The 72089-nt window shown below is 36.8% G+C and overlaps 5 protein-coding genes and 1 pseudogene across 5 annotated transcripts in view; all 6 read right to left on the bottom strand.

The window, feature by feature from the left end:
• The window catches only part of LOC116599903 (olfactory receptor 4P4-like), a 930-nt gene extending 242 nt beyond the window's left edge, over positions 1-688 (bottom strand). Inside the window, exon 1 of the mRNA XM_032359843.1 lies at positions 1-688. This exon is cut by the window's left edge and continues 242 nt beyond it. Within this exon, the coding sequence (XP_032215734.1) occupies positions 1-688 (688 nt within the window).
• Positions 689-9828: 9140 nt separating this feature from the next.
• Positions 9829-13403, bottom strand: LOC116599168 (olfactory receptor 4P4-like). Its single transcript, XM_032358886.1, has 3 exons — positions 13355-13403; positions 11133-11218; positions 9829-10788 (listed from the first exon to the last, which is right to left on the bottom strand). Exon 3 carries the CDS (start codon positions 10762-10764, stop codon positions 9829-9831), a length of 936 nt encoding a protein of 311 aa, XP_032214777.1. The 5' UTR covers positions 10765-10788; positions 11133-11218; positions 13355-13403.
• Positions 13394-36413, bottom strand: LOC116599169 (olfactory receptor 4P4-like). The gene is made up of 2 exons (XM_032358887.1): positions 35518-36413; positions 13394-13468 (listed from the first exon to the last, which is right to left on the bottom strand). Exons 1-2 carry the CDS (start codon positions 36411-36413, stop codon positions 13453-13455), a joined length of 912 nt encoding a protein of 303 aa, XP_032214778.1. The 3' UTR covers positions 13394-13452.
• An 11610-nt stretch (positions 36414-48023) lies between these two features.
• On the bottom strand, positions 48024-48959 carry LOC116600297 (olfactory receptor 4P4-like). The gene has a single exon (XM_032360459.1). The coding sequence runs from the start codon at positions 48957-48959 to the stop codon at positions 48024-48026; it is 936 nt and encodes a 311-aa protein (XP_032216350.1).
• A 7069-nt stretch (positions 48960-56028) lies between these two features.
• On the bottom strand, positions 56029-56964 carry LOC116599592 (olfactory receptor 4P4-like). The gene has a single exon (XM_032359498.1). The coding sequence runs from the start codon at positions 56962-56964 to the stop codon at positions 56029-56031; it is 936 nt and encodes a 311-aa protein (XP_032215389.1).
• Positions 56965-68884: 11920 nt separating this feature from the next.
• On the bottom strand, positions 68885-70056 carry LOC116598226 (annotated as a pseudogene).
• Positions 70057-72089: the final 2033 nt, after the last annotated feature.

Genomic DNA, 72089 nt, shown 5'->3' on the forward strand with positions numbered 1-72089 from the left:
TCTCTGCAGGGTAAGCCCTAAGGGTGTATAATATCAGAAAATAGGACACCATCAAAATCACAAAAGTCACCAGAGCAATCAGTCCTGAATTAACAACGACCAAGAGACCAATTCTGTCTGTGTCCGTGCAGGCCAGCTTCAGTAAAGGATACACGTCGCAGAAGTAGTGATCTATCTCATTGGGGCCACAGAAGGGTAGGAAGATGGTGAGGAGGAACTGACTGGCAGAGTGGATTAAGGCCCCAGTACAGCAGGCTGTGATGATTGCGTGACACCTCTCTCTGCTCATGATGACGGTGTAGTGCAGGGGCTTACAGATGGCCACGTAGCGGTCATAGGCCATCCCTGTGAGGATGAAGACCTCCACGCCTCCAAATAAATGTGTGGTAAAAAGCTGTGTCATGCAGTTACTGTAGGAAATGGTCTTCCTTTCTGCCAGTAAATTAGCCATTAGTTTAGGTGTCACTGTGGAGGTGTAGCAAAGGTCGGAGAGTGAGAGGCAATTAAGGAAGAAATACATGGGTTGGTTCATTAGTGGACTACACATGACAGAAATTATTATGAGCAGGTTTCCCACCCAAATAGCAACGTAGCAAAATAAAAACAATACAAAGCAGAGGATTTCAATGTTCTTGTTTTGAGACAGTCCCAAGAGAATAAACACAGTGACGTTATTCTTAGTTTCCATGATCCAGTGCTCTAAAAATTCTTAACGGTTTCCTGAAAAGACATATTGCACAAGTCAGTGTTGGACATGTGCATGGAGAATATAGATGATGACACTGACATCATGAAATTCTATTTAATGGATATGATATGATATATATATATTTTTTTTTCTGGTTAGTCTCATGAAGATTTCCATAAGTCAATTTTTCAGGACATTATGTTCAATCCTGACATTATGTTTTATAAATCAATTCAATCAGTAAATTTAAAAAAAAATGTTTAAAAATTTTTATTAGTTGCCAAATGTTTTTTCAATCCTAAAGGAATATACAACAAAGTCCTCCTAAAGGACATTTTTCTGGGTCCTTCAAAACACACATTTGTTAAAGAGGCAAGTATAAATCATTAAAGTTGCTGTTAAATGATATAGAAGCAAATGTTAAGCTTGACAGTGGTCACTGGCAGACTATGTACAAACAAAATAGTTTCAGGAGGAGGTAGAAAATGAAACTAAACATTTATACAATACAAACATATTTACAAAGTGGAAGATAAAAAGCCTCTGTAGGAGGCCTCTGAGTTTCAATAATTTTTTGATGGCTTGTTCATCTTTACTTACTGATTTAGGACAGTAAGATGCTGATCTTTTGTATGAAATGTTTATTTTTATATAGGATATCAATACAAATCCTATACTTAAATGAACCACAGAATAAAGAGAGAGTTAAAACTAAAATGATGAGGCACCTGGGTGGCTCAGTGGGTTAAAGCCTCTGCCTTCAGCTCAGGTCATGGTCTCAGGGTCCTGGGATCTAATTCCCTGTTGGGCTCTCTGCTCAGTGGGGAGCCTGCTTCTCTCTCCACCGCTGCCTTTCTCTCGGCATACTTGTGCTCTCTCTCTGTCAGATCAAATCTTCACAAAAAAATAAAACTAAAAGGAAGAACTCAAGGCAGTTTACCTTTGTGGTTTTTCTCTGACTCAATGTAGCATAATTCACAAGTCAATTTCTTCCCATTGGTATGAATTATAGTATAAATTTCTATTCGATATTCATCCAAAGCATGTCTTTTGCCAAACCCTTAAAGAATATTGGCACTTCATAATTCAAAGAAAAAATGTATAGGAAAATGTTTATATGAAGACAAACATTTGGGACTAAGCCTCCACTACTAATTATACCAATGTGTGACTTTGGATACCAATTTTTTTTTTTTATTTAAATCATCTTCTTTGTAAAATAAAAAAATCTGACTGAACATTGACACAAAATGGTTGAGAAACTGTAAAAAATTAAGAAATGACTCTTGCTTTATTGACCATAAGAGTATAAGTGCTAGAATTACCAAATCAGTGAGGCTATCAATAATGAAGTCTAGTAAATATGACTCCTTGTAGAAAATAAAATTTTAATGCCATAAATTTTTTTTTTTTTTTTTTGGCCATAAAATTATTTTGAGCAGGAAGGTAACTTTGAGATCGGCACTAACCTAATCTCCTAGTTCCAAATAGAAGGGATTCTAATTGAAGGTGTGTAGAAAATACAGGGACACCTGGCCGGCTTAGTGGAGGGAGAAACTCTTAATCATGATATTGTAAGTTTGAGCCCCATTTAGGGTATAGAGATTACTTAAAGAGAATCAATTAAAAAAAAAAAAGGAAAGAAAATATTGAAAATTTCCTGATAAAGTATACATAGATCACCTAACTAGTATTTAGCAAAACAGAATTTGAATCAGAGTTTCCTGAATCTAGAGCCTGAATCCATACCTGGAACAGAAGAAATTTAATGTTGAAGTCCCCTTTCCTCCAATTACTTAATTATTTCATGCAAAACCAGATAACCTCCAAAATCATGATCCTTAAAGTATTTCAGCCATTCTAATCTTGATATGCAGATGACAAAATGAGATAATAAGTTATGACAAACTATCTTAGTCTAAAAAATGCAGAAAATATTCAAACAAAACTGCAATCTCGATCTGTTCCTCTCTCCTGCATATGTAGCCCAATTACAAAGAGTAAGAATAGAGAATAAAAATCTCTGTTATTTTAGAGAATGCAATTTATTCTTAGAGAATACAATGCACTGAATGTTGTCATGTCCTTGGATATGCTTCTCCAGCCACAAATAGTCCCTCTGTAAGAGCAGTGGTTAGAAGAAAGAGGTCATCATTTACTCCCTGCTGTAGTTCTCCCCTCACTGTAGGAACTTGTGTTCACTTGTTCTAGAGGCCCCTTCTTAAAGAGGATAAATCTAGCTTTGAAAATTTATATGTTTCAGTTAAGATTTTGCTTAAACTTTGGGCTTTCTGCTATTGCCAAAATTTTGAAAAACCTTGATCATAATGTACATAATAAATTTTGGGTTTCCTATGAATCATCATATGGCCTCATTTCATTACTTTACTACACTATCAGTAGGTTTAATAATTTGTATTTAAGCTTGCAATTTGAGCATCCCACATGCATAACATAAACATTTTAAATTCTCCCAATAATTCTGAGAAGTATTTCTAATAAGCTCACTTAAAAAAAGTAACCTACTCATAGAGAAAATAATTATCCCAAACCCAGAGACATAATTAATAGAGTCTGGCAATCTGAAACAACAAATCTCATTTAGTAATATACTTAGCAAAAAGTTATGTGCTTACCATACTTACTGATACTAAGTGTATACTCAATAGGTATTGTATACTCTAATGACTTAAAAGAGTACCTCACTGACCCAATATTTCCATATTTAACTTATGTCAAACTAAACCCAATATAGTCTTAAGTTTTGTTTTCCTAAATTCCCAAAGGACAGAAAGAAAGTCTTATATTCTGTCTTCAAATACTGAGTGTTTGCACAAATTTCTTTTTAATTTCTTTTCAGCGTAACAATATTCATTGTATTTGCACCACACCCAGTGCTCCATGCAATCAGTGCCCCCCTTAATACCACAACCTGGTTCCCCCAAACTACCACCCCCTGCCCCTTCAAAACCCTCAGATTGTTTTTCGAAGTCCATAGTCCCCCAACTCCCTTCTCCTCTCTAACTCCCCTTGTCCTCCATGCCATTTGTTATGCTCCACAAATAAGTGAAACCATATGATAATTGACTCTCTCTGCTTGACTTATTTCACTCAGCATAATATCTTCCAGCCCGTCCATGTTGCTACACAAATTTAGCTTTCAGTTCTCGCCAGGTATCCGTGATCTGTACAATCTTTGGCATGTACTGTTTTTTTTCTCAGATCATCACATTGGCAATGGATAAATACATCAATGGTGGGTACATCTATCTCCTGAGACTGTTGTGAGATAAAATGTGGAAGTCACCCAGTATATTGTAGGGCCTTCATAAATATTTCTAATTATTTTACCTTTGATCTATATCTTGTCAAATACAGGTTACCAATTATTTAACCAATAGTCAGCAAATGTTTGTAAATAATTAAAAGAAATAGCTTCAAAGATTTTAAATGATCTGTAAATAAAATATTCCATACTTGAAATTATTGTCCTAAGGCATCTTCCCAGAAACAAGGGCAGGCAACAAAATTAACAGAGATGAGATAAATAGAGACAAGTTTTGAGTTATTTTCAACTGATTTTTTTGGTGAGCTGTATAGGGTCTTAGGTTAACTTAATTCTTGAATTCTTGGAGCTTCTTTGTTTGTTTGTTTGTTTATTTGTTTTGAGGAAGGAGTTATCAATAATCATGAGAGGGTTAGTGCAGGGAGTATATTTGTCCTTTCAATTTGGGCTTTATCACTTTCCTAGCAACCTGTGAATCACTTTTTCTTAATCAATGCTTTTTCAGCTTCCCCACTCCCCCACAAGTTCTAAAAATGTTTTGGGTTTCTTTTTAATTTGAAATTTCTTATCTAAGTATCACTTATCTAAGCATCTTATCTAAGCAAATTTCTTATCTAAGCATTTCTTATCTAAGCATCATTCCCCATTGTTGTCTGCCTGTATCTTAGAATGTTGTATGGCACTTTCAATGGGCAGCACTTTGAATTTATCATCGCCTCAACCTCAAAACAAGCGAGTCTATAAAATTCAGAGAAGATGCCTGTATTCAACTTTAACTGAAAGTCAGTCAGCTAGCTGTACAATGGAGGCAAAATATACTTAGCGGATCTCACACAGTCAGGCAGGATAATGGGAAGGGAAGAGAAATAATTCACCTCATGTTCTTTCACTTTTTGTGGATCCATTCCTACTTCTTCCTTCTGGTGTCCCCCCTTTCTTCACTGAAATTCTGTGAAGCAGGCTCACTGAAAGCAGGCTCCCCACTGACCAGGGCTTGATTCTGTCCAGAGCATTTCATGTCAGCTTCTTGAATTCACATGTCACTCAGTGCAACTCATCAGCCATTCACAGAAAGAAAGCTGCTATTATTTTAGAGACAACTGACATCACTCAACCAACATTCCCACAATGAGTCATATATTCAGAGCAACAGTTGGAAGTCAAATGAAATAATTTTATATCCAAAGGAATCAAATCACGATCTATATTTTCATCATTAAAATTATCCCTAGAGATGCCCAAGCCCACATGATTAATTAATACTTTATAGAGAGTGCATTATAAATTACATTTCTCTTATCCTAGAGCACTATTCTTTCCAAGAAGTTTGGGTTTACCTTCCCCAATAGAAGTTCACCAGGTTGATTTCCTTTAGATCTAAGTTGACAAAGTGCAGCTAGGATCGAATCCGGATTATAAAGTGTGCAAACCACAATGAATATTGCATGCCATTCAGGAATTTGTCATTAGAAATTCCTCCAGGGCGCCAGGGACCGTATTCTCCTGCACTTAAGGAATTCTGTGATGAAAACAAACTTGAGGTCCTAATCCTTTCTCTGATCTCCATAAACTGACAGAAGTTTAGACATCCTTGGCCCTCATGGTAACTAATGGTCTTCATCTCTGCTCAAAAACTGTCTTTAAGAGAATGACAATGAGTTATAGAGTACTTCCAAATATATAGGAAAATTATAAACTAATAGAGCTTAGTATTATTTTTGGTTTAGAGAAAAATAAAGATTTATTTTTAGAGAAATACTGAAAAAGAGCAGGAGCAGGGATAGGGGCAGAGGGAGAGGGAGAGAAACCTCAAGCAGGCTCCCCACTGACCAGGGCTTGATCCCAGGACCGTGAGATCAGGAGCTGAGTAGAAATCAAGAGTTGGACACTTAAGGGACTAAATCACTGAAGTGCCGCTGATTTAGAACATTTTTTAAAAGTTATTTGAAAAAGAAAATTTGCATTTGACAAAATTTGCATTTGAAAATCTTTAAATGAGGGTTTGCTGGGTGTCATACACTAAGTACTCCTGTTTAATCTTCACAAAGACTCACTTTGTTCTTATTTGAGCCACAACAAAACTCTGTAACAGCTAAGATAAATACTTGACTAAGGTGACTAGGCACAGAGGAGATTGCAGATCAATATCAAGAGAATAGTTAGTCCTTAGGAAGTTGAGCAGTGAGGACAGGATGGTTGACTCTGGAGATGATGGTAGTGTTCTAATTTTTTATTCATATGGAGATTACAGGGGTTTTTCCTGCCCAGTTCTCTACCCCAACCCCAGCGCTCTTCTCTCTCTCTCTATGTGTCTCTGTGTATTCTATTTCATAAGTTAAATATGAGAAAATACATAGCGAAACAACCCTAAAACCATATTCAAGGCAATAGCAACCCAGGGTAGAGTGTGAAGTTGGATTTGCCTTCAGAGAATTAACTTGAAATCAAGTCTAGGTGTTTCATTTTGGTCCAGTCTATTCCCACTCTCCTAAGGAGATCTGGTTTTTTGTTTGTTTGTTTTGTTTTGTTTAACCTTATCGAGGAATCATTGACAAATATATTGTATATATTCGAGGTAAACAGTATGATGATTTTATATGCATATACATTGTGGAATAATTACAAATACATTATTACCATCACTTTATATAGTTCACTACTATTTGTGTGTGTGGCTAGAAAGCTTAAAATGATCCACTCTCATCAGCTTTGAAGTAGACAAAACTGTATTATAAACTGTTATCACCATATTGTGGTTACGTCCTCAGAACTGACTCTGCTCCTAACTCAAAGTTTCTACCGTTTGACCTAGATCGCCACACTGAAACGTGATTTAACACATTCACATTCTAACACTTTATTCAAAGAAAACTTCCCCAGTCTAGGTCATGTTTTCACCATTATTCTTATTCTCAGCCCAGAACTTCTGTGGGATGCCCAATGAGCTCCCAGTCCTCTCCAAACCACGCCATCATCTCCAGGCTCTGCTCTGCAGCCCCTACCCCTGAATCTTTCTAGCTTTACTTCCTCACCAAGGAAGAGCATTTGCTCCCATCAACTCACCGTCCTCCAATGTGGAGGTGTCATTACAAAAGTCTTACAAAAGTCTTAACAGTTATGGTAGCACTTAAGAAGTCAATGTACCATAATGGGCTATGACTTAGAAATGATGAATGAGTTAATATTCCCTCATAAGGCACAGCAGGAAGAAAGTTGTTGAAAAAAGACTATGCTCTTGATAAAGGCTGCTGTGATGTATTGTAAAAAGTCTAGCTGGGTTTATTCACGCAATATGTTTTCGATACATTAAGTTTGGATAGAATCTGGGAGACTCCAAAGGTAATTAAATCTGCATTTGCTAACTGCCTATCTTGTATAGTTAATCCTAGATTTTAGCAGTCTGGGAGAATTTATTATAAATTATGTTTTTCTAAATAAAATAGTATCTTTTCTGTGGGTTCCTTTCTTCTAGAAGATGGGTGAGAAGAGAACATCGTGAAGACAGCACCGTTGAGAAAAGAATATGGAGATAGTCATAGGACTTCTGTTGTAGATGGTTAATGTCTTAGTAATAGGTCATGATCTCAGGGTCCTGGGATCGAGTCCCACGTCGGGCTCTCTGCTCGGCGGGGAGCCTGCTTCCTCCTCTCTCTCTGCCTGCCTCTCTGCCTACTTGTGATCTCTCTCTGTCAAATAAATAAATAAAATCTTTAAAAAAAAAAAAAAAAAAAGTAATAGCTATCCCATGTGTCCCAGCCACTAATCAATTTCTCAAATGCCATTTCAATTTATCATTTCATATTTAAGTGACACTAATAACTTTACTTATCAGTTATATTTTATAAATGAAGAATACAAGATGCTAGTTGTTTGCTGATTTGACCAAGAGTCAGGCCATTAAAAAATGGTAGACTGCCATGCAAATCAAAGTGTAGGACTCCTGGTTTGATGATCATTCTTCTCCCTAAGTGCTATTAAGGTAGCTCTTCAGGATGAAGACAAAATATACCAATTATTTATATTCTGACTTTCCTTTAAGTTTTTATACAGATTAATCACTTATGATGTTATGAAATTCTTTAATAAAGTAAAACATTTGCTCAAATAGAACTTGTGGGTAGTAAATATTAGGCTGATATGAAAGCATCTTTTTATTTTTTGCATTAATGAAAAACAATAGGACTAAGAGTAAGACTTATCATTCACATTCTTTTTCTCTCAAAGCCTGTAGATATTCCTACACTGTCTTTTACTCTGAGGTACAAGTGATGTAGTTGAAGCCACCACAATATTCATTTTTTTTCTTAATAATTTGTCTACATTTTATTTTATATGATTCTTTTTGCACATAAGTGTGCTATAATTTGCATTTCTTATCATTTTCTCTCCATTTCCTGCCTCTTCATTTTTTAAAAAGATTTATTGATTTATTGTAGAGAGAAAGAAAGCACAAGTGGAAGGGACCGAGGGAAGGGAGAGAGTTTCAAGCACACTCCAAGCTGAGTGTGGAGCCTGAAAGCAGGGTTGATTCCATGCCCCTGAGATGACAACCTGAGCCAAAATCAAGAGTTGGATGCTTAAGCCACTCTGCCACCCAAGTGCCCCCACTTTCCCCTTTATGTTGCTGTTGAAATTATTTTTTTTAATCTGATTGCATTTCATTGTCAAATATTCTTCATGTATTAGAAATACTCCCCCTTGATAGTGTTACACTATTACCAATCTTCTTATGAATGTCAAACCTTTTTCATAAAGATCTTAATTATCTGCATTCTACTGATGATAAAAAATATTTTCATACATTGTTTTCTGGTTTTCCTGGGAAATTTTTCTCCAAAATACCTATAGACAATATGTTCTATTCATGGATGATGGTAGTATATATTTTAATGTCAAAAAAACCTGTGTTTTATTACTTCCGTTCTCACTTTAGGATGAAATATATATATATATATATATATATATATATATATGAATAATGCTGAAGGAAAATTTATCTCTTGAAAAAGTTTAGTTGACCCTATTCCTTGTCCATCAGGATGAAATTGGAATGCATTTCTCAGGTCTACATGTCAAGTCAAGCTGACGTGCAGTTTCTCCCAAATGCACCATTCTGAGGTCATTCAACAAATCCTACTCTACTGGAAGGGATATGGTCTACTACTTTTCTCATCTTGTCTTTCCACATTGTGAGTATCTGTGATGTAATAACCATGACAACAGAAATGAAAATTCCCCCCTGTCCCTTTGTCCCTATCTATGACACGTTAAGGCGGGTGGGAGGGGGTGTGGCAGCTCCCACAGGGCAAGTATGAGCGCCTCTTTTACTTTGCTTTTTCTTTGGTTTAGAATCAAGTTATCTGCATGGATTTTTTCATCACACAATTTATTTCAGATAAGATTTAGATGAATTTCCTACAGAAAATAAAGCTCAATAACAAAAAAAATTTTCTTAATTTCTGAAAACCACTTTTATCTCCATCTCTACAGAATGCCAAAATGTTGTCAAATCTTCATGTATAAATTTCATATTCAAATAAATATTAAAGTTCACAAGCAGCCTCAAAGCTTCAGAAATGCTTACTGTATGTGACATAGCCACCATCATTCCTTTAGCCCAGAATATTTTTAATATACTTGTGTTCCTACCCAATCCCAGTTTCATTAGTAAAATTGTGACCTTACTGATAATTCCGCAGCTTATCATCTCTGACATTCATTAAGTGAATGTCATTGGTTTCATTGTCATTAAGTGAATTCATTGGTTTCAATGATCTGAATGATCAGAGCTCTCTGATTTCAAGTTCATTTTTGCTCCTGCATGAAGATTTCAGCATTTATTGAGTAGGACAAGTCAATTATGTTTTTCTTCTGAAAATATCCTTTGACACCAAACCCTTCTCATGGCTTTTTTCATCTCTGTATTTCTCAAGGTGTAGATTAGGGGATTGAACATAGGCGCAATGATGGTGTAAAATAGAGCAAATATTTTGTCCTCAGGGAAACTGGTAGGAGGTCGAAGGTAGACAAAGATTAAAGGTCCAAAACATAGGATCACCACAGTGATATGAGACCCACAGGTAGAGAGAGCTTTGCGTCTTCCCTCAGCTGAGCGATTTCCTAAACTGACTAATATAACAACATAAGACCCAAACAAGAGAACAAAGGTTACTAAAGTGACCATTCCTGAATTGGCAACCACAAGGACCCCAGTGATGTAGGTATCAGTGCAGGCAACTTTCAGCAGAGGGAAGATATCACAAAAGTAGTGATCGATTTCATTAGGACCACAAAAGGGCAATTGGATTGCCATCAATAATTGAGGAAAAGAATGGAGAGCCCCGCCAGCCCACGCAGCCAAGACTAGGAGATGGCACCTTGTCCTGTTCATGATAAGCAGGTAGTGGAGAGGTTTGCAGATGGCAGCGTAGCGATCAAAGGCCATGATGGTAAGGATGAGAATTTCAATCATTCCCAGGAAGTGCAAGGCAAAGACCTGTAACATGCAGTTATCATAAGAGATGGTTTTTCTAGCCAGTAGCAGGTCACCAATCAGTTTGGGTGTCACACAGGAGGTGTAGCAAATGTCCATTAAGGCTAAGTGGCTGAGGAAATAGTACATCGGTTGGTAAAAAAGGTCACTACATCGAACAGAGACAAGAATTAGGAGATTTCCCAGCAAGATGGAAACATAACAAAATAAGAAGAAAGCAAAGCAAAATTTTTGTATGTTCTGGTTATAGGAAAGTCCCAAAAGGATGAATTCTGAGATGTTTCTCTGACTTTCCATAAATTGTGTATTATGCACAAATAACTATCTGAAAAAGAAAAAAAAATTGGATGAAAACATTGACAATGTAAACACAATCATATAAGATCTGTTAACAAAATATAAACCTAATTCAACAAATCACAATAGCTAATTTATAAACCAATATTATTACATGTTTTCCCTTTAGGAATCAAAACTGATTTTGCAATGATTTTTTAAAATTTTTTCAAACATTCTCTCATTTTGAAATACTAAAAATACTTTTGATTTAATTTTGAAAATGTAATGATTTAAAAATTACTATTTTCTAACATGAAATTGTGCCACTGTTAGTTATAACCTTTAGATAGTAGAGGCATTAATTTAATGCAGGAAATTTATTTTACTTATCATTTTCCATTGTGTTCTTTATTCACAGCAGGCTTTTGTTCTAGGTAATGTTCCTTTTCCCCACATGATATGGAACTTCCTCCTAAATGGGTTAGAGACAGAGGAGCAAGGATAGTGCATTGCATTTAAAAAAAGAGACACAAAAACACATCTGCTTAAATTGTGAGTTGGGTGATTAGGATTGCAAACAATATTATTTGAACTATAAGGGTGGGTGTGGGGTGTATATAATAGCTTGAGCTTGAGAAATCTATCTTGCTAGCTATTGTTATAAGGCAAAAATACTTGAAATCCAACAAAAAGTTGATTTCTTTTGTCAGTGAAATGTTGAAAAATAATTTCAAAAATATGTATATTTCTAACTTTTTAGTGTAAAAGAATGTTTGAAGGTAAACTCCATAACCATTAAATTTCATAATGTAAATAAAGAAAGAAAAGGACACTAATGGAAATTGAAGACATTCTAGTCTCCTTTTTTTTTTTTTTTAAGATTTTATTTATTTATTAGACAGAGACACAGTGAGAGGGAACACAAGTAGGGAGGGGGAGACGTAGAAGTAGACTTTTTGCCAAACAGGGAGCCTGATGTGGGGCTCCATCCCAGGACCCTGGCATCATGAAGTGAGTCAAAGTCAGGTGCTTCACGACTGAGCCACCTAGGAGCCCCACTAATCTCCCTTTTTAACATGAAAGCATCAAGTTCTATCCTTAAAATTGTATACAAGTTATAGTTCTCCCATAATTTAATGTTTTTTTTATATCTTCATGTATATTGTTACCATTACAGTTGCAAACAATAACTAATTTATGAATCTATAATATTGCATTCATTTAGATAATTAAGCATAAAAACTGAAACAGATAAATTTGAAAATACTTATCAAATAGTAAGTCTAATTACGAGAATGATTTAAATACTAAAATACTCATCTACTACCACCATATTCTTTTCAGTGTAGAAGAACAGATTAAGAGAATCTAAATGACTATCCCATATTAAAGAGCCAATAAACTGAAATATTTATAAAGTATATGTCCTAATTCTTATTCTTTCAGTGTAGCTTCCCCCAGGAAAGGGGCATGCATCAGAGAAGATAGCAGTGGACGAATTACCATAATTTTCATCTCTTGAGAGATGACAGACTCCAAGATCACTATAAAATTTAAGCAGGGGAAATACATGACATTTTTTTTTAATCTTCAAAACATTAAACATAAAAATGAAGAACATCATTTGTAACATCACTAAAGCAATGCAGACCGAATTAGAAATGATGGGGAAGAAAAAGTAAGGTAGAGGACAGACCACTTTTATTCAAGCTTCCTTTATACTACTGAGGAGGGAGCAGAAGGCTGGCTGAGGACAAAGCAAAAGGCTGACACCTGGCCATCTCCCCCTCACTCCCACTCCTGGGTCACCAATGTGGCATTCTTTAAGTCCCAACTATGTTAATGATAATGGCTTGCTAAAAGGGAAAGACCTTTGTTGCTGGCAAGACCTCAGGTATCAGGTACCTTGTGGATCCTCTTTAGCATATGAAAGTTTTATTGAAAACTCCCTTTCCCTTACCTTCCCCCAACCCTATGGTACATAACCTGCCATCCCTCACAACTCAGGGCAGCATCTCTTCCTGTCCGTGGGTCCTATCCCTGTGGCCAAAAGAGGAGGCTTTAACCCATTGAGCCACCCAGGAGCCCCTGAACACTTAATTTTAAGAAAATGGTCTTTTTCCATGCTACCAAAATTAAATTAAAAAGCCAGTCTGTAATTTTGTAGTCTGCCTAACAGTCCTGTACTCTCCTTATGAGTTACCACCGGCTTTGTAAAACCGCATTCTCCTATACTTTAACCCGGGTAAGTATATACTAAATACATATATTTCTATTGATGTACTCAACATGTGCCTTACTACAAACTTACTTTACCTGATTCAGGTGAATCTAAAAAAATTGAAGAGATGCTAATTTCAGGGATGGGATTTTCTTCAAAGATTGGAAGCTGGAAAGTCACTGGCAGTCTAAAGATTTCACTATGTTCACATGTATTTTTCAAAAACACAAATTCTGTTTGTAATATACAATAAAGACTAAATATTGCTTTTTCTTACTCTTGTTTAAATCTGAATACACCACACCAGAAAGTATCATGCTTAAGATAACAGAATAAGTGTCAAATAGATCTAGTGAGCCTAAAATAGGAGGTTATAAGTGTGATTACCTGAGCATCAGTTGTGCATGGTCTTCAGGTTTTCAGTTAGTCAAGAGAATGTCTTGGTCACACATATGCCCCCTTTAGTTACATAGTTTGTTAGCCCTTCACTGGCATTTACATCTGAAAATGTGAGAATACAAAGCACTGATTCAAACAAATCTCAGTAAATTCTCTAAAAATATCTATTATTATCACTTTCCTTGAATTTGCAGGAAGGAAGTTCCTATCCTTTTGCAAAGTGGGTGAAAATATAAATATCACTGCAAACTATCCTGATTCACAGAGAAATATGTGTCCACTTCACAGGAAAGTGATCTAAGATTTTAAATGCAGATATAATTCCCTGACCCCCGTTCATACTTAGAAGTAAACAAGAGCATTTTGGATTGTCTGCTAGGGCATCCTACATATCTTTGCCCTAGAAGTCAGGTCTTTCAGGTTTATGCCTGCAAGCCATTTGCTCTCCAAGGACCAATACAAACTGAGAAGAGATCATAAGAACTTTTTTATTTTGAAATTTACAGACATTGTGTTCCCAGGAGTAGTTCTTAAAAGATCCTCAGTAAAGAACACTGTCCAAGTTTATATTCCCTAGCCTCCTGGGAATTTTCAGGCTTTCAATTTATTTCCATTGTTACATTAGCCAAGCTCTGGGCACTGTGTCTCTAGAGGTCACTATTGTTATACAGATCCAGAGTAGTTAAAGAACTTCTGCCTGTTTGGGCTAATTTCTTCCTCTGAAAAGCCAGAGGGAAAAATTGGTAACACTATGAGAGCATTGGTTTGTTTTAGAGAAATCTCTATTTCTACAGTGGAGAAGGTAAAAGAAAATCAGAGAGATAATGTCCAGAGTCCCAACAAGAGTCATTAACAAAAAAAAAAAAAAAAAAACATGAGATTAATCACAGTGAACAAGTCAATGACTTGTCATACCACTTTTCTCCTGGACCAGCACCCACACCCAATAGTAATTAACTTTCACTGCTGCAATGGAGGGTTGGATTGTTAAGAAGAAGGGAAAAATAAATAAATAAAAAATAAAAAATAGATTAAAAATTAAAATAAATCCTCACTCTTATTTGTAGGTTGGAAAAGCACTCATAGGATTTGTTGAAAAATATTGGAGAGGATAACCAACCAAATAGGTACAGCTCTTATTCTCATTACTACCAGGCACTTTCCTTTGTGTGGTTGCAGTGCTGCAAGGTACACAGACTCAGAATCATGTGCACTGAAATTCAGGTGGCCTCCCTTCTTGGAAGCAGCCATGCTCACCACTATATGACCCACGCAGGTGGCCTCCTTTCTTGAACAGAAAATCCACGTATGTGTGTACTCATATGACTTCAGATAATCAGTGTTTTATGGCATCCCATCTAGAACAACTCACATAGTAAACTAATCATAATATTTATAAGCATTTTTAAATTCTTATATGTTAATCACTGTATTAAGCATTTCAAATACATTATCTGATTTAATTATTAAAAAATTTTCATGGTACTTATTGCCCTTATTCCTCAAATGGGGGAAAAAAGGAATCTTCTAGAGATTAAATAGCTTGCTCAAGATAACAGAGCTGGTTTCCAAAATAATAACAATATATCTGGTCTTCATAACTTTTGTTGCACTAAAAGGTATGGCAACATTACATAAATGTTGGGAAGAGAGAAATGGAAGGATATTATTGTAATGCTATTATACTATACATAAAGTGGTATCATGAGAATGCTCAATTGATTCAAGGGAAGAGAAGCAAAAAAAAAGAACAAATAGAATTAATAGAAATTTATTACAAGATGATAGACTTACACTCCAACTTATCAATAATCACATTATATGGGAATAGTCTAAGCAGTAAAGTTAAAAGGCCTCATAGGATATACAAACAAAACAAAGCAAAACAAAAACAAACAAAAAAGCCACGCAACCTAACTATACTCTGGAAACAGAAAATTATGTATTTTACATAGGAAGATACAAATAATAGATTAGAGGTAAAAGGACGGAAAAGATAAATAATGCTAATGCCAATGAAAGAGGGAAAGGCTTTTCAATTATCAGAGAAAATTTAAGAGCAAAAAATATTATGAAAGATAAAAAAAATTCATGTCATATGATAAAGGGGCCAACTAATCAAGGAGACATAACTACCTAAATATTTATGACCCTAGTAACAGGGCTATCCGTTCATAAAACAGCAACTTACAGAATCTTTAGGAAAAATAGACAAATTCACAATATGGTTGAATATTTCAGAACACATCTATTAATAATTAATGGAACAAGTACACAGAAAATCAGCAAAGATATTAGTAGACTTGAGCAAAACCATCAACTAACTGGCTTGACTTGATTGTCTCTATGAAATACTTCATCTAACTCTAGCAGAATACATATTCTTGTCAAGTTAGCTAAAAGCTTTGACTAGGATACATCATTATTCTGGTCCATCAAGTAAGTCTCAGTAATAAAAGGACTCTAGCCCTTCTTAGTATTTTCTCTGACCACAGTGGAATCAAATGAAAAATATTAAAAAGAAATCTAGAAAATATCTGGAAATTATATAAGGCACTTACTTCTAAGTCACCTCCTGGATCAAGAAGAAATCAAAAGGGAAATTAGAAAGTAGCTTTATATGAATGAAATTGAAAATAAAATATATCAGAGTTTGGAGTCCTGGTAATACGGAACTTGGAGGGAAATTTATTGCATTAAACATCTAGACTGGAGGGGCATCTGGGTGGCTCAGTTGGTTAAGCAGCTGCGGCTCAGGTCATGATCCCAGCGTCCTGGGATCGAGTCCCACATCGGGCTCCTTGCCCCGCAGGGAGCCTGCCTCTCCCTCTGACTCTGCCTGCCACTCTGCCTGTGCGCTCTCTCTCTCTCTCTCTCTCTCTGACAAATAAATAAAATCTTTAAAAAAAAATCTAGACTGGAAAAGAATAAAGGGTTCAGATTAATGTCCTCAGCCTCCAGGTTTAAATTAGAAAAAGAAGAGCAAATTAAGCCACGTGAAAAGAAGGGAATAATGAAGATCAAAGTAAAAATCCATGAAAAACAAAAGGGAAAAACAATAAGGAAAATTGAAAGCAAAAAAATCTGTTTGAGAAATTCCATAATGTTGATAAACCTCTGTCCAGAGTGACGGAGAGCAAAGGGAAGAAGACACAAATTACCAATATCAAGAATGAGAGAAGTGACATCACTACAAATTTTGCAAATACTGAAAGATTAATCAGAGAACAATATAAGCAATTTTATGTCTAAAAATTCAACAATTTAAGGATGCCTGGATGGCTCAGTCACCTAAGCATCTGCCTATGGCTCAGGTAATGATCCCGGAGTCCTAGGATCAAGCCCCGCATCAGGCTTCTTGCTCAGCAGAGAGTCTGCTTCTTTCTCTCCCTCTGCCTGCACTCTGCCTTCTTGTGATCTCTCTCTCTCTGTCAAATAAATAAATGAAATCTTTAAAAACATAAAAATTAAAATAAAAATTCAACATCTTAGATGAAAATCTTTAAGATGGGCCAAAGATTGAAAAGACATTTCCCCATAAGACACTGCACTCTTTTCACCATGTCAAGTAAGTGCATGAGAATCTGCTCAATATCACTAGCTATTTGTGAAATGCAAATTAAAACTGCAATGAAAAGCCAGTTCACACCTTGTAAGATGGCTAAAAATAAGAAAATTCGTATAGGAAGAGTGGAAGAGAAGTGGGAACACTCATAACCTTCCTCTGGGGATATAGCTTTGAAAAGACAGTTTGGTGGTTTCTTCACATGTGAAACATACAGCTGCATATGATCAACCATTCCACACCTTAGGATTTACCTGACAGAAGTGAAGCATACAGTTCACACAGAAACTTGTGCATAAATGTCTGCAAGCAGGTTTGTTTGGAGTAGCCCAAACTGGGAATGAGCCAAATTCCAAAGAGCAGAACTGTGGAATTTGCAGGGTAGAATCCATGCAGCAATGAACATGGAATGCACATCTGATGTGTGTAACGATATGGATTAATCTCCAAATAAACATAAGGAAAGAAGCTAGTGAACATAGATTATATACTGCATGATAAATTTATTTAAAAATCTAGAGAACACAAACTAATCTATAAAGACCCAAAGCAAATCACCAGGTATCAGGGAAAACTTTTCAGAGGGCTGGATACTCTCCCAGTCTTGATTATGGTGATGGAGTCAGAGGTTTATACTTATGTCCCAACTTGATCAGATTGTACATTTTAAATATGTGCAGTGTATTGTAGAGCATTTATACTTCAATGAGAGTTTTAGAAGTAACCTAGGACTGAAGAAGAATACCCAAAGAATAAACTTGGAAGAGGGGTACCCTCCCCAAAGTTGGGATTGGAAGAGTAGAGGTTGAAGCCGTGGCCAAAACAGTCAGTCACCCAGCAAGTGGGAAGTGCTTTGGGAAGGCAAGAGCACAAACTGTTGTTTTTCTGATCATTTTCTTCCAACCACAACCCATGATGTTGTGGACAGGATCTTTCTTTTGTTTTTCTAGGCTTTATCTCACATGTTAGATAAGATGGCCTAATTTAATGTAATTTTAGGCTTACAAATACGCCTACTACTTCTCTAATTCTCCGTTCTGCCTGGCATCTTTCTTCCTTCTCAGACTCCCTCCCTTTTTAATGAAAACATTCTGCATAACTTCTTTTACTGAGCATAGCTTTGTAGTCAGATCTTGGTTATTTTTCATTGTTGTTCCATTGTACTGAAACATCCTCATTTTACTCTTCTTGAAAAATTTAGAAGTCAAGGATAACATTTTCCTTTTAGTGCTTTCATGAAGCAATTCCATTTTCTTCTGTTTTCTACTCATATTATGATTGAAATATTGACTGGACATAGTGTTTTCTATGATTCTTGTTAAGAGCAAATCTTTTTGTGGGTGCCTGGATGGCTCAGTTGGTTCAACATCTTCCTTTAGCTCAGGTTCTTGGTCCCAGGGTCCTGGGATCAAGCCCTGCATCAGGCTCTCCCTGCTCAGCGGATAACCTGCCTCTCCTCTATCTTTCTCTGCTACCACTCATGCTATCTCTCACTCTCTTTCTCTCAAATAAATGAATAAAATCTTTAAAAAGAGACAAATATATTTCTTTCCTGCAATTTTGTAAAGATTATTTTCATCAGTTTTCAGAAATTCCCAATTGTTATCTTTCAATTTTTTTTTTTTTTTCCTGTTACCCAAATCCTGGAATCCGATAGACACAGGCTGTTTTCTCTTACTTCATTCATAATGTATCTACTTTTTTCTATCATTTCTTCTTTTGAATTCAGTGTTCTGGTAAACTGTTAATATCAAGATTCCATCCACCCTATTTTTCTTAAAATATAGCCACTCCTTTTTATCCATCAAAGTTCTAATTAGAATATCCTATATTTGTTTCTTATTTTGTCTTTTAACACCTTGGACAACTTTCAGATTCCTGTTCCAATATCCTGCTTTTATTTGTTTATTTTTTTTAATATTGTATGTATTTATTTGAGAAACAGATATAGGGAGAGAAAGCACAATCAGGGGATGGGGGCTAAGAGGGAGAAGTAGGCTCCCCACTAAGCTGGGAGACTGATGCAGGGCTCCATCCCAGGACCTGAGATCATGACCTGAGCTGAAGGTAAATGCTTAACCATCTTAGCAAACCAGGCACCCCTACAGCATACTTTTAAAATTATTTTTTACTTTTTATAATAAATATACTCATATTCTGTCTGTGTCAGAACAACACTCAAAGTTGCCATTGTATGACATATTCTGCAATAACTGTTTTCAATATAACTTCCTCTTTGTAATTTTTGCTGTGTTATCATATGCTTTGCACAGAAATAAAATATTTTCTCCCTCATTCTACATGGTCTACTCAAGTCTCTTTATTCTGATTACAGAAGAGATAGAAACTCTAGGAAGATCTTATTTCCTATACTGTGTACTTCTGCACATGTGTGTGGATGTGTGGCAATCCAGTGTTCTATGTACAGCATTCCTTCACCTAAAACCACTGCCCTTATTTGAAGCCTACCAAAATGTATTTTCTTTTTCTTCTTCTTAGGAGCTAAATAAAGAATTTTATTTGTTTTGCTTATTAGGACAAACAACTTCATATAGTGCAGTGAATATCCTATGTATTAAAATTTCCCAATTGTGATCACCAAAGTGTTCATCTTGCTAACATAACCTAATGCCCTGTTCTGGGAAGTTTTTCTGAGCTGCGCTGTAGGGACTATCTTCTTTTGTTGTTGTTGTTGTTGTTGTTGTTTTTAAATATATAACTTTTTAACCTATTTACCATCACAGTGAGATGTCTAATGCATTAAATTCCATAATAACTTTTTAAACTGACCTTTTTGATACATATACTGGTGTTTTTTTTTTGCTTTTCTATTTTTTTAATTTTTTTTAAATTTTATTTTATTTCAGGTTAGTTTATTCTTTTTTTTTTAAATATTCATATAGAGATAAGCTTCAAGGTAGTCCCCTTTCCCCAATCAATGCTACCCCTATAGGTAAACCAGTTTTTAATCCCCCTTTATCTTAGGAAACTTGAGTCCTTTAACAAAGATATCAAGATACATGCAGGAAGAATCAAAATAACCTTCCTCGCCAACACTGAGAATTTATAACCACTCTCCCATCTTGTTCTTCTGCCAGTGATTCTGTGCATTTGTTTTTGTCCTGGTAGTATGTAAATCTTATACCTGTGGTTCTTTTTGACAAGGTTCTTTTTTGTTGTTGTTGTTGTTTTGTTTTAATTAATTTATTCATTTTTTTCCTCTTGTCATCTACTTTTGTTGGTCTTTTTGTTTGTCTGCTTTTCTTTGTGTACTTCATAACTTCATAAATCTTACCTTGGGGCCCATTTGCACTGGGCCTTCTCTCTCTCTCTCTCTTTTTTTTTTTTTTCCTTATCTTTATTTCTTTTTTTTTTTTCCTGTCTCTCTCTCATTTTTTTTTCTTTTTTCTTTCTTTTGGGTGGGGACTCTTGATTTCTCAGAACCAATCCAGTGTCCACCTTGCCTGCACCATGGTCCATACATTCAGCTACACATCTGTTCAGCCATCTCTCACCAAAATGACAAAGAGGAGGAATGCCCAACACAAGAAAAATTCAGAGACTGGGCCTTCTGCATCAGAGCTATTGGATATAAATGTAGACAGTATGTTGGAAAAAGAATTCAGGCTAACAATTATCCAGGAAATAGCTAGGCGGGAGAAAGCCATGGATGACAAAATGGAATTGATTAGGGCAGAAGTGAAAGCCACCAGGGATGATATTCACAATGTTCTCAGTGAGTTCCAATCTAACCTAAATTTTCTAAAAGCTAAGGTAACTGAGGCAGAAGATAGAATCAGTGATCTGGATGACAAACAGACAGAAAAGAGGACCAGGAGGAAACCTGGAATAAACAGCTTAGAAGCCATGAAAACAGAACTAGGGGAAAAAATGAGTCCATGAAATGTTCCAACGTCAGAATTCTTGGAATCCCTGAGGGGGAGGAGAAAGAAAGAAGACTAGAAGATATAGTTGAACAAATTCTCTATAAAAACTTTCCCAATCTTGAGAATGCAACCAGCGTTTATGTCCTAGAGGCAGAAAGTTCTGCCCCCAAGTTCATAGAATGTAGAAAGAGCTCAAGACATCTGATAGTGAAAATGAGGGATCATAATTGTAGACAGGAGCTCTTGAAAGCAGCTAGGGCAAATAAATCCCTTACATACAGAGGAAAGCCCATTAGAATATCATCAGACCTACCCACAGAAACCTGGCAAGCAAGAAAGGGCTTGCAAGATGTATTCAGGGCACTAAATGAGAAGAACATGCAGCCAAGAATAATTTATCCAGCAAGAATGACATTCAAAATGGATGGAGAGATAAAGAACTTCCAAGACCAACAAGGTTTAAAAGAGTATGCGACCACGAAGCCGACTCTGTAAGAAATATTAAGGGGGGTTTTATTAAAAGAGGAAAAATCCTAAGAATATCATTGAACAGAAATATATGAAGACAATCTATAGAAACAAAGACTTCACAGGTAACACAATGTCATTAAAAATGTATCTCTCAATAATCACTCTCAACGTGAATGACCTAAACATGCCCATAAAACGACAAAGGGTTGTATATTGAATAAAACAATGGGACTCATCCATATCTTGTCTACAAGAGACCCATTTCAAACCTAAAGATACACCCAGACTGAAAGTAAAGGGATGGAGAAGAATCTTTCATGCCAATGAACCTCAAAAGAAGGCTGGGGTAATGATTCTCATATGAGATAAGTTAGATTTTAAACCTAAGACTGTAGTCAGAGCTGGGGTGCCTGGGTGACTCAGTGGGTTAAAGCCTCTGTCTTTAGCTCAGGTCATGATCCCACGGTCCTAGGATCGAGCCCCGCATCAGGCGCTCCGCTCAGCGGGGAGCTTGCTTCTCCCTCTCTCTCTGCCTGACTCTCTGCCTACTTGTGACCTCTGTCTATCAAATAAATAACAAATAAAATCTTTAAAAAAAAAAGACTATAGTCAGAGATATAGAAGGACACTACATCATTCTTAAAGGGACTATCCACCAAGAAGAGCTAACAATTGTAAATATTTATGACCCCAATATGGGAGCAGCCAATTACATAAGAAAACTGTTAATCAAGATAAAGATTCATATGGATATGAATGCATTAATAGTAGGAGATCTTAACACACCACTCTCAGTAATAGAAAGATCATCCAAGCAGACAATCAATAAAGAAATAAAAGCATTGAATGACACATTGGACCAGATGGACCTCATAGATATATACTGAACATTCTACCCTAAAACAACGGAATACTCATTCTTCTCGAGTGCACATGGAACCTTCTCCAGAATAGACCACATACTGGGTCACAAATCAGGGCTCAACTGATACCAAAAGACTGAGATTATTCCCTGCATATTCTCAGATCACAATGCTTTGAAACTGGAGCTCAATCACAAGGAAAAGTTTGGAAGGAACTCAAACACCTGGAAGCTAAAGACCACCTTGCTTAAGAATCCTTGTATCAACCTGGAAATCAAAGAACTTAAACAACTCATGGAAACCAATGAGAATGAAGACACTTTGGCCCAAAACGTATGGGATACAGCAAAGGTGGTTCTAAGGGGGAAATACACAGCCATCCAAGCCTCCCACACAAAAAAACTGAAAAATCCTAAATACACCAGCCATCTCTACACCTTGAAGAACTGGAGAATCAACAACAAATTAAGCCAATTCCACACACAAGAAGGGAAATAATCAAGATTAGAGCAGAGATCAATGAGATAGAAACGGGACATACAGTGGAACATATCAATGTAACTAGAAGCTTGTTTTTTGGAAGAATCAATAAGATTGATAAAACATTGGCCAAACTAATCCAAAAGAAAGGAGAGAGGACCCAAATTAATAAAATTATTAATGAAAAAGGAGAGAACACAACTAACACCAAGGAAATAGAAACAATCATCAGAAATTATTATCAACAGTTATATCCCAAGAAGTTAAGCAACCTAGACGAAATGGATGCATTCCTGGAAAACTATAAACTTCCAAAATTGAGCCAGGAAGAAACTGACAACCTGAATAGACTGATATCTAGTAATGAAATTGAAACAGTGAACAAAAACCTCCCAAACAACAAGAGCCCAGACCTGATGGATTCCCTGGGGAATTTTACCAAACTTTCAAAGAAAAAATAACGCCTATTTTCCTGAACCTGTTTCAAAAATTGAAGGGGAAGGAAAATGTCCAGACTCTTTTTATGAAGCCAGCATGACCTTGATCCCCAAACCAGGCAAAGACCACACCAGAAAAGAGAATTTCAGACCAATATCCCTGATAAATATGGATGCTAAGGTTCTCAACCAGATCCTAGAAAATAGGATCTAACAGCATATTAAAAAGATTATCCACCATGACCATGTGGGCTTCATCCATGAGTTGCAAGGATGGATCAACATTCACAAATCAATCAATGTGATAGAACAAATCAATAAGAGAAGAGAAAAGAAACACATGGTCCTCTCAATTGATGCAGAAAATTCATTTGACAAAGTCCAGCATCCATTCCTGATTAAAACGCTTCAATGTAAATGGATAGAGGGAACATTCCTGAACTTCATAAAGTCTATCTATCTATGAAAAACACACAGCACACATCATCCTCGATGGGAAAAAGCTCACAGCCTTCCCGGTGAGATTAGGAACACGACAAGGATGCCCACTCTCACCACTCTTGTTCAACATAGTATTAGAAGTCCTACCAACAGTCCTACCAATCAGGAAACAAAAAGAAATAAAAGGTATCAAAATTGGCAATGAAGAAGTCAAACTCTCTTTGCAAATGACATGATACTTTGTACACAAAACCCACCTCCACCCCTAAACTACTAGAACTCATTCTTCTATTCAGTAATGTGGCAGCATACAAAATCAATGCACAGAAATCAGTGGATTTCTTATACACTAACAATGAAAATACAGAAAGAGAAATTAGGGAATCAATTCCATTGACTATAGCACCAAGAACCATAAGATACCTGGGAATAAACCTAACCAAAAGGGTAAAGGACCTGTACTCGAAGAACTACAGAATACCCATGAAAGAAATCAAAGAAGACACAAAAAGATGGAAGATCATTTTATGCTCATGGATCAGAAAAATAAGCATTGTTAAAATGTCTATACTGCCTAGAGCAATCTATTCTTTCAACATCATTCCGATCAAAATTCCACCAGCATTTTTGAAAGAGCTGGAGCAAACAATCCTAAAATTTTAATGGAATCTAAAGAGACCCTGGATTGCTAAGGAAATGTTGAAAAAGAAAAACAAAACTGAGGGTATCACATTGCCTGATTTCAAGCTTTACTACAAAGCTGTGATCACGAAGACAGCATGGTACTGGCATAAAAACAGACACATCAACCAGTGGAACAGAGTAGAGAGCTGAGATATGGACTCTTAGCTCTATGGCCAAATAATCTTAAACAAAGCAGGAAAAAATATCCAGTGCATAAAAGATAGTGTCTTCAATAAATGGTGATGGGAAAATTGGACAGCTATATGTAGAAGAATGAAACTCGATCATTCTCTTACACCATACACAAAGATAAACTCAAAATGGATAAAAGACCTCAACATGAGGCAGGAATCATTCAGAATCATAGAAGAGAACATAAGCAATAACCTCTTCACTATCAGCCACAGCAACTTCTTTCAAGATATGTCTCCAAAGGCAAAGGAAACAAAAGTTATAATGAACTTTTGGGACTCAAGACCAAAACTTTTGGCACTCAAGATCAAAACTGACTCAAGATCAAAATCTTCTGCATAGCAAAGGAAACAGTCAACAAAACAAAGAGGCAACCCACAGAATGGGAGAAGATATTCACAAATGACAGTACAGATAAAAGGCTGGTATCCAGTATCTAGAAAGAACTTCTCAAACTCAACACACACACAGATCAGATAATCGTGTTAAAAAAAATGGGCAGAAGACATGAACAGACACTTCTCCAATGAAGACATACTAGTGGCTATCAGATACATGAAAGCAAGATCATTATCATTAGGTATAGGGGGGATTCAAATGAAAACCACATTGAGATACCACCTTACACCAGTTAGAATGGCCAAAATTAACAAGACAGGAAACAATGTGTGTTGGAGAGGATGTGGAGGAAGGGGAACCCTCTTATACTGTTGGTGGGAATGCAAATTGGTGCAGCCATTTTGGAGAATGATGTGGAGATTCCTTAAGAAATTAAAAATAGAGGCGGGGGACAAGATGGTAGGGAAGTAGGAGGAGGCGCCTTTTCAACCTGTACCCCCAAAGTGAGCTGATTACCTACCAAAGAACTCCATTCACCCATGAAATCATCCTGAGATCAGAATTCTACACGTCTGGATCTCTACAGGGGCAGAAGACGCCAGTGGGCAGGTAAAGTGGAGAGGGAATGGCGGCGGACTGATATCGGAAGATAAACAAAAGGGGGAGGGAGCCACCAAGGCGACCAGTTGGAAAGTAATACCCCAATTCCAGCGAGAGTGCCCTGAGTCTGGGGACCAGCATTAACTTGAAGACTGGTTGAAAGCACTCCAAAAGAGCAAAGGATCACAGGGGGGAAATTGTGGGAATCTGGGCGGCTAGGGACAGGGGCTTAAGTCTCCGGTCCCAGGACAGTCTCCCTGGTGCTGAGGCAGAGAGAGTGTGGTGGAGAAACCAGTTCTTGGTCCCTAAGCCACCAGCGCGCCAGAGAATGCGTGGGTTCTGGCTCCTGTGAGGGGATGGGAGCCACGCCGGTGGGCAGAACGCGTGAGACCTACTACAAAGCCTGAGATACGCACGCACGTCCCTCATGCTCCCCTGAGAGAGTTACAAAGGGCCCAGCCAGCGCTCTTTGACCTGCGCCATTGTTTCAAAGCCTAAGCCCCGCACCCCAAACTCTTCCCTGACAGAGGTACGCAAAAGCCCAGCCCGGGGCTCTCGGACCTGCGCCCTGTTCTCAGTGCCTGAGACAGGCGCGCAACCTATAGCCGCCCTTGAAAGAGGTGCTTGCAAGCTGGGCACTCTTAGACCCAGCAAGACCAGGCACTCCCAGCCCAGGCCAGCGGCAAAATCTCAGTGTGCGATTGCTGCTTAGAACGCCTCTGGCAGTCGGGAGCTCCCAGACAGCCACCACCGCCTTGGCTTTGGGTACAAGCCCAAAGATCCTGCGCCCCCAGGGTCTGCAACTTGGAACCTGCTCTGCCAGAGGCCAAGGGGGAACTTATTTAAGCTCTGCACCCAGACTGAGGCTTCTCTCTGAGAGGGAGATCAGGGTGCCATTTGTTTTCCTCTAAAACTACAAAAAACATCAAAAGCAGTAAAGGTGAGAGGAAAAAAAAGTGAACATAAAAACCGCCAGAGAACAAAAGCCTGAAAAAAATCAGTTTCCTCAGAGCCCACCCCCTTGAGGGGGGCGGGAGGACTTAACTCAGGAAACATCATTGACTGACAAACCACGTGGCAGGCCCCTCCCCCAGAAAACAAACCAACAAAGAAAAAAAAAAAAAAAGGAAAAAAAAAGGACTACAAGAGAACAACCACTACTTCATAGGAAAACTTATTTTTCACTCGTTCCCACTATTCTGGTTCTTTTTTTTTTTTTTTTCACATAGGTAATTTTTTTAACCTATTTACCATCACAGCGAGTTGTACAGTACATCAAATTCCATAATACCCTTCTAACCTGAACTTTTTGATACATACACCTACGTTTTTCTTTTGCATTTCTATTTTTTGATTCTTTTTTCAAATTTTAGTTTAATTTAGTCTAGCTTATTCCTTTTTATTTTTATCTTCTGATATTCATATAGAGTTAAACTTCAAAGTAATCCCCTTTCCCCAATCAATACTACCCCTATAGGTAAACTAATTTTTAATCCCCCTTTATCTTAGGAAAGTCCTTTAACAAAGATATTAAGATACATCCAAGAAGAATCAAAACAACCTTCCTCGCACACACTGAGAATTTATAACCACTCTCCCATCTTCTTCTTCCACCATTATTTCTGTGTTTTTGTGTTTGTCCTGATAACATATAAATCTTACACTTGGGGTTCTTTTTGACGAGGTTCTTCCTTTATTTGCAGATATATAATATATATATTATATATATATATATATTATATATCTTTTTTTCTCTTGTCATATACTTGTATCAGTCTTTTTGTTTGTCTGTTTTTGTTTGTCTACTTCATAAATCTTACATTGGGGCCCATCTGGACTGAACCTTCTCTTTCATCTTCCCTTTCTTTCCTGTTTCTCTCTCTCTCTCTCTCTATTTTTTTTTCTTTTATTTTTTTTTTCTTTTTCTTTTCTTTTGTCTCCCGTTTGGGTGGGGAATCCTGATTGCTCAGAAGTGTTCCAGGGTGCACCTTGACTGCACCACAGTTGATACATCCAGCTACATCTGTTCAGTCATTTCCCACCAAAATGACTAGGAGGAGGAATGCCCAACAGAAGAAAAATACAGAGGATGGACCTTTTGCAACAGAGCTAATGGCTATCAAAATAGATAATATGTCAGAAAGAGAATTCAGGCTAACAATTATCCAGGCAATAGCTAGGTTGGAGAAAGCCATGGATGACCAAATGGAATTGATTAGGGACGAGCTAAAAGCGATGAGAAATGATGTTCACAATGTCACATTTTCCTTATCCATTCGTCCATTGAAGGACATCTTGGTTCTTTCCATAGTTTGGCAACCATGGCCATTGTTGCTACAAACATTGGGGTACATATGGCCCTTCTTTTCACTACATCTGTATCTTTGGGGTAAATACCCATTAGTGCAATGGCAGGGTCATAGGGAAGTTCTATTTTTAATTTCTTGAGGAATCGCCACACTGTTCTCCAAAGAGGCTGCATCAACTTGAATTCCCACCGACAGTGTAAGAGGGTACCCCTTTCTCCACATCCCCTCCAAAACATGTTGTTTCCTGTCTTGCTAATTTTGGCCATTCTAACTGGTGTAAGGTGATATATCAATTTGGTTTTAATTTGAATCTCCCTGAGGGCTAGTGATGATGAACATTTTTTCATGTGTCTGATAGCCATTTATATGTCTTCATTGGAGAAGTGTCTGTTCATATCTTCCGCCCATTTTTTGATATGATTGTCTGTTTTGTGTGTGTTGAGTTTGAGGAGTTCATTATAGATCCTGGATATCAACCTTTTGTCTGTACTGTCATTTGTAAATATTTTCTCCCATTCCATGGGTTGCCTCTTTGTTTTTTTGACTCTTTCCTTTGCTGTGCAGAAGCTTTTCATTTTGATAAAGTCCCAAAAGTTTATTTTTGCTTTTGTTTCCTTTGCCTTTGGAGACATATATTGAAAGAAGTTGCTGTGGCTGATATCGAAGAGATTACTGCCTATGTTCTCCTCTAGGATTCTGATGGATTCCTGTCTCACGTTGAGTTCTTTTATCCATTTTGAGTTTATCTTTGGGTACAGTGTAAGAGAATGGTGGGGTTTCATTCTTCTACATATAGCTGCCCAGTTATTAATCAGTCATTGAATTGTACTAATGTAATGGACTGTTATGTTATAAAATTTTTGCAAAACTTGAAGAGGGAAATGCACCTATCATATCAACAGACTTATACATAAAAATTTAATATATATATATAAACTTATTATATATGTGTGTATATATCTGTATATATACTTTTTAATATATATAGTTTTTTCTTTTTTTTAATTTGAAAGTCATTTATTTACTATGTGTTGGTTGGATTTTTACTTACCAGGTTATTATCTCATTATATAAATTTCGTTATCTCTGAGTAAAAGGTGGAATCTGGTGTTTTCAATAGTCAAAATGAGTGCTTAATTTTGCTGCTGAAGATTACTGAATTTCACTGTGAACATAGCCCATGTAAGTCCTGATTCTGGGACTTCCCTATTTCTCTTACAAAGAGAAGCATTTTCTCCTGATTTTTGAAACTAGAAGGAAATAAAATCATCATTGGCATTTATTTTGAAAAATGCTTTGGTTTGTTTTCTACCCAAAAGTTGTATATTCATTGGTTTTAGTGTTGGAAATATATAGAAGTTTTCTGTTTAAATTCCAAGTGACATTTAAAGTAGATTATGTGTGGGGCGCCTGGGTGGCTCAGTGGGTTAAGCCGCTGCCTTCGGCTCAGGTCATGATCTCAGGGTCCTGGGATCGAGTCCCGCATCGGGCTCTCTGCTCAGCAGGGAGCCTGCTTCCTCCTCTCTCTCTCTCTGCCTGCCTCTCTGCCTACTTGTGATGTCTCTCTGTCAAATAAATAAATAAAATCTTTAAAAAAAATAAATAAATAAATAAAGTAGATTATGTGGGAGAATATAATCCGAAACCTCCCTCTCAATCTTTCTATGGGATGAGACATTTCCCAAAAGAAAAGTTGGGCAATGTATAGCTGAGCAAGGCTTAGTTCCTTTCCAGTCTTAAAATAAATAGCTATTCCATGGTTAATAACTTTTTATACCCTGAGGAATTGGAGCACAAACTAATAGTACACTTCTACTCACTATTGATAGGCTATAAATCATGTGCTCCCTGTTGAAAAAGATTCTGAGGAACAGTAGGGAACAATGTCTCAGCAGATGTTAAATTAGAAAATGGCAAAGATTCCTAAAGCCAGGTTTTGAAGTCTGCTTTAGCAGAGAATAAATGAATTGAACAGTGCGTGACAAGTATCTGTGTGCAACTTCATACCCCAATAGCCCTACTTCTTCCTCCATCCCCCACATTGGCAACTGCTTTCCACAGACTTAACTCTGAGAGCTGGTACAAATGTATACACTTCCTCCTACAAATACCACAATGAGGATTTTGTTCAAAAAAATGAATAAAATGTTCCTCTAAAAGAAATAAGATGTGTTTGCAATCCACGCAACCCAATTAAAAAAGATACACAGTGGTAAATGTGGTTAAAATAGCTAGAAAGGGGCACATAACTGAGGGAAGCTTGAGTAGCACATGATAATACCATTGACCCTTGAACAGCCTGGGCCTGAACTGTGAGTTGTGTTACATGTGTAGTTTTTTCAATAAATACAGTACAGTACTGTATTTTCTCTTCCTTATGAGTTTCTTACTATTTTGTTATAAAAATACAGTATATAACAAATATATCTTGTATGACATACAAAATATGTGTTAATGAACTGCTCATGTTATTGGTGGGGCTTCCAGTCAACAGTAGATGATTAGCAGTTAAGTTTGGGGCAGGGCTCAAAAGTTATACATGTCCCTAATCCCCACATGTTCAAGGGTCGACTGTAGATTATGAAAGGTACAACTGAGAGACTTTCTGACCTGAGTGAACAATATGAAGAAAGACTTGAGGCAGACTGAGAATGTCTGAAAATGATGCATTGGTTATGATCAGGACTAGATAAGGACAGTATGCGGACTCATTTGGGAGAGAAGTGAAGAATTTGGTTGTTACTAGGGCAACCATGGTCTAAATAACATTGAAAAACATAAAGCTGGTTATTATTCTATGCAAGACAAAAATATTTTTTATATGGAAAAACACATAAGTTAGTAATCTGAGAGAAAACTCATAATGCTTGTCTATAAACAATTTGACCTTATGTTTGGAAAAACATTTTTCCTACTTTCCACACAAAACAAATTTACCAATTTTCCATAAACAACATTGATGTGCTGGGATTTACAATGACTGTGGAGCTTGAATGGTGTGTGGATAAGACACAGTTATAAAGATTGTAAAGTAAACTCACCTCTGTTGGTGACTTAGGTAGGCTAACATAAAGGATAAGGTAGTTACTACTTGGTCTACACAACTGCAGGCAGACCATCAGGATGAGAGCTTTTCTGTTGCAGTTCGGTCTTCAGAAGCCCAAACACAGACCCTGATGGAAATGAGGTCATGGGTTTGATAATAGATTTTGGAGGGCTATAAAGGGAACAGAAAACACAGCCTCTAAGGTCTCTTAGGTCAACAACAGAAACACAAAAAGAAAAAAAAAAATAGATTGATTTGTCTGAGATGGTGAGGTTTGGAAATGAATCGGAGAATTTTGGGAACCCAACTTCCCTGAAACCTCTGCTCAAATAGAACTCCCTCCTCCGTATTTCTAGAGGAGAACAGATTCTCATGACCTGGGATGATATAATAACATCACCTGAGTTATTTCCTTACAAAACCATGCTTTTATTCTGATAGGCTCTGATAGGCCAGGTCTGATAGGCTCAAGAGATTTTGACAAAATTCCTGTGAAATCATCTCCTTCCGCTCAGTCATCTCCTGTTACTTTAGAGGAAATTGGCTGAAGAGGAAATATATGATTGCATATGATTATATTTAGTTCTTTCTGGCACCAACTGAAATGGAATGCTGCAGCATTAAAAACCCAAATAAAAAAGCACTAAAAAAGATAGGGGTTAAGGAAAATATTGTTAACAAATCCTCAACCAGTGCATGGATTGTCTGCCTTGCACAGACCAAGAGATAACTAGAGGCCTAGATCTATTCCAATTTGTAACAGTTGCTAAAGGTTTTACTTGTGTTTAGGGTCTTTGTGTGGGTAGAAAGTGTGACTATATGGGTAGACCTTATGGGCAAAATATAAGTCATACAAATGCTCACTATATGTTGTACACTGTGGAGGAAATTCTCAGTGGTGCTAAATGAGATGAAATGTTTTGTGGATATCAGCCACCCTCTTTTCCCAGCTACCCAAGTTCTAACTAATTTGGTCTAAGGCTAAAGCAGCCATGGATGGGGCACCTGGGTGGCTCAGGAATTTAAGCCTCTGAATCTTGGTTTCAGCTGAGGTCGTGATCTCAGGATTGTGAGATCGAGCCTGGCATTTGGCTCCTCTGTTGGTGCAGAGTCTGCTTGAAAATCTCTTGCCCTCTCCCCCACCCCTCGCCCTGCTTTCTCTAAAATAAATAAATAAATCATCATTAAAAAAATAATAAAGTGGTCAAGGTGGTTTAGAAAGTTTCCCTATGAAGGCTATTGCTAGGGTTGAACAATATTAAATTTCCCGCTAAACTTTCATCTGGCTTCTGTGACTACTGAGTACCAAATGTTTGTAGTTGTTATGACTGCAAGAGATAACCCCAAATTTCATGCGTAAAACAAGTAATTTACTATAAACTTGGGCTCAATGGATCAGGAATATAAACATAGTGAGGATGGCTTCTCTATGCCACATGACGTCTGAGGTCTCAACTGAGAAAACACAAGGACTGGGAATACCCACTAGCTAGCAACTGAAAAGATCTGGAGTCATCTTGACTTACAGGTCTGGCAGTTGCCACTGGTTGTGGGCCCAGACATCAGATGAACTGTTGGCCATAAAATTCTACGTCTGGCCTCTACATATGGTACCTCCATATGGGCCAGTTAGGAAATATTTCTATGGCCTTGTTTGGAAGCTAATTTCTTTCTTTTTTTTTTAATTTTTTATTTTTTATAAACATATATTTTTATCCCCAGGGGTACAGGTCTGTGAATCGCCAGGTTTACACACTTCACAGCACTCACCAAAGCACATACCCTCAACAATGTCCATAACCCCACCCCCCTTTTCCTAACCCACCTCCCCCCAGCAACCCTCAGGTTTTTTTTGTTTTTGTTTTTGTTTTTTTTAGATTTTATTTATTTATTTGACAGAGAGAGAGATCACAAGTAGGCAGAGAGGCAGGCAGAGAGAGAGAGAGAGAAGCAGGCTCCCCGCGGAGCAAAGAGCCCGATGTGGGGCTCGATCCCAAGACACTGAGATCATGACCTGAGCCGAAGGCAGTGGCTTAATCCACTGAGCCACCCAGGTGCCCCCCTCAGTTTGTTTTGTGAGATTAAGAGTCACTTATGGTTTGTCTCCCTCCCAATCCCATCTTGTTTCATTTATTCTTCTCCTACCCACTTATGCCCCCATGTTGCATCACCACTTCCTCATATCAGGGAGATCATATGATAGTTGTCTTTCTCTGCTTGACTTATTTTGCTAAGCATGATACGCTCTAGTTCCATCCATGTTGTCGCAAATGGCAAGATTTCATTTCTTTTGGAAGCTAATTTCTGTCACACCAGCATTGAATGCTCAACATACTCGCTTCCCAGGGAGTCCACTCACTGCTGAGATAGCAAGTTGATTACACTGAAAACCTTCCATCATGGAGGAAACCAAATTTGTCTTCACTGAAACAGACACTTATTCTGGATATAGATTTGTCTTTCCTGCTTATAATGCTTGTACCAGCAGCACAATGCATTGAGTTCTGGAATGCCTTATTCACCATCATACTATTTCACTTAAGATTGATTCTGATCCAGTAATGTATTTCTTCCAGTAAAGATGCTTGGTAGTGGACATACACATTGAAATTCATAGATCCTACCACATACTCTATTCTAGGCCAAATTGAGTTCCTGAAATTTCATATATTGAATACCTAGATCCAAGTAACTCAGAAGGTTACTATTTAGAGATAGGCCATTAAAGGGGCAATTAAGTTAAAATGAGGCCTTTATGGTGGGCCCTAGTCCGCTGTGGTAAGCATCCTTATAAGAGAAAATTTGGACACAAAGAAAAGAACACCAGGAATGTGTGTTCACAGAGAAGACCCTGTGAGGACATATGGAGAAGGCAGCCTTCAGTTAAGCCAAGGAGACAGACCTTTGAAGAAACTAAACCTGTCAGTAGTTTGACCATGGTCTTTCAGACCCCATAAGTGAAAGAAAATATATTTTTGTTGTTTAAGCCATCCTATCTATGGTATTATTTTATGGCAACTTCAGTGAACTCATTCATATCCCATTTATCTTAGGTAACTGCTTAGATACAGTGAACAAATGACTTCCAAACAGACCACCAATTGAGAAATAGCACCCTGAAAAGGTGCTATTATATTTTCAAGGATATGTTGGCCAACATATCGTTATATCTCTCCCAGAGCCATCCATAAATAGTTTTAGAATCCTATGGAACTGAAGAATATATATGGAAGTGCTTCCTTCATTATTACACTAAAGTCCTTTATAATTCTGCTTCCTGTACCAACAGTTTTCAGCTCATCTGGCTTTTAGGTTTTAGTTATAGATTTATGGTTTCATGAGGGGCCACAACAATTACTTTATTGAACTGGAAATTGAAGTTGCCACCTGGATACCATTTGGGGTCTTCATGCCTTTACTAAACCAAAAGATAAAATGGGGCTGGAAGGGGCACCTGTGTGGCTCAGTGGGTTAAAGCCTCTGCCTTTGGCTCAGGTCATGATCCTAGGATCGTGGGTTTGTGCCCTACATTGGGCTCTCTGCTCAGCGGGATCCTGCTTCCCTTCCTCTCTCTCTGCCTGGCTCTCTGCCTACTTGTGATCTCTGTCTGTCAAATGAAATCTTAAAAAAAAAGGGGGGGGAGTGGTGGAATTGGTATTGATGATGAGATGACATTTGTTTGTTTGACACAATGGGACATGAACAATCACTATTTGGAACAACCCATTTCTTAAAATTTCTATAACTAATAGTAAGTGTTAATTTTAAAAAAATGAAAAGCAAAACAAGAAAAAATGGCAGGACCATTAAAGATTCAGAATGTCAAGAATGAAGATTTGGTACACCTTAGTAGATAATGAGCCCCAATATTAAAGGTTAACCTTAAATCAAAGGGAAGAGTGAGTAGGCAGTGCAAGAAAGAAAGGGATAAATGTTAACTTAAATCTAATGACCAATCATAGAAACAAGGACCCTTGTAGCAATGTAACAGTGTATTGAGTTATTTCAAAACCTGTTCTTAATGTTACAGGTCTTTATAATCTTTCAGGATTATAACCTGAACCAGAAGAGAAACTAACACAAAATGAACTTTATCCAAATGTTGAGGATATTATGTTTCCTTTCTGAAAGGGAGAGAGGGAAACTAGGCTCAAATATCATACAGAAGAGTGTTTATGAATGCTGAATAGCTCATGTACCTATTACCCTCAGCTCAAAAACCTACTATATATGCTCTCTTCTGAGATGCTGGAAGTAAAAACTACCTATATTTCTAATCTACCAGATGACTTCCTATTGTTTCTATCAACAGGGGTACACACTCCAGTGATAGTGGAAGTCAAGAGGAGGAGAAAAAAGACTTCATTACATGTTGAAGATAAAGTATTTAATCAAGGAGTACTTTGGAATAGCATGTGAGAAGATTAGAAGCAGAATGAAATGAAAAAATAAATGAAAATTGTCTAATCATCAATAATATAATAATGTTGTATGGTGACAGATGATAATTAGACTTCTTGTGAGGATAATTTCAAAGTGTATAAAAATGTTGAATCACTGTGATGTATACCTGAAATGGACAGATGCTATGTGTCAATAATACTTCAGTAAAAAAGAAGAAAAAAAGTCTTTGGAAAATAATAAATTTATCCAGTCAGGAGAGGTCTGAGGAAATGCTAAAGATTCTGAGCTCCAACTGTGGCTGGCTTTTGCAATCATGATATACTCTGTGTATATTTCTTCTTACTTCTAAGGCTCAAGGTAGAACCCTAAAATGAAATTCTAGAATGTTCTTAATACAAGTTACTTCCCTCCCCAAAATAAATGATGATACCACATTTTCTTCATGGCATTCTTCATTTCCATGTTTCTCAGTGTGTAGATCAGAGGGTTGAACATGGGGGCAATGATGGTGTAGAAAAGAGCAAACACTTTGTCTTCTGGGAAAGTTGTGGCGGGCCGAATGTAAATGAAGAGAATAGGCACAAAAAACAGAACCACAACTGTGACGTGGGAAGTGCAAGTGGAAAGAGCTTTGGAGCGGCTCTCTGCAGGGTAAGCCCTAAGGGTGTATAATATCAGAAAATAGGACACCATCAAAATCACAAAAGTCACCAGAGCAATCAGTCCTGAATTAACAACGACCAAGAGACCAATTCTGTCCGTGTCCGTGCATGCCAGCTTCAGTAAAGGATACACGTCGCAGAAGTAGTGATCTATCTCATTGGGGCCACAGAAGGGTAGGAAGATGGTGAGGAGGAACTGACTGGCAGAGTGGATTAAGGCCCCAGTACAGCAGGCTGTGATGATTGTGTGACACCTCTCTCTGCTCATGATGACGGTGTAGTGCAGGGGCTTACAGATGGCCACGTAGCGGTCATAGGCCATCCCTGTGAGGATGAAGATCTCCACGCCTCCAAATAAATGTGTGGTAAAAAGCTGTGTCATGCAGTTACTGTAGGAAATGGTCTTCCTTTCTGCCAGTAAATCAGCCATTAGTTTAGGTGTCACTGTTGAGGTGTAGCAAAGGTCGGAGAGTGAGAGGCAATTAAGGAAGAAATACATGGGTTGGTTCATTAGTGGACTGCACGTGATAGAAATTATTATGAGCAAGTTTCCCACCCAAATGGCAATGTAGCAAAATAAAAATAATACAAAGCAGAGGATTTCAATGTTCTCATTTTGAGAAAGTCCCATGAAAATAAACACAGTGACGTTATTCTTGTTTTCCATGATCCAGTGCCATAAAAATGCTTAACAGTCTCCTGAAAAGACATAATGCACAAGTTAGTGCCGAACATGTGCATGGAGAATATAGATGATGACCCTGACATCATGAAGCTCTATTTAATGGATATGATATGATATGATATAGTTTTTTTCTGATTAGTCTCATGAAGATTTCCATAAGTCAGTTTTTCAGGATATTATGTTCGATCTTGACATTACGTTTTATGAATGAATTCAATCAGTAAATTAAAAAAAAGTTTAATAATTATTATTAGTTGCCAAATGTTTTCTATTCTAAAGAAATATACAACAAAGTCCTTATAAAGGACATTTTTCTGGATCCTTCCAAACACACATTTGTATTTGTTTTTGTTTTCGTTTTTGTTTTTTTTTTAAGATTTTATTTGACAGACAGATCACAAGTAGGCAGAGAGGCAGGCAGACAGAGAGAGGAGGAAGCAGGCTCCCTGCTGAACAGAGAGTCCCATGCGGGGCTCCATTCCAGGACCCTGGGATCATGACTGGATCCAAAGGCAGAAGCCTTAACACACTGAGCCACCCAGGCGCCCCCAAACACACATTTGTTAAAGAGGCAAGTATAAGTCATTAAAGTTGCTGTTAAATGATATCGCAGCAAATGTTAAGCTTGACAATGGTCACTAGTGGACTATATGCTTCCCCAAAATAGTTTCAGATTGAGGTAGAAAATGAACTTAGAGATTTATATGATAGAAATATATTTACAAAGTGGAAGATAGAAAATCTCTGCAGGAGGCCTCTGAGTTGGTTTGAATAATTTTTTGATTCCTTGTTTATCTTACTTAGTGATTTAGGACAGTAGGATGCTGATCTTTTGTATCAAATGTTTATTTTTATATCAGATATCAATACAAATCATATATTTAAAGGAACCACAGAATAAAGAGAGAGTTAAAACTAAAATGATGAGGCGCCTGGTGGCTCAGTGGGTTAACCTCTGCCTTCAGCTCAGGTCATGGTCTCAGGGTCCTGGGATCTAATCAGCTGTTGTGTTCTCTGCTCAATAGGAAGCCTGCTTCTCTCTCCACCGCTGCCTGTCTCTCACCCTACTTGTGCTCTCTCTCTCTCTCTGCCAAATAAATAAAATCTTCACAAAAAATAAAGCTAAAAAGAAGAACTGAAGGCAGTTTACCTTTGTGGTTTTTCTCCGACTCAGTGTACCAGAATTCACAAGTCAATTTCTTCCCATCAGTCCAAATTATAGTATGAATTTATTTTCGATATTCATCCAAAGCACATCTTTTGCCAAACCCTTAAAGAATATTGAAACTTCATAACTCAAAGAAAAAATGTATAAGAAAATGTTTATATGAAGACAAACATTTGGGACCTAGCCTCCATTACTAATTATACCAGTGTATGACTTTGGATACCAATTTTTTTTTTTTTTTTAATTTAAATCATCTTGTTTGGGGCGCCTGGGTGCCTCAGTGAGTTAAAATCTCTGCCGTCAGCTCTGGTCATGATCCCCGGGTCCTGGGATCAAACCCTGCTTCGGGCTCTCTCTCAGCAGGGAGCCTGCTTCCTCCTCTCTCTCTGCCTAATTGTGATCTCTATCTGTCAAATAAATAAATAAAATCTTTTAAAAAATCATCTTGTTTGTAAAATAAAAAAATATGACTGAACTTTGCCACAAAATGGTTGAGAAACTCAAAAAAAAAAAATCAAGAAATGACCCTTGCTTTATTAACCATAAGAGTGTAAGTGCTAGTGTTACCAAATCAGTAAGGCTGTCAATAATGAAGTCTCATAAATATGATTCCATGTAGAAAATAAAATTTTAATCCCTTAAAATTATTTTGAGCAAGAAGGTAACATCGAGATTGGCACTAACCTAATCTCCTAGTTCTAAATAGAAGGGATTTTAATTAAAGGTATGTAGAAAATACAGGGACACCTGGCTGGCATACTTAGCATGAAACTCTTAATCTTGATTTGTGAGTTTGAGCCCCATGTAGGGTATAGAGATTACTTAAAGAAATCTAAAAAAAAAAAAAAAGAAAGAAAGAAAGAAAAGAAAATCTTAAAAAATAAAAAAAAAATTTAAAAGCATATAAAAAATACATAGAATAAATGAAGATAGCTTCAATCTCTTCATCATTTACCGGTTTTAGTAAACCTACAGGATTTGATATGTGAAGATACAGGCAATTTAGTTGCTGTTGACCATGGCTTCTGCTAACTTAGACTCTCAGTGCTAATGAAAAAATAACATTGAATTGGTAACCCATGATCCAATTGTTTTTCTACAAATTTTGAACTCAAAAGGCATCATTAATATTTACCATCTTTCTTTAGAAGTTGTGATATATCTTCTGCCCTAAACTTGTTGCTACAGTTTCTCATCAATTATTTTTTAAATTCTCCCCTTATCACTTTCTTTTAGAGGTTAATTGTATCACACACCAAACATAAAATTCCTTTGTAATGGGGCCTTAAAACAAATGAATTTATTTATTTCGTACAATTTTAAGATTTAGAATTAGTGTAGCGAAGATTTAGAATTAGTGTAACTTTTCATTGAAAAGTTAGATTTCATGCCTCCAATGATGCCATGAAAATTTCTTCTTACCTATAAATAAGCACTCCCTATTTTTAAAAGAATATTTAAAACACTTGTTTGGTCATTTTTTAAAGTAATTGCTTGTTCCTTTAGATGGACAGAAATAAAAATATTATCTTAATCATGTGCATAGAAATAAACAACCACCTGAGTTGTTTTTCTTTTTCCCCTTCCCCAAAATTAAACAAAATTTTACCAAAACCTGAAATTAATCCCCTATACAAATTAGTTGTCAGAATATGTAAGCAAAGCCCATCATTCTGTCTTCATCTGATAAAAAATTAATTTTCCAACTGATGAAATGTGGTTTAACCTCATAGCAAAACAATAATGTTAAATATGTGGTAGAATTTTCTATTTTCTCCAAACTCCAGTCCGTAGATAATGCTTCATTTCACTCTTTTCCTTTTTTTTTTTTTCATTTCCCTGTTCTGCAAACTTCTGTGGTTTATCAACTATGAACCACCACATATATTTCTAGCTTTTCAATATTATTTAGTTAAAGATTTATTTATTTATTTATTTAAGAGCACAGGAGCAGGGGAGGGAAAAGAGAGAGGGAGGGAATCCTCAAGCTGAATTCCCACTGAGCACAGAGCCTGATCCTAGAACCTGAGATCACTACTTGAAGCCAAAACCAAGGAGTTGATGCTTAGCACTCTGAACCACGAGGCGCAACTCTAGCTTCTCAATTTTAGAGTGCAAGAGGACCTCTGATTTCTATTGTGAACTTAGTCATCAATTTTCAGTGTGAATCCCAAACTTCATTACCCTCAACACATTCGTTTGTCTAAAATAGAGGCAAATTGTTTGTTCCCTAAATAAATTAGAGAGTTGTGAGTTTCAAATTTAGAAATAGATGTATGAGTACTTTGAGAAAAATACTATCTAAATGAATATGTTATTAAGATCAGTTTGATGCACGTACAAGAGTAGTAATACCTTACGGATATAACAATTAGTTAAAAATGTCCTGATAAAGTATATATAGATCACCTAACTAGTATTTAGCAAAACAGAATTTAAAATCAGAGTTTTCTGAATCTAGAGCCTGAGTCCATACCTGGAACAGAAGAAATTTAATGTTAAAGACCCCTTTCCTCCAATTACTTAATTATTTCATGCAAAGCCAGATAACCTCCAAAATCGTGATCCTTAAACCATTTCAGCCATTCTAATATCGATATGCAGATGATAAAATGAGATAATAAATTGCAACAAACTATCTTAGTCTATAAAATGCAGAAAATATTCAAACAAAACTGCAATCTCATTCTGTTCCTCTTTCCTGCATATGTAGCCCAATTACAAAGAGTCAGAGTAGAGAATAAAAATCTGTTATTTTAGAGAATGCAATTTATTCTTAGAGAATACAATGCACTGAACGTTGTCATGTCCTTGGATACGCTTCTCCAGCCACAAATAGCTCCTCTGTAAGAGCAGTGGTTAGAAGAAAGAGGTCATCATTTACTCCCTGCTGTAGTTCTCCCCTCACTGTAGGAACTTGTGTTCACTTGTTCTAGAGGCCCCTTCTTAAAGAGAAAATTTATATGTTTCAGTTAAGATTTTGCTTAAACTTTGGGCTTTCTGCAATTGTCAAAATTTTGAAAAAACCTTGATCATAATGAACATAATAAATTCTGGGTTTGCTATGAATCATCATATGGCCTCAGTTCATTACTTTACTACACTATCAGTAGGTTTAAAGTCTAATGGAATAATTTGTACATATACATATAACATAAACTTTTTAAATTCTCCCAATAATTCTGAGAAGTAAATATTTCTAATAAGCTCATTTAAGAAAATGAAACTGAAGGGCACGTGGGTGGCTCAGTGGGTTAAAGCCTCTGCCTTCACTCGGGTCATGATCTCAGGGTCCTGGGATCGAGCCCCACATGGGGCTCTCTACTCAGCAGGGAGCCTGCTTTCCTTCCTCTCTCTGCCTGCCTCTCTGCCTAATTGTGATCTCTGTCTGTCAAATAAATAAAATCTTAAAAAAAAAGAAATAAAATGAAACTGAGTTATAGAGAAAATAAGTAATTAGCCCAAATCCATAGACATAATTAGTAGAGTTTGACAATCTTAAACAACATGTCTCATTTACTAATATATTTAGCAAAACATTATGTACTTACCATACTAATTTGATACTTACTGTATACTCAGTAAGTATTGGATACTCTAATAACTTAAAAAAGTGCCTCACTGACCCAAATATTTCCATTTTTTTTGTGCCAAACTAAACCTAATATAGTCTTAAGTTTGGTGATCCTAAATTCCCAAAGGACACAGAAAAAGTCTTAAATTCTGTCTTGAAATACTAAGAGTGTTTGCACAAATTTAGCTCTCAGTTCTCACCAAGTATTCCTGATCTGTATAATGCTTGGCATGTACTGTTTTTTTTTTCTCGGATCATCATATTGGCAATAGATAAGTACATCATTGGTGAGTACATCTATCTCCTGAGACTGTTGTGGGATAAAATGTGGAAGTTACCCAGTACATTGTAGGGACTTCATAAATATTTCTAATTATTTTATCTTTGTTCTCTATCTTGTTAAATACAGGTTACTGATTATTTAACCAATAGTCAGCAAATGTTTGTAAATAATTAAAAGAAAAAGCTTAAATGATTTCAAATGGTCTGTAAATAAAATACCCCATAATTGAAATTATTGTCCTAAAGCTTATTCCCAGAAACAAGGGAAAGCAACAAAATTAACATAGATAAGAGAAACAAAAATAAGATAAACAGAGACTCAAGTTTTGAGATATTTGCATTTGATTTTTTGGCTACCTGAGTAAGGTCTTAGGTTAACTTAATTCTTGAATTATTGGAGCTTGTTTGTGTGTTTGTTTTGAGGAAGGAGTTATCAATACTCATGATAGGGTTTGTGCAGGGAGTTTATTTGTCCTTTCATTTTGGGCTTTATCACTTTCCTAGCAACCTGTGAATCACTTTTTCTTAATCAATGCTTTTTCAGCTTCCCCCCCACAACTTATAATTTTTTTTAATTTGAAATTTGTTATCCACCTAAGCATCACTCCCCGTTGCTGTCTGCCTGTATCTTAGACTGTTGTATGGCACTTTCAATGGGCAGCACTTTGAATTTATCACCGCCTCAACCTCAAAACAAGCTAGTCTATAAAATTCAGAGAAGATGCCTGTATTCAACTTTAACTGAAAGTCAGTCAGCTAGCTGTACAATGGAGGCAAAATATACTTAGCGGATCTCACGCAGTCAGGCAGGATAATGGGAAGGGAAGAGAAATAATTCACCTCATGTTCTTTCACTTTTTGTGGATCCATTCCTACTTCTTCCTTCTGGTGTCCCCCCTTTCTTCACTGAAATTCTGTGAAGCAGGCTCACTGAAAGCAGGCTCCCCACTGACCAGGGCTTGAAACTGTCCAGAGCATTTCATGTCAGCTTCTTGAATTCACATGTCACTCAGTGCAACTCATCAGCCATTCACAGAAAGAAAGCTGGTATTATTTTAGAGACAACTGACATCACTCAACCAACATTCCCACAATGAGACATATATTCAGAGCAACAGTTGGATGTCAAATGGAATAATTTTATATCCAAAGGGATCAAATCACAATCTATATTTTCATCATTAAAATTACCCCTAGAGATGCCCAAGCTCACATGATTAATTAATACTTTATAGAGAGTACATTATAAATTATATTTCTCTTATCCTAGAGCACTATTCTTTCCAAGAAATTTGGGTTTACCTTCCCCAATAGAAGTTCACCAGGTTGATTTCCTTTAGATATAAATTGACAAAGTGCAGCTAGGATTGGATCCGGATTATAAACAGTGTGCAAGCCACAATTAATGTTGCATGCCATTTAGGAATTTGTCATTAGAAATTCCTCCAGGGCACCAGGGACCATATTCTCCTGCACTTAAGGAATTCTGTGATGAAAACAAACTTGAGGGCCTCATCCTTTCTCTGATCTCCATAAACTGACAGAAGTTTAGACATCCTTGGCCCTCATGGTAACAAATGGTTTTCATCTCTGCTCAAAAATTGTCTTTATTTTAGTTTCTAAGAGAATGACAATGAGTTATAAAGTACTTCCAAGCATATAGGTAAATTTCTGGGAAAATTATAAACTAATAAAGCTTAATATTATTTTGTATTATTTTTGGTTTAGAGAAAAATAAAGATTTATTTTTAGAGAAAGACTGAAAAAGAGCACTAGCAGAGAAATAGGCAAAGGGAGAGGGAAAGAAACCTCAAGCAGGCTCCCCACTGATACAGGGCTTGATCCCAGGACCCTGAGATCATGAGCTGAATAGAAATCAGGAGTTGGATGCTTAAGGGACTAAACCACTGAAGTCTCCCTGATTTAGAACATTTTTTAAAAGTTATTTGAAAAAGAACATTTGCATTTGAGCAAAACTTTCATTTGAAAATCTTTAAATGAGGGTTTGTTGCATGTCATACACTAAGTGCTCCTGTTTAATCTTCACAAAGACTCACTGTGGGTTTTTTTGTTTTTTTTTTTTTTTTTTTGATCCAGAAGAAAACTCTGTTAACAGCTAAGATAAATACTGACTAAGGTTGCTAGACAAGGAGGAGATTGCATGTCAGTGTCAAGAGAATAGTTAGTTCTTAGGAAGGGAAGTGGTGAGGACAGGATGGTTGACTGTGGAGATGGTGGCAGTGTTATAGTTTTTGATTCATATGGAGATTACAGGGGTATTTCCTGCCCAGTTCTCTATCCCAACCCCAGCCCAGAGCTCTCTCTCTCTCTAAGTATCTTTATGTATTCTATTTCATAAGTTAAATATGAAAAGAATATATAACAATACAACCCTAAAACCATATTCAAGGCACTGAAGCGACCCAGGGTAGAGTGTGAGGTTGGATTTGCCTTCAAAGAATTAACTTGAAAGCAAGTCCAGGTGTTTCATTTTGGTCCAGTCTATTGCCACTCTCCTCAGGAGATCTTGTTTTTGTGTTTGTTTGTTTGTTTGTTTGTTTGTTTTGGTATTTTTTTAACCTTATTGAGGAATCATTGACAAATGTATTGAGGTGGACAGTGTGATGATTTTACATGCATATACATTGTGGAATTATAATGAATACATTATTACCATCACTTTATATTATAGTTCACTACTGTTTGTATGTGTGGCAAGAATGCTCCACTCTCTGTATTATTAACTGTCATCACCATATTATGGTTACCTCTTCAGAACTGACTCCTTCTAACTGGAAGAATTCTAACACTTTACTCAAAGAAAACTTCCCCAGTCTATGTCATGTTTTCACCAGTATTCTATTCTTAGCCCAGAACTTCCATGGGTGCCCAAGGCCTCCCAGTCCTCTCCAAACCATGCCGTCATCTCCAGGCTCTGATGTGCAGCCCCTACCCCTGAATCTTTCTAGCTTTACTTCCCCACCAAGGAAGAGCATTTGCTCCCATAGACTCACTGTCCTCCAACATGGAAGTGTCATTACAAAAGTCTTAATAGTTATGGTAGCACTTAAGAAATCAAGGTACCATAAATGGGCTATGACTTAGAAATGATGAATGAGTTAATATTCACTCATAAAGCACAGCAGGAAGAAAGTTGTTAAAAGAAGACTATGCTCTTGATAAAGGCTGCTGTGATGTATTGTAAAAAATCTAGCTGGGCTTATTCACAAAATATATTTTGGATACGTTAAGTTTGGATAGAATCTGGGCAACTCCAAAGATAATTTAATGTGCATTTGTTAGCTGCCTATCTTGTATAGTTAAACCTCGATTTTAGCAGTCTGGAAGAATTCATTATAAATTATGTTTCTCTAAATAACATAGTGTCTTCTCTGTGGGTTCCTTACTTCTAGAAGATGGTCAAGAAGAGAGCATCATGAAGACAGTGCCATTGAGAAAAGAATATGGAAATAGTCATAGGACTTCTGTTGTAGATGATTAATGTCTTAAGTAATAGCTATCCCATGAGTCCTAGCCACTAATCAATTTCTCAAATGCCATTTCAATTTATCATTTCATATTTAAGTGACACTAATAACTTTACTTATCAGTTTTATATTGTAAATGAAGAATACAAGATGCTAGTTGTTTGCTGATTTGACCAAGAGTCAGGCCATTAAAAAATGGTAGACTGACATGCAAATCAAAGTGTAGGACTCCTGGTTTGATGATCATTCTTCTCCCTAAGTGCTATTCAGATGGCTCTTGAGGCTGAGGACAAAATATACCAATTATTTACATTCTGACTTACCTTTAAGTTTTTATACAGATTAATCACTTATGGTATTATGAAATTTTATAATGAAGTAAAACATTTGCTCAAAGAGAACTTGAGGGTAGTAAATATTAGGCTGATATGAAAGTATCTTTTTATTTTTTGCATTAATGAAAGACAACAGGACTAAGAGTAAGACTTATCACTCTCATTCTTTTTCTCTCCAAACCTGTAGATATTCTTACACAGTCTTTTATGATGTGGCACTAGTGATGTAGTTGTAGGTTAAGCCACCACAATATTCATTTTTTTTCTTAATAATTTGTCTAACTATAAGTTATGTGATTCTTCTCGTGTGCTACAGTTTGCATTTCTTATCATTTTTTCTCCCTTTCCTGCCCCTTCATTCTTTAAAAAAAGATTTATTGATTTATTTTAGAGAGAAAGAGAGCACAAATGAGAGGGTCGGTCAGAGGGAAGGGAGAGAGAGAGTTTCAAGCAGACTCCATGCAGAGTGTGGAGCTTGAAAGCAGGGTTGATGTCACACCCCAGAAATCGCAACCTGAGCCAAAATCAAGAGTTGGGTGCTTAACCCACTGTGCCACCCAAGTGTCCCACTTTCCCCTTCATTTTATGTAGCTGTTGAAATTATCTTTTTTTAATTCTATTGCATTTTGTTTGAAAATTTTCTTCATGTTTTATATTTTTTAAGTTTATTTATTTATTTATTTATTTTGATTTGACTCAGAGATAGAGAGTACAAGTAGGCAGAGCAGCAGGCAGAGGGAAAGGGAGAAGCAGGCTCCCCACTGAGCAGAAAGCCCAATGTGGGGCTCGATCCCAGGACCCCGAGATCATGACCCGAGCTGAAGGCAGCCACTTAACCAACTGATCCACCCAGGTGCCCCTTCTTCATGTTTTAGAAATAACTCCCCTTGATGGTATTACACAATTACTGATCTTCTTTTGAATCTCAATTCTTTTACATAAAGATCCTAATTATTTGCATTCTATTGATGATAAAAAATACTTTCTTAAATTGTTATCTTGGGAAAATTTTCTCCAAAATACCTACAGACAATATGTTCTATTCATGGGTGATGGTAGTACATCTTTTAATATCACAAAAAACTGTTTTCTTTTATTACTTCCTTTCTCACTTTGAGATGAAAAAAATATATATAGATAGATATAGATATAGATATAGACATAGATACGCACACAAGAATTATGCTGAAGGAAAATTTCTATCTTGATAAAGTTCAGTTGGCCCTATTCCTTTTCCATCAGGATGGAAATGGAATGCATTTTTCAGGTCTACGTGACAAAGCAAGCAGATATGTGCAGTTTCTTCCAAATGCAGTTTTGAGGTCGCTCAACTAACCCAGCTCTACTGGAAGGGGATAAGCTCTGCTACTTTTCTCATCTTGTCTTTCCACATTGTGAGTATCTGTGATGCAATAAACATGACAACAGAAATGAAAATTTCCCCCTATCCCTTTGTCCCTATCTATGACACATTAAGGGAGATCGGGTGGGAGGGGGTGCAGCAGCTCCCACAGGGCAAGTATGAGCACCCTTTTTTCTTTGATTTAGAACCAAATTATCTACATGGATTTTTTTATCACATAATTTATTTCACATAAGATTTAGATGAATTTCCTACAGAAAATAAAGTTCAATAACAAGAAATTTTTTTTTTAATTTCTGAAAACCACTTTTCATCCCCATTTCTACAGAATAACAAAATGTTGTCAAATCATCGTGTATATATTTCATATGCAAATAAATATTCAAGTTTCACAAGCAGTTTCACAGCTTCAGAAATGCTTACTGTATGTGACATAGTAACCATCATTCCTTTAGCCTAGAATATTTTTAATATACTTATGTTCCCATCTGTTAGGGTCCATGATCAAAGGAGCGAGACTGATACAAAGTGAAGGTCAAGGAAAGCTTTATTTAGCGCCAAGCATCAGAAACCAAACTAACTGGTAAGGGCTGTCTCTTAGGTGATGACGACAACCCCGGCAAGGCCTGTCCCAACGTGACCACTCTGGACGAGGCCGTTCCCTGATGGGGCTGCTCCAGATGAGGCCTCTCCCCAGACGATGCTGCTTCTGACTAGGCCGCTCACCAAGGAGGCCTCATGTCAAGGAAGCCGCTCCCGGAATGAAGCTGCTCCTCAGAATGATGCTGCTCCCGGAAGGCCGCTCCGCGAGGCCATGGCTCTGGGCAGCAGGGCTGCTGGCGGCTCTCACTGCTCTGACAGCTCTGATGGCTCTGACAGCTCTGACAGCTCTGACAGCTCTGATGGCTCTCCCGGCTCTGAAGACTCTCCTCCTCCTCCTCCTCCTCAGCCATTCAAACGAACCTTTATAGGAGTGGTTGAGCCGGCCCACACACAGGTGGCCAGTGGGATTTAAACTCACCTCAGTAAATATATGCGCATCCCACTGATTGGATGTCTTCACCTGGCCTGACCTGCCCTTGTATCTAGGCTTTGAAAGTAAGTTCCTCTGGGAAAGGCAGGGTCAATCTAAGTTCACTGCATAGGGTCAATCTAAGTTTACTACAACAAAATGGCTCCCTCTGGCCAACCAGGCCCTTACATTACACAATCCCAGTTCCACTAGTAAAACTGTCACCTTACTCATAATTCCTCAGCTTATCATCTCCAACATTCATTAAGTGAAAGGTTTGGTTTCAATGATCTGAATGATCAGAGCTCTCTGATTTCAAGTTCATTTTTGCTCCTGCATGAAGATTTCAGCATTTATTGAGTAGGACAAGTCAATTGTGTTTTTCTTCTGAAAATATCCTTTGACACCAAACCCTTCTCATGGCTTTTTTCATCTCTGTATTTCTCAGGGTGTAGATTAGGGGATTGAACATAGGCGCAATGATGGTGTAAAATAGAGCAAATATTTTGTCCTCAGGGAAAGTGGTAGGAGGTCGAAGGTAGGCGAAGATTAAAGGTCCGAAAAATAGGATCACCACAGTGATATGAGACCCACAGGTAGAGAGAGCTTTGCGTCTTCCCTCAGTTGAGCGATTTCTTAAACTCAATAATATAACAACATAAGACCCAAACAAGAGAACAAAGGTTACTAAAGCGACCATTCCTGAATTGGCAACCACAAGTAGCCCAGTGATGTAGGTATCAGTGCAGGCAACTTTCAGCAGAGGGAAGATATCACAATAGTAGTGATTGATTTCATTGGGGCCACAGAAGGGCAACCTGATTATCAGAGAAAACTGAGAAAAAGAATGAAGAGCCCAACCAGCCCATGCAGCCAAGACTAGGAGATGGCACCTTGTCCTGTTCATGATAAGCAGGTAGTGGAGAGGTTTGCAGATGGCAGCGTAGCGATCAAAGGCCATGACTGTAAGGATGAGGATTTCAATCATTCCCAGGAAGTGCAAGGCAAAGACCTGTAACATGCAGTTATCATAAGAGATGGTTTTTCTAGCCAGTAGCAGGTCACCAATCAGTTTGGGTGTCACACAGGAGGTGTAGCAAATGTCCATTAAGGATAAGTGGCTGAGGAAATAGTACATCGATTGGTAAAAGTGATCATTGCATCGAACAGAGACAAGAATTAGGAGATTTCCCACCAAGACGGAAACATAACAAAATAAGAGGAAAACAAAGCAAAATTTTTGTATGTTCTGGTTATACGAAAGTCCCAAAAGAATGAATTCTGAGATGTTTCTCTGACTTTCCATAAATTGTGTATTATGCACAAATAACTGAGTATCTGAAAAAGAAAAAAAAAATGGATGAAAACATTGACAATATATAAATCATATAAAATCTACTAACAAAATATAAACCTAATTCAACAAATCACAATGGCTAATTTATAAATCAATATTATTATATTTTTTTTCCATTTAGGAATCATAACTGATTTTGTGATGATTTTTTAATTTTTTCAAATATTCACTTATTTTGAAGTACTAAAAATACTTTTGATTAAATTTTGAAAATATAATGATTTAAAAATCACCATTTTCTAACAAGAAATTGTACAAGAAGTTATTTATAAACTTTAGATAGTAGGGACATTAATTTATGCACAAAATTTATTTTACATATCAATTTCCATTGTGTTATTCACAGCTGGCTTTTGTTCTAAGTAATGTTCCAGTTCCCCAAATGATATGGAACTTCCTCCTAAATTGGCTAGAGACAGAGGATGGAGGAAGGTAGTTGTATTTAAAAAAAGAGAAACAAAAATCCTGAGCTTAAATTGTGAGTTGGGTGATTAGGATTGCAAATAGTATTCTTTGAACTATAAGGGTGGTTATGGGGTGTGGATTATAATTTGAGCTCCAGAAACCTATCTTTCTAGCTATGTTATAAAGCAAAAATAGTTGGAAAAAGAAAACAAAAAGTAGATTTCTTTTGTCAGTAAATTTTGAAAAATAATTTGAAAAATATGTATATTTCTAACTTAAATTTTAGTGTAAAAGAATGTTTGAAGGTAAACTCCATAGCCATTAAACTTAATAAAGTAATAAAATAAGACACTAAATGAAATTGAAGACATTCTAGTCTCTCTCTTTTTTTTTTTTTACTTTATTTATTTATTAGACAGAGACACAGTGAGAAGAAATAGAAGTAACAGAAGTAGGGGGAGCGGGAGAGGAGAAGGTAGACTTCCTGCCAAGCTGGGAGCCTGATGTGGGGCTCCATCCCAGGACCCTGGCATCATGAAGCGAGTCAAAGACAGGGGTTTAACGACTGAGCCACCCAGGAACCCCACTAGTCTCCCTTTTTAACATGAAATGATCAAGTTGTATCCTCAAAATTATATACAAGTTTACTTCTCCCATAATTTAATGTTTTTCTTTTACCTTCTAGTATATTGTCACAATTACAGTTGCAAATAATAACTAATTTATGAAACTACAATATTGCATTCCTTTAAATAAGTATGCATAAATCCTGGAACTGAGATAAATTTGAAAATACTTATTAAATAATAAGTAAGTCTAATTATGAGAATTATTTAAATATTAAAATATTCATCTATTCCCACCATAGTCTTTTCAGTGTAGAAGGAACAGATTAAGAAAATTCAAATGAATTTCCCAAATGAAAGAGCCAATAAACTAAAATATTTATAAATTATATGTCCTAATGCTTTATTCAGATGATGATGTTGTTGAGTAACTTTCTGATTATTACTACTGTCAAGAACAGCTGGACACTCAGGAGTCCAATGTACTTCTTCCTTTTCCACCTATCCTAATCTGACATCTGCATCTGTACTTCCATAGCCCCTAGAATGGTTGTGGATGCCCTTTTGAAGAATACCCACTTCATTGTGGTCATCCTGTATATTTATATACACATGTCCTGCAAACACCTTCCCCATGGGTAAACGATAGCAGTGTTTTATACACTTGGAACAGCTTGCTCAACACTCTGACACTCTGAGGAATCCAGAAGGGAAAGCTACCATAGGAAATTATGCAGCAAGAAGTGGATTTCAGATGACTAAAGATGAAAGGAAGTTTCAAATATTTTCTTCATGGATTTACCTAGAAGTCCATAAAGAATATGATCTTAGTGGCGCCTGGGTGGCTCAGTGAGTTAAGCCTCTGCCTTGGGCTCAACTCATGATCTCAGGGTCCTGGGATTGAGCCCTACATCCGGCTTTCTGCTCAGCAGAGCCTGCTTCCCCCTCTCTCTCTCTGCCTGCATCTCTGTCTACTTGTGATCTCTGTGTGTCAAATAAATAAATAAAATCTTTAAAAAAAAGAATATGATTTTAATGTGGTAGAGCTAATAGAATCCTGTCTTTGGAGATGAGCACTAGTTCCTTCAGGAAAATATCAATATGGACACACACACTGGTTGGGCTTAAGTCAGTTTTATGTAGAGGAATAGAGAGCATAAGCTACAAACAGGTACATAAGGTCTATAGCCTTAGATGTGTTCCACTATTCTGTCTCTGCCTGTCTTGCCTGCCCTATTGCTTGTGGTTTTGATCTAGAGCTTGCCCCGTTCCTCTTCATGTGGACTCCTGGTGTTCTCTGCTGCTCTGTACCACCCTGAATGTTTGCATCCACAGACTGGAGACTTTTGGTCTTCCAGTTTCCATTATCAGGCACTTTTGTGTCATTGCAGCTGACCATGAACCTTCAATGTAGTTGTTCTTCCTGACTTGGTAGAAAGTATCAGATTCAAATAATTATAGGAGTTTTATGTTGTAAAAGACACTATGTAATCTAATAATTTCCATTCCAATTCTTGGAGTTATATTCTGAAATCCCTTCTTTTAAAGAATTTTTTTTTTTAAAGAAAGAGAGAGAGTGAGATAGACAGCAATCTCATGAGCAGGAGTGGGACAGAGGGAGACTCTCAAGCAGAATCTCACTGATCATGGAGCCCGAGATGGAGATCCCTTGTTACTGAGATCATGATCTGAGCTGAAATCGAGCGTCAGATACGCAACTGACTGAGCCACCCAGGCACATTTATATTCTGAAATCTTATGATATGTTTAAGTACATTCTTCTAGAACAGTAACTGAACTTGGTGAGAAAATTCATGCTTCTGAGGTAGTTCTTTGATATTAAGAAGAACTTAGTGGCTGGGTTTATATGCCTAGTAGTATTCTTTTGGTAAAATCTACTTTATGCTCCTATATTGGTCCCTTCTAATTTTGGGGGTGCTAGGTTTCTTTTGAATCATACCAATGATAATAATTTGTCTATAATATTAATTATTATAATTATACCTTAGATGACCCAAATTAAGGATGATATATTTATGCAACAGAAGAAGAGTAGATAAGCAGTAAGTAATAGTGAATATTAGAATATTAATTACTAAAATAATAAGATAGTCCCAAGGATGATATTTAGCCCTTGAAACAGAAATATTTACATCACAGACATGAATTATGAATTCTTTTTCCTGATAAAGACAAACAGGTCAATGTAAATAAAAAAATCACTGGTTTGCAGAAATTCAAGGATAAAGGAGAAGGGGTAAATAAGCAGAACATGGGATATTTTAGGGAAGGGAAACTACTCTGTATGATACTGTAATGGTGGATACATGACATAATGCATATATCAAAATCAGTAAAACTTGGTAACACCAAGAATAAATCCTAATGTAAGCTATGGACCTTAAGAATACTGTACCCATATTGGCTCAGTAGTGGTGAGAAATGTAGGACCCCACTGCAAGATGTCAGAGAACAGAAATTGTGAAGAGCATAGAATGTATATGGAAAATCACTGTACTTTTTGTGTAATGTTCCTGCAAATCTAAATCTGCTTTAAAAAATAAAATATATTAAAAAACATATTAGTGAGAAAGTGCCATTCTGCCATTACAGTGCTTAAAAATATTTTATTTGAATTTTTTATTTTTTTAAGATTTTATTTATTTGACAGACAGAGATCACAAGTAGGCAGAGAGGCAGGCAGAGAGAGAGGGGAAGCAGGCTCCCTGCCGAGCAGAGAGCCCGATGCGGGGCTCGATCCCAGGACCCTGGGATCATGACCTGAGCCGAAGGCAGAGGCTTTAACCCACTGAGCCACCCAGGAGCCCCTTTATTTGAATTTTTAAACAAATTAATTATATGAGCCACACATATTGATGCTCGGAAATCCTTTACAGTTTATGCTGGTATGCTATGCTAATCTTATTAGTGAATATAAAATATTATATTATCTGTGGTTACTTCTTAAAAATTGACATATTTTAACATTGCAAGCATGAATTTGAATGCTGTTATACCTCATGAAGAATTTTCAGCAAAATGCATTAGCTACATTACACAGGATAGTCTTTAATATTTTGAAGTTGTATGCTTTTTAATTTTCCATTATGTTTCTGTTTCTTATAACATGCAAACTTTCTCAATATTTTCGCATCAATAAACATATATGCTGAATTGCATATATTTTTTGAAAATAGTTTGTGTCAACTAATACCAAATATGCTTGTTTTTCTCCATTAAAATATCTATATGTATTTTAGATTCTGATTTGGAGTAATTCTGTAATCTACATCTTCATATCCTCAGGCAGGATTTTGTGTAATAAAAATGGCATCTAAGAAGTTATTGTTACAAGAAAATAATTTGTAAGTATGTGTGGTGATGGAAGTTAGCTAGACTTATTGCAGTGACTATTTTTCAATATATACTCGTATCAAATCATTATGTTACATACAAGAAATTAATATAATGTTATACATCATTTATATCTCAATTAAAATAAAGACTATATTCTCAATTTATTAAACATGAAAGCCACAGTAAGAAGTCTGAAGTCATTTCTGTGAAAGTTGTTGATTTTATAGAATGCTAAAGCCTGGTTAATTTGAAATGTGTGTCTAGATATGTAGCAGAAAATGTCCGTAGCCATAGGTCAACATTGTTTGCAAATAATAGTTTCAATCACTAATAATATTCTAAGAGAGAAATTCATATTATTAAGAAAGGATGATAATGAAAACAAATAATAACCACTATACAAAAGAGGTCTTTAAATGAATCTGTTGTTTAATTTAATTTTCTGAACTACTATTTCATGTTCAGAGACAGCTTTCTTAGGTCCAGCTAGGTAATGAAACAGTATAGAACATGCCTAGGAGAAAAAGTTTAATCTGGCAACAGTTACGTTTCTTTGTGTATAACTGCAGAGGCCATCTGTCCATTTCCTCTCTGCTCTAACAGCTCTGGTAAATTTCACCTTCCTCATTATTATTATTATTATTATTATTATTTCTGCTCTTTATACCTGGTTGTTATGGGCCTACAGACTGATTGTAGCTCTTGCATTTTACTTACATATTCTAAAAAGTTTTCCATGTTTTTAACATCTCCCTTTTAATAAAATCCTACTATCAAACATTCAAACATCTTCTCTATAATGACATTTGCTGTGTTTCTTAAGCAACCTTTATTTAAAACCTATCTCATGCAAAAAAGGTGTGTGTGTGTGTGTGTGTGTACATATATATTTTTTTTTTTCTGTAGAAAATCTTTTTCAGATGTCTCTTGTTCATTCCACTTACAAATTCTGGTATATTTGTCATGTCATAATGTATATTAGTAATTAATAAAATTTATTTTTTAAAGCAGCATTAGGTTCACAGCAAAACTGAGCAGAAAGTACGAAGATTTCCCATAATACTCCTGTCCTCACACACAGACAGCCTCTCCCACCAGAGTGGGACCATCAAAGGAAGCTACTCTCACAAGTTATTATCTCTCCAAATATTCTTTTCATTAAGCTTCACCCTTGATGTAGTACATTTTATGGGTTTCAATATGCATAAGGGCATGTATCCACAACTATACTAACATACAGATGTGTCTCCGGTTCTAAAAATCTTCTGAGATCTGTCTATTCATTCTACCCTCCACACTGACCCTTGGCAAACACTGAAGGTGTCAAGGTCTCCATTGTTTTGCCTTTCCAGGATCCATATGGTTGCAAATCACATAATAAGCACCCTTTTCAGATTGCCTTCTTTTGCTTAGTGATACACATTTAATTTTCCTGCATATCATCTTGTGGCTTGATAGCTCATCTTTTTAGCGCTGAATAATAGTCCATTGTCCAGACTATTCACCAGTGGAGGGAGGTCTTGGTTGCTTCTGAGGTTTGACAATTATAAATAAAGCAGTTATAAACATCTATATGCAGCCAAAATATGCTTGCAAAATGTACTTTAATTTGCTTTGGTTGGTTGACCATATCTTAATATATCTTTTGCTAGGCTTCATTTTGTTTTATTTTTTTCTCTCTCTCTTTATAGCAGAGAAAGTCTTCACTCCTGGATTCATTAACGTTCCCCTTATCAACTGGAGATAGGTAGGGTTTGTCAACAATTACATTTATTATTCAGTCCCTTAGGTTTTATCAAAAATGTTTTATATTCTTTTTTTTTTTTAAAGATTTTATTTATTTATTTGTCAGAGAGAGAGCGAGCGAGAGCGAACACAGGCAGACAGAGTGGAAGGCAGAGTCAGAGGGAGAAGCAGGCTCCCTGCGGAGCAAGGAGCCCGATGTGGGACTCGATCCCAGGACGCTGGGATCATGACCTGAGCCGAAGGCAGCTGCTTAACCAACTGAGCCACCCAGGCATCCCAAAAATGTTTTATATTCTTGTCAATGGTGGAAAAACAAGTAATTATGTTTTTAGCAGCCTGAATTATTGACTCTTGCTCTGTCTTAACTACGCATTACTATTATTTTTGATACGAATTCAGGAGAACTGATTACCAGGAGCTGACTTAAAACAGGTCTCTTATACGGATATCTTCATTGTACAGCTGATTTCTGAATGCCCATAGAGGAAGTAGAAATGAATGTGCTATCATAAAGGTACTTGTGATGATTTAAAGTCATTATTTTAATTTTGGATTTCAACCTCATCACTAGTGCAGAATGTGTATCACTATGAGAACTGGCATATAAGCCCAGGATTTTTAATAGAGTTATCATTAAATTTGTTTTGTCTTTATAATTCACTGACCAAATAGTGTCATTTTATTTGATTTGGCAGTTTTTTCTACTGGCGACACTAATCACACCTCCTTAATACTCCATAAAATTAAGTTTTCAATTAATTCTGGTATGTGAGAATTAGGATTCATTTAGCTATCCCTTTAAATTTCTTTATAATTCCTCTTTCTTTCATGAATTCCATTCACAATAGACACTGTATATAAAGATAATCAAATATTTTTTAGCTCGTTTAGTCACATCAAGCTCATTTTTAAAATAAACGTGCTTAGGTATATGTTTGCTCAAATTAATTGTGTACTTCTTTTGAAAATAATGTTTGACACAAAACTTTCCTCATGGCATTTTTCATCTCTGTATTTCTCAGAGTATAGATTAAGGGATTGAACATAGGAGAAATGATGGTATAAAATAGAGCAAATACTTTGTCCTCAGGAAAACTGTCTGGAGGTCGAAGGTAGACAAAGATTGAAGGCCCAAAAAATAAGCTGACCACAGTGATATGAGACCCACAGGTGGAGAGGGCTTTGCGTCTTCCCTCAGCTGAGTGATGTCTTAGACTAAACAAAATAATGACATAAGAAACAAACAAGACAACAAAGGTAACTAAGGCAACCATACCTGAATTGGCAACCACAAGGACACCAGTGATGTAGGTATCAGTGCAGGCAACTTTCAGCAGAGGGAAGATATCACAAAAGTAGTGATCGATTTCATTAGGACCACAAAAAGGCAACTGGATTGCCATCAATAATTGAGGAAAAGAATGGAGAGCCCCACCAGCCCACGCAGCTAAGACTAGGAGATGGCACCTTGTCCTGTCCATGATAAGCAGGTAGTGGAGAGGTTTGCAGATGGCAGCATAGCGATCAAAGGCCATGGCGGTAAGAATGAAGATCTCAATGCCTCCAAAGAAGTGCACGGCAAATAGTTGTAACATGCAATTACTGTAGGAGATGGATTTTGTCCCTCCTAGTAGGTCACTAATTAATTTGGGTGTAATACTAGAGGTATAGCAGATGTCCATAGAGGATAAGTGGCTGAGGAAGTAGTACATCGGTTGGTGAAAAAGAGGACTACATTGAATGGAGACAAGGATCAGAAGGTTTCCTGCCAACAGGGCACTATAACTGAATAAGAAGAGCACAAAGCAAAATATTTCTACGTTCTGGTCATATGAAAGTCCTAGAAGTATGAATTCTGAGATGTTTCTCTGCTTCTCCATATACTTGTGTTTTCTATATGTTCCACACAAATGAGTATGTTTCTGAAGGAAATAAACAGAAATTTGGTGAAAACTTAATAGTATGAACACAACGATATAAAGTTTACTAAGAGTAGATTGACATGAATATTATATTAATATTAATTCTTGATTTCTTAAATTAAGCTGCTTTCTCCAGTTTTATTGTGTTTGATTCTATAGAAGTATTGTGGAATAATTTTATAATGGGAATGATTATCTATGTTGCTCAGTTTTACTGATAATGATTTTAAAAATATTTAAATGATATTTTAAAAATCAAAGATGATTCTTTATTATTAATTATATTATTTAGATAAGAAAGAAAGTTTATAAAAATTCTGTCAAGTCAAAAAATACTTTGTTGTATATATCCTAAATGTGTGTGGCTAATACATGAGGTCAACTTTCCTATTTTCACCCTTTTCTGGTCAAATTCCATGAATTATCTGGCACTGAAACCTCAGGAAATGCAAACATGCCAGTCTGAACTGCTGAAGCTTAATTTGTATAAAGCACACTCTTTTTTTTTTTTGCTATGTGACCAAATATTGCCAATGGGTCATGCTAAACCAATGGAATCACTGTTATTTTATAGAGTGAAGAGTGGGGAAAAAACTATACAGCCAATAGAGAATGTCTATTAATGACGGAAATTGTGGAAATAAATTAGCCATTTCATTCATTTACCTAGCTATATTTCATGTGTTAAAGAGAATTTTAAAAGTGTAAATACTGTGACTAATGGTCATGATGACAATCATTAAAGGATAGATAAAACCATTAAGTTGCTCAAGTATGTTTCAATAGTGCATTTGTCACGCTGTTGTCAAAAAAAAAAAAAATTCCTGTGTTTGTATACAATCTAAGGGACTAGGGTCAAAAAAGGGGATGATACACAAGGTAACATTAGTCAAACTTAATGGTTAGGTTGCACTCAGCGATACTTAAACAAAATACTGAAACAAAATAAATGCAACATTCATGTATTTGCATCTTTTGTAACTGATGTGTTATTTAAAGACATTACTTAACTGATTCAAAATAAGTTAAGAATAGAGAGAATGCACTTGGAGTAGTTACTTGCCTCAATGATGAGGAATTATCTGTCCCTAGTGGGTTTGAACAGCTAGTGTACTTCCTATATTTCTGGGACAGTCATAACTAGGCCTCCCGATGTCTATTTTTAAAAAAACTCAGAATGCATTTGTAGCAAAGTTATATAGAAATCATCAACAGTAGGGAATCTCAAAATTAATATTTATGTGTTATATAGTCCTAGAGACTATATATATAGATAATATATCTATACACATATATGTATTATATCTCTATATATTTTATATATACTATCTATATATGATATGATATAACATTACATTATATATCATATATAGAGAGAGTTAACAGAGAGGCATTCAGAAAATGGTCCATAAGGTAGGAGAGCAATTCTGCTTTGAATTATTATTCTAAATTCTAACTTCAAAAAGGAGTAATTTTTAGTGTTTTTCTACATTTTTTTGAAAATAATACTGAGCTACAGAGTATTCAACGTTTAACCTTAACTACTCTTTAGTTGAAAAGTTTTAGTGAGGTAGAATTCATTGATCTATTTTCTACTCATTGCAAGTGATGTTTACTCTTTGTTAATGAGGTGGGAAATGTTAATTTTTCAGGAACAGTTATTTACCTAAAACAATTTGATTTAAGAGGAATTATTACTCAAGAAGACTACAAATAATTTAAAGGCAGATTTCACTTGACTAATCCAGATCTCTGATTTTAAAAAGAAGAAACTCAGATCAAGAGAATCTAATCATTTCTCACGATGCAGGAGTAATACTCTGTGAATGTCTAGAGCCAGAAATCCCAATTCTCCCTCAGTCTGGGAAGAAAGTTGAGTAGGAGGATGATGGGTGTCATGAGAAAAGCATGAAAAATTATCCTGAATCCATAACTCGAATAGAAAAGAATATGCAAGATGATGGGTGGACAGACATGGAGTCAGTCTTCCTGAGTATTTATGGAGATAAAGATATACGGACTACTTAACATAAATCTTGTCTGGCATTCCCTCATTCTAAAAAAAAATTAAATAATTTTCCTTCAGTTTTACGAACATATAGATTGTTTAAATCAGGATTCTTCCTTGTTTCTCGACCATTATTGGCACTGAATCCACAATAGTACTACTTACCCATCTCACCCTGTAACCTGAGGGGCATTGCACATGATCACTGCAGACAGCAGATGTAAAAGAGAAAAAAGGGAGGAGATTTATTGCCATAAAAATAACATTTTTATGGCAGAGATATTATACATACCTCTTAGGTTAAAAACTGAAGTTATAGTTGATGTGTAAAAAATGTCAGACAACCACTGAACAAGTGGTTAGAAGAGCACAACACAGGAAGAGGGAGAAACATTGAGGCGTCTTAAGGAAACCAACCAGTGCAGTCCTTAAGTGAATTCCTTCATCTTTCTAAACTGCATCTTACTCCTTTTACAATGAAGGTATCATTACAAAATTCAGAATTTTAATGAGGAATTACATGAGCTAATAAGAAATAGCCCGTGACACTTTGGTTCAAATCAGATTAGTTTAGAACCACAGAAAGCATCATGCACCTCCACACAACCAAGGCCAGTGGAAAAATAAAGGAAAAAGAATATCATAACATGAACTTCATAACCATTCAGGTAAACTTCAGCTTCAACAATCTGTTGGGGAAAACATTTAGGTTAGTTGGATGCCTCATTGGTCCTCTTAGGGAATGCTTAACCTTAATGCTTAGAGTGATTTCTTTGCACTATAAAAATATAGCTAACTGATTACTTCACTTCCTTGGTTATTCTAAATAAAAATTCTGAGTGTGCTTTTAGTTAAACTATAATATAAGAATAGAAGCTTTTATGTTTAAATTAAAGCTTCCATCATGGGTGCCTGTGTGGTTGAGTCCGTTAAGCCGCTGTCCTTGCCTCAGGTCCTGATCTCAGGGTCCTGGAATCAAGCCTTGCGTCCTTTACCTGCTCAGCAGAGAGTCTGCTTCTCTCTCTCCATGTGTCTCTCCCCACTCCATGCTCAACCCTCACTCATGCTCTCTCACCCTCTTTCAAATGTATGTGTGTGTATGTATGTGTATATATATATATATATATATATATATATATATATATATATATATAGTTCCATCACATGTTCATGTTTTCCCTTAGTGTAGCAGAATAGCATGTTATAAATTTAAATTAGTTGACTCAGATGAAACTATTCTAGGATGACAAGTGCTTAAAATATTGGAATTTCTTATCACTGTACATATTCAAGCATACAAGGCTATTTCTTAACATCAATTATGTACAAACAGAGGTTTGTACATAAGTACAAGAATGGGACACAATGAAATTCACTCAGTGAAATTAAATGAATAATACACAATTAAAACTAACATTTATAAAGCATTTTTATAGGAATGGTATTAGCATATATTTCAAAAGAACTTATAGTATTGGAATGAATTTATATGGAATAAGACCATATAATTAGTCTAGATTGTGCTTGGTGGAACCCTTCCCAAACCAAGATGACAAGGATAATTCACTAAGCATAAGATCTGAGAGTCTGGCAGGTTAGTTTTAGGCTATATTCCATCTCTCAGATACTCACTGTGCCAAATCATCCCCAGCATCAAAATCTGCAATAAAATGAAGAGAATTATAAATCAGTAATTCACATACTTCTAGATTAATTCTCTACAAATATTTTGGAAATTTCAATATGACTTACCTCTTCTACAGTTTCACAAGGGAAGTGGACTTCAAATATTTACTGAATCTATGAAAGATGAAGAAAGGCATTGTTCTCACCCAGGAAAGTAGACTAGGAATTTCAAATGCTGATTTAAGATCTGAATGCTAGACCACTAAAAAAATAAAAGTATTTTTTTTTTTTTAATTTTCTGCAAAAGGTAACGAGTATTTAGGTCCTGGAAATCATCGAGCTTCTGCCTACTCCTGAAGAAAATTTGGTTGGGACTAATGAAATATAAACTTTAGGAGACACTACAGTAATTAGTAGTTCTTTGAAAGTTGTAAGTAATTACATTCCCAAAGGCATTTCTAGAGAGATCCTGGCCAATGTGCTAAACCACTGCCCAGAGTGATGTCCCTCTTTGCCCTGGGTGTTGCTTTCCTCCTTGGCATTAGTGTGTCTCAGGCACTACTTCTCTGGAGACCCAGAAAGGCCATAGTCAGAGCAGGTCAAGAAATTTTGACTGTTCTGTAAGTTCATCCAGCTTTCTGAAGAATGAGAGGGAAAGCAGTGTAGTCTGTAATAGTACCCAGTTAGCCACGAGGAAAATGTGAGATGAGATAGAACAAAGAGAACCACACATGAGCACTGACAGTCCAAGTATGCCCCATTACCAAGATGTGATGTGTGTAGAGTCGATAAATCAATTCAGTAAACAATCTGCATTATGAGAACGGGTGCAGAACTATCCATGGTTCGGGACTAACTTCGCTGGAAAGGATGGTTGCGGGATAGGAGAAAAAGAAAAGGAATGATAAAACAATAAACATTCTTTCCCCATGAACATAGAAGATAGGAGAAATAAGAAACATGAAAAATTTAAGAGGAAGTGCGCACCTTGATGGATCAATCTTTGAAACCTCTAACTTTGGCTTAGGTCAGATCTCAGTGCCCAGGAATGATGGAGTCTATCATTATCAGGGAGTCTGATTCTCCTTCTCCCTTTGCCCTTATGCCCCACTGCTTCTCTCTCTCTCTCTCTCTAAGATAAGTAAATAAAATCTTAAGAAAATTCATTAGATGATTTAAAACTTAAAATTTTGCATATTTTGACATAAGTATTATTATCTCTATTATGCATAGAAGAACATAAAAAGCTTTGAGTTTAAATAACTAATTTGCATAGGCAAAAGTAAGAAAGTGGATATTTCTAAATCTAATGCTGTTTCCAGGCTTTGAAAGTTTTGTAACCCTGAGTAAATGAAGGAGTCTATCTGATGGAGTTCAGGGCAGGCTGTCCCAATGTGCCACTTAGATATGTGGATTGTTTTGAGCTGAAAACAATCAGGCCCAAAGAGTTCAAGAGGAGTTTTTTTCCTCCCCAGTATCTACCTAAAAGAATTTAGACAGAGGGCCTGGTCTAGGAAGAGAGATACCACCAGGAAAACTACAAAGAGTGTGCGGTAGGCATGGCCAACTTGGGGGTCTCTGCAGGGCTTGCTTGTTCAAATTCCCCTCTGTGTCCATTGAATCCCTACCCTCTTCTCCTTAGCTCAGGAGAACATATACACTTCAGTTGCCTGATTATCAGGGAGTTTCATTTCTTTGGGGTTCCCATATATATGAAATCAAAGTTTTTTTGTTTTTTGTTTTTATTTTTATTTTTATTTTATTTCCCTCGGTTAACCGGTCTTATGTGAATTTACTTGTTAGGTGAGCCAAAGAGCAGAAAAAGGAAAAAGGGAAAAGCTTTCCTCCCCTACATAGTCCTTCGGCACAGAGGATATCAAAGCTTGATGATTTTACACTTGTCCATTTCAATACCATACCCAATGTTGACCAAGCTTTACCCAATCTAGCCTGTATCAATCCACAGAGAAGAGAGCCAGTCATATCTTGTGTATCCTCCCCTGACAGACACTCTAGGACTCCTCTTAGAGACATATACAGGTGTCCCATCAACATCTTCAAATCTTGACTTTGCCCCTCATCATAAACTTGTTCTGCTGAAAACGTTTTAATCTTAATGAAGTGCATTTTATCTTTTTTTCTTATATGGACCACACCATTGTTATTAGGTTTAAAATTATTTTTCTATTCCAAGGTCACAAAGATTTTGCCTCTGTTTTATTCTAAATGGTTTATGCATCTCCATTTTATATATTGGTCTACGTTACATTTGGAATTGAATTCGTACAAGCTGTGATGAATGGATATTTGTGGTGTTCTTGCTGTTCGTACATATCAATATCTAACATTCCTACTGTCATTCATTGTGAAGACGATGTTTTCTCCACTAAATTGCCTATAGACCCCTGTTGAGAATTAGTTGACCGATGCACGCAGTCTGTTTCTGACTCTCTAGGCTGGCCCATTGATCTGCTTGTCTAGCTGCATGAGAACAACACACTGTTTTGAATACAGCAGCTTTATAGTAGACCTTGAAATGAGATAATGTAAGTTCCCAGCTTTGTTTTTCTTAAAGTTGTGTGACTTGATGAAGTTTCTTTACATTGCTGTATATCTCTGCTGAGCAGAGAGCCCAATGCGGAGCTCGATCCCAGGACCCTGGGACCATGACCCAAGCCAAAGGCAGAGGCTTTAACCCACTGAGCCACCCAGGTGCCCTGCTCTATACATTTTAGATCACTTTGGAAAATAATAAACTTGTGCCTATTCATATTTTTATGGGATTCCTTGAATCTAAACACATATTTGAGGATAATTCACGTCCAAAGAGTATTGACTCATCTGGCCCAGGAGCACAATATTTGTTTCTATTTATTAAGTTCTTCATATATTCTCAACAGAGTTTTCATAACATTTTCAGTGTATGTCTTGTCCCTATCTTGTCATATTTTTCCTTAGGTATATTGTGTATTTGATGCTATTGGAAATGGAATCTAAAAATCCAATTGCTGTTTTTTAGTCTCCAATACAAACTATGCAACTGATATTATATATTGTTCTTGTATGGCACAACCATTCTAAACTCACATAAAAAAAAAAAAAGTCTCTCATCTTGAACAAGAATTTGGCAGAATCGGCAGTTTTCACCATGACACAATTGTATAGAAAATTCTAAGGAATGTATAGAAAACGTCACACTATTTAGAAGATTCAAAGAAATGCTGGACCAATGAAATGAGTTAAGATGAATTCACTTCTGTTTTATTATTATGAGTTTTGTATAGAATAGAAATTATTTTTTCTCTAATGTTGGGTAAAATTCACTACCAGAGCTATCCAGACAGGGGTTGTGAAGACAATGTAATAAATTCAATTACTTTAAGATGTAAATAAAGACCACTGAGAATATGTATCTTTAACTTTCAGGAGTTGTGTAGTTTATATCATTAAAAGACTTTTTTTGTCCAGTCTAAGGTGTTGAATTTATTGGCCTTAGAATGAACACTATATATTTTGTTATTATTTTAAACATGTGTAGAATGTATAGTAATATCACATCTATTATTAAAAACAGCAATGTTTAGTAATGAATGAGTTATATGTATCTCAGGAATCAAGATCCCAGAAACTAAACCAAAGCAAAATCCAAACAAAATAGAGGTAATGATGTAACAAACTAAGGAACGAAATGGCTGACATAACTAACATTCTTGGGGTGGCACCTGGGTGCCTGGGTGTCTCAGTTGGTTAAGTGTCTGTCTTCGGCTCAGGTCATGATCTCAGGGTCCTGGGATGGAGCTCCATGTCTGGTTCTTTGCTCAGCAAGAAGCCTGCTTCTCCATCACCCTCTGCCTCCTGGTCCCCCTGGTTGTGTTCTCTCTCTCTTTCTCTCTCTGTCAAATAAATAAAATCTTTTAAAAATAAAATAAAATAAAGATAACTAACATTCTTAAATAGAGAAAGGTTAATCCTCCAGAAGAATTAAGAAAATTCCAAAAATCTCATTGAGATCAATCAAGAGAAAAGAGAAAGAAAAAAACCTGCAAATTACTAATAGAAGGAATGGAACTCATGTGTTGATGAAAAGTAATGTTCGTTTTTACAAAATATTTGAAATCCAGCTGATGATATCTATTCAAGCTAATCATGAGCTATTTTCTAGGGGAAGCTGGGTGGCTCATTGGGTTGAGCATCCCCCTCGTGGTTTTAGTTCAGTTCGTGATCTCAGGGTTGTGGGATCGAGCCCCGCATCAGTCTGCCCTTTGCCTCTGCTTCCCTCCCTGCACCTCTGCACCTCCCTACTCCAAGCTTACACAGGCAAAACTAAATGTTACTTTCACTTAAATCGAGATTACAGAGCATTTCAGAATCAAAAACCAAAAACTCTGAGGCCAGAATTCTTACAACATGTACCTACTTGGATGGGACAGATAGGGCAGGAATCTCAGCAAAATGGAGGTCAAACATTCTAAAATATGCTTGAGTCTGAAGGGACAGAAGCCTACTTTTCATTGCCCTGATGGTTATTGTGTGAGACATTTCCAGTTGGATTCAGAGCGGATTCCATTACAGTTTGCTTATTTGGGTGCACTAAATGAAGAGTCCGCGGAAAGCATGTTTGCGTGAGGAGTAAGAAGCTAGTTGATGAATTATAAGCAAAGAAGGAGCTCTAAAGATAGTCTCAAAATAATAAGGAAACTTACTCAGTTGAAAGAAAAAAAAAAAACAGGTTTCAGTAAACCATATGATATGTAAAAGGTACAGTGAAAGCATTATACAAATATTCTCTCAAGTTTATCATAGAATTTATAATAGGGGTGGACAGAACTAAATAATACTCAAAGAAAATTGCTGAAGATAAAGAATTTGAGGAGCGTAATATGTTAATGGTGCTTGAGAATCCAATCAGAAAACCTTGCAGCAGCAGAAAGAGACCAATGGTTGTCTTTGAGGATGTTTAGTAAATAGAGGCAGGCCATTCAAAAGCTTCCAAGGTTTTTCCTTCCTTCAAAGGAAAAAGTGCAGTGAGGGGCCACCCTTGCTCTCCAGGAAACAAGTTCTAGTCAAGTGAATAGTTACCCACACAGAGGAAATCACCAGCATCACCATCTCCCTTCCTCATCAGTGGGTAGCCTCAGATAGAAGGAACCAAGAAGCATCAGTGCTTTTTTAACTAACATAACGAATTAGAATTTTTTCTGCTGTTAATAGACAGGTAAGGAACATAGTTTTTGAAACTTGAGACTTCAAACTCAGAGAGCCTGGATACAACCTCTTACTGGCCATACTACTTAACACCTCTAAACAAAGTCTTTATTCTAAGATCCTGAATTCAACTATGCATGTCATGCCAACTATGTTCAAAATCACACAGCTTATGGGTCCTAACAAAGATTTCCTAACTGAGACCTTAAACTCCTGGCACACCATATCCCCTCAGAATCACCTGCATGTGAGAATTTACTCAAACCATGGAGGCTCTATTATATGAACTACACAGAAATGGGGAGGGCCAGAGTTGAAGACAGGTCTTCCATCCTTCTCTGGCAGCCCTGAGGGTTGATTTCAGCTCTTCCAGTATTCTCGTCATCACCAGAGACCCCCATGATTATGGTGTCACATAAAATAGATATTTCAAAGCAATCAATTCTAAATACTTCATCTTCCACTCTACCTAAACCATCAGCCTTTTGAGACTGTTTCGATTTTACTAAATATCTCTTAGTGGATGATTTAGGTACAGTATCTGAATCAGCCCTCACGATGGATGCCTGCGGACAAATATAGGGTTGAGCACAGGATTAGGAGAGGGGGCTGGGGCAGGGAGTCATATAAAATTCTTACAGCCACAGCTAGTTTGGGCCTCCGGCCTTCCCCTTAGGCCCCTGACAAGGTATCTAAGCTTCTTCCAGCCTGGTGTTTTCTGATAACTCTGGAGCATAAAGAAAAAAGCTGTATAATAGATTTCTTAGTTGATGACAGATATTCCTTTAATTAAAAATGAGATTTTAAATAAGCAGTAAATTCTTATGTAGATGAATAGAATCTATTAATAAATTGATACGTAATTTAATTTGTTATATTTTATTTGTCAGTTTTTCATACACTGTACTCCGTTTTTGCCAATAAAACCTTTGGATCCTTGGGAAAAGAATAGAAATAAATTTAAATTTTGTTGCATAACATTCTTTTTGATGGGATAGGAATTTCCCTGACCTGAGCTAAAATATTCTAAGAGCCCCAAGAATCCCAAACAACACATGCACACACACACACACACACAGGCACATGGCATTTGTATACTTAAAAAAAATTCCAAAACACTTTTGCAAAAGTCTACATTAAGCCATCAAACAGATAGATGAATAAGCTGTCAAAACCAATTTCCTATGGGACAGACAAAATATTTTCCCATCATATTGTGGAGGCTTGCATGGCTCTAGTAGGAAAAAATAAAATATTAGTTATATATGTGGAAGTTCCTAAGATTTGAAACATCCAAAAACTGGTGCCAGACACTAAGATAATACCTACTACCTCCATGACTTATCTTTGATTTTTGCCTGGACCCTGGGGAAGAAGTAACTAAATCAAGCTAAGTTTGTATGGAAGCAATGAAATCATTCTGCTGAGAAAAGACAAATTCTGGGCAGAGAGAAACTGGAAATGATTGGAAGCACAGAGCTGAGATTAGGTTACATGATCAATGGACAAAGAGGTAACCAATAATTGAGGGAGTAGTGCCGCCTTAATGCAGAAAAAAATAAAAATAAAACTTTTCTAAGCATCTGGTGGTCTGCTAATTTCATTATATCCTTTATAGGCACATGGGATTATATGATAAATTCTTAGCCTTTTGACATCACTTATCTTATGGTTAATGCATGATTGTTCATGACACAAGGACAAATTCTAGATATGTAAGAACAATGCATATAGTCACATAAAAAATAAAGTATTATCATAGAATTTAATTCAGCTACTATTTGTTTACATCTTAATTTGTCCTCAGTTTATTGATAGAAAAAAAAAAGAAAGGTAAAAAGAAAAATAAAGCTAGACCACATACTCCTCCTTCTCAGACAAACTAGTGAACGCACAGTTCATAAGAAGAAGCACTTAGATAGGACATAGGGTTATTTCAAGTGGAGAAAACATACTGCTAAAGAGCAACAAAAGAACAGGGCAGGAATCAGAATGACTTCTCCTCTGTTGGATCTGCCAAGTCTTCCTGAATAGGAAAACATGAGCAGTGTGAATTAGAGTTAAGACATGGACCCTCAAGCATAGCATAGGGACTCCTAAGCAGAGGAGATAGCTTGTTATACAACCATTAAGTTGATAGATTGTAGGGTGTGTTTGGAGAATGTAGACGGACCCAGTGTAGCTGGATGAAAGTATCCCGGAGGGGCGCCTGGGTGGCTCAATGGGTTGGGCCCCTGCCTTCGGCTCCAGTCATGATCTTGGGAACCTGGGATTGAGCCCCGCATCAGGTTTTCTGCTTGACTGGGAGCCTGCATCCTCCTCTCTCTCTGCCTGCCTTTCTGCCTGCTGGTGACCTCTGTCTGTCACATAAATAAATAAATTAAAAAAAAAAAAAAAAAAAGTAACCAGGAAATGGGACACACAGGAGGAAAGACAGGGAAAGAGAAAATTATATAACTTGGCTTTTCAATGTGCCTTATGCTGTTTAAATATTTCACATGTGTTTGTCCAAGTGATAGTATATCTTCATGAGCTATAATATTACCCCATTTCATAGAAACACACATAAATAAATCAAATTGCCGAAACCCAGAGATAAAAACTTAGAGTCACTATGTCACCCAGCTCTCCTTGACCCCAAAGCCTGTCACTGAACACCATACTTTCTTCCAGTGTGATGACCTCTGATAGTACCAGTTAGAGCTGAACCCTGAACCAATTTGGGGACATTTATGATAAACAAATGAGAAGGTTGGATTTTGTTCCAAGGAAAACAGGGATCCATATAGATTTTTTTTGAGAGGCAATTGATGTGAACAGAGATGAGCTGTGGAAGGTTATTTCTTGATTTCCTTAAATACAAGTGCTCACACCTGGAGCTAATTGGACTCTTTCAAGTGTGGATTGCAATCTGAATTACAATGACTTGCTTCTTTGGCTCATACTAACTTCAGAGGCTCTTTAGTCCAGCTCCGCAAAGAGAACTTATATGCTTTTATAACATCACAAGTGATCAACTGTCTGGGGACAACGGATTGAATGAAAGCACAATGAAAATCAACCTCTTGGGACGCCTGGGTGGCTCAGTTGGTTGGACAACTGCCTTCGGCTCAGGTCATGATCCTGGAGTCCCGGGATCGAGTCCCGCATCGGGCTCCCAGCTCCATGGGGAGTCTGCTTCTCCCTCTGACCTTCTCCTCGCTCATGCTCTCTCTCAGTGTCTCTCTCTCAAGTAAATAAATAAAATCTTAAAAAAAAAAAAAAAAGAAAATCAACCTCTTGACTTGAATTCTGAATGTGCCATTTTAGACCATACCTTCCCCATGGCGATTTTCATCTCCATGTTTCTCAGGGTGTAGATGAGCGGATTCAGCATGGGGGCAATCACAGTGTAAAACACAGAGACTTCCTTATCCTTGTTCTCACTCCCGGCAGGTAGAACATAAGTATAGATACAAGGCACAAAGAATAAAACCACCACCATTATGTGAGAGCTGCAGGTGGAGAGAGCCTTGCGTCTCCCTATGGAGGAGTATGTCCTAAGATTCCATAATATGAGAATGTAAGAAACCACCAGAACAAAAAAAATGACAACCGCCACCATTCCTGAATTTGCAATCACTAAGATACTAACAACATGAATGTCTTTGCACACCAGTTTCAAAAGAGGCTTCACATCACATATGTAGTGATCGATCTGATTAGGACCACAGAAAGGTAAGTCGAGTACCATGAGCAATTGAGCGACAGAGTGCCAAAACCCCACACCCCAGGCCATGAAGACGAACATGTCACACCTCCACCGGTTCATGATGACCATGTAGTGCAGGGGCTTGGCAATGGCAACGTAGCGGTCTAAAGCCATGGACACCAAGATGAATATCTCCACACCTGCCAGCAAGTGGGCAGTGAAGAGCTGGGCCATACAGCTGTTATAAGAAATGTTTTTTTCTTGCTGCGCCTAAGTCCCTGATTAGCCTGGGCACCACAGTGGAGGTGTAGCAGAGATCCACGAGGGAAAGGTGACAGAGAAAATAGTACATTGGTTGTTCAATTAGATGGCTGCAAGTAATGGTGAATAGGATGATGAAATTTCCCATTAAGACAGCCAGGTAGCACAGCAAGAACAAGAGAAAGAACAGTAGCTCTAGTTGCTTATTTTCCCATAGTCCCATGAAAACAAATTCTGTGACATTGTGCTGTTTTTCCATGAGGCTGAGGTGAGTCCAGAGACACAACAGAAACTTACTTCACCTGAAATGATATAGAACATATGACATTTTTTGTAGCACTGTAAATATTTGGAGCATTTTTGTATGAAAAAATATGTAGATCACAGAGGAATTTTTGCACTTAATGTTTACAGTCTTTCTGGTGTAAGACATATCATTATTCAAATGATGTTTGTGAGAGCATACTAAATCCTGGGAATTTAATGAACATTTTGCATGCATTTAACACATAATGACCCAGAAGTGACTCTGCTGATTTTTAAATATGGGGGAACGCAACTGGATGCGTTCCAACAATAACACCAATTCATTCAGATAGTAAACAGTAACCTAAGGTATGAACCTGTATCAAATGCCAAATTCTGTGCTCTTGAGAGTTATGTCACATTATCCACTGACCAAAAGGACTTTGTTCTGTTTTCCACCTCCTGTCTCTGCCATTAACACTCAGATAAACTTAAGCAATTCTCCTCCATTCCATATGCTACTGACAATAACTTACAAAGCCCCAATCCAACACCGTATTCTATACATTCAGAAGTAAATATTTATTCAAGATATAAAATCACAATCAAGATTCTTAATCATAGCAGATATATAAACTGAATTAGTTGATCACAAATTCAGTGACTCACCTTCTTGGTAGTTTTGTCGAGGTTCAGTTTGAACCAGATTTTGTCACGATTCAGGAGAGGCAGGAAATGGAAAACCAGAGGCACAATCTGGGTATCTGAATACAGGAACATGGTGCTACTTTTATATAAAAGCCTTCCATTTTCCCAAATCACTCTGAAGACACATTTTAGAGGTTGCTGTTTAAAATGTTAGAACACTGCAGAGAGCCAGTTGTTTTCTGTTGACATGTTGAAGAACCCTAGTGATGAAAGAGCATCCTGCATGTTTAACCATGCAGTTAAGCAGCATAGCCACTTAGATGCAGTCGATCCAGGAGAAGAGAAAGAATATGTTGAGCCATCACATTTTACCCATTATCAAGTGTCTACCACAGCAAAATTACGATTTTCCTAAAAGACTGTTAATGCCAATTCATTATTTTCATGGTACCAGAGGGGAAGAGTGTGTTGAGGAGAACAGATCTCTCATCTACTGCTCATAAAGTGGAGCATCCAGGGTCCTATGTCTTGTTACCTTTTTCTTGTTAACACCGAGAAATTCATTGTCTCTCATCCTCCCTCCCTGGTTGGTAAGTGGAAGTAAAAATACTGGATCCATTTGTCTTGTTCTGAGAGCAAAATGGAGTTCATTGGGGAATATACAGTGAATGGTCTCATGGTTCTAACTTGTCAAGTCCATAGATGAGTACTCCCAAAACTGTGTGGAGAGGAACACACAGTTGTATAAGAAAATAGAAAACAGGATGTTCTTCATCAATTAATCGGTTTTACCTATTGCCTTTGTATTCTTCCATAATGGTGTGGGTTGAAGATTTTATGCTAGACATACATTCAGGATAAGGAAAAAACATTGGCATTGGTATAAATTTGTTCTGGTTTCAATATAGAACTTGGCAAAGTCCTTCCTTATGTATCAGGTGAGAAGATCCAAGCCTAAACTTTATGTGGAAGAATAGGATCAATTAAAGGACATATATAAACCCCAGGGTAGCTTTTCAGTAAAATCAGAGAACAGAAACTAGAGAATCTAAACAGTAGGAAATGCAACTCTTAGTTTAGAGTGTGTTCTGAACACTAGTGCAAACCTGAACATCTCTTCCCACTAAGTCCAGTGCTGCTCAATCTACAGCGCTTAAAAATAAGTTGTGAAAATACAAATTTATAGAAAAAGATGTATAGCAGCTTTTATAAACTTACTGCTGGCAATCCCCTGGGAGGGGGGAATCCACAGAACCTGCTTTTGCGTCTTTCCTTTCTTTCTCTTTTCCTTGCTCTTTCTCTCCCTCTCTCTCTCTCAATATATCACAGTGTAGCAACCCTTATTGTACTCACCCTTCTTCTGATGATGATGTGAGATGATAAAATACCTACATGATG

This window comes from Mustela erminea, chromosome 9 (genome assembly GCF_009829155.1).
Source record: "Mustela erminea isolate mMusErm1 chromosome 9, mMusErm1.Pri, whole genome shotgun sequence".
NCBI classification, from domain to species: domain Eukaryota; kingdom Metazoa; phylum Chordata; class Mammalia; order Carnivora; family Mustelidae; genus Mustela; species Mustela erminea.

What these genes read in the sequence shown, in the direction of transcription:
- LOC116599168 (XM_032358886.1), bottom strand. Translation starts at nt 10,764, where the DNA reads ATGGAAAGTCAGAGAAACATCTCAGAATTCATCCTTTTGGGACTTTCC.
- LOC116599169 (XM_032358887.1), bottom strand. Translation starts at nt 36,413, where the DNA reads ATGGAAAACAAGAATAACGTCACTGTGTTTATTTTCATGGGACTTTCT.
- LOC116600297 (XM_032360459.1), bottom strand. Translation starts at nt 48,959, where the DNA reads ATGGAAAGTCAGAGAAACATCTCAGAATTCATTCTTTTGGGACTTTCG.
- LOC116599592 (XM_032359498.1), bottom strand. Translation starts at nt 56,964, where the DNA reads ATGGAGAAGCAGAGAAACATCTCAGAATTCATACTTCTAGGACTTTCA.